We start from the raw sequence: 72,089 nt of genomic DNA on the forward strand, positions 1-72,089 counted from the left end.
CTTTTCATCCTTCTCTGAGCCCTTATTGTGATCTTTCTAATAGTGTTTCTGAGTTTGATAGGGGCAATGAAGTGCAGGATGTGGAACGCGATGGATATTAGGGATATTCTGAGGTAAGTAGCAGAGCAATAGGGTGAACTCAAAAAAGATATGAAAAGAATGAGGGCAGCAATCACAAAAATGAAGGCCAATTTGGAAGAATAAATGAAGAGAGTGAGTACTAACAAGAGCAAAATTTTGAAAAAGAATAGATTTTGAGCCAAACTTGGCTGGTGGAACAAGCTGAAAGATTAGAAATATATGAGGCTTAACGTGAAAAAAATACAAATAAAATGAGATACTTTATAGAAGGAAGAGCTGCATTGGGACAAGAGATCGATAAATTTGGTACTATTATTCACGACTTAGAGGCCCAATTGAATGCAAAAATTTATGCGTCTAATACCCAAAAAAATAGTAATGAGTTGTGTGAAGCTGAAAAGGAGCTTATACGCCAAATTGAGGAGCTAAAAGTGGAGAGCCAATCATTCGAGCATATTTTTGTTGATGATGCCCATGTTGAGAAAAGTACACTAGAGCCATGTGAGAAAGCTGATAATGTTATATTTGAAGACTCTTGTGCATGTAAATATGAGGATGTAAAGAGTAATACAATTTTAGAGTTAGGGCATATTGGTCCTCATTTCATACAGTTTTCAACACTGTGTTTGGATGATGACATGTAAATCGAGTCATCTGAGCCTTTGGAGGAGCCAATAGTCGAGGAACAAGGTGCTTACATTCTTGAATTCGTCGTGCTTGAGAGACAGAATTACATACCTCATCCGAAGGCCAAGAAGTGTAGAATGCGATATTGGTTGCTTGGCCCAATTAAATTTGTCTCACCGCCCCGGGAGCATAACAGAAAGCTTGAAGCCAAATTAGGGGCTCAATTCATAAGTTCGAGGTGAAGGCAAAAAGTAGTTCAAGACGTGCCGCGACGTTAATTTAGGCGCTTGTTGGGAGACAACCCAACTTTACTGCTTTCTCTTAGTTTTGATATTTTTTCTTATTGTATTATTTTTGCAGTGTTGTTTTATTTTGTGGAATTTTGAGAATAGATTTTGAGCAAAGCCATAGGAAGTGTGCAAAAGTGAGCCAGATGGTTGGAACTAAGTGTGGGATGCCCGCACAAAAGATCATGGCTGTGAGAAGTCTGAGTACCCCGTGAGACGCTATTGCTTCGGCCTTTGGCCTTCAAGGAGTTTCTTGTCCACCCTCGTTATTTATTTTTGCTTTATTTGTGCATTAGGGAACACTTCACTCTTTTAAGTATGGGGTAAAAAAATTCCTCTAGATAATTAATAGTAGTATGTTAGTAGTAAAAAAAAAGGTAGAATACATAAAATGACACCTGAACTTGTACCCCAAATCCTTGTTACACACCTGTTGACCACGAGAATATTTTCAAACACTCAATCTTTTAAAAGTGTATCTATTACACACCACTTTGATATTTGACCACTTATTTTAAATAGGTGTATGCCACGCACCAATATCATCGTGACATGTGTTATTAAGTTAAAAAATAAAAAAGGCCTCCAACAAAGTTTTAAAAAATAAAAAGGAAAGGAACCCAGCCCAAAAAAAAAAGAAAAGGAAAAGGAACTCATCTTCTTCCCAAGACCAACCACCAATCATCTTAATTTCAACTACCAAAAATTTTAAAATCAAGCTTCAAGTTTAAGATCCAACACTTAAATTCAAAACATTGTTCTTTGGCATTCTTCAATAAGTTTGATCCAACTCTCAATTCCTCTCCAAATTAATTCCAACTTGAAATGGAGCTTCCGATCAACAACTAATTCAATATCCAAACATCAATTTTAGTAAAAAATAATTTCACATAAACAATTTTGGTATTGTTCTCTTGATTTTTCGGGCCAACAATTGCACTTTTTGAATCGAAAATTTCTGGGTCTAATTGAAATCGCACTTTTCGAGCCAACAATTTCACACCAATCTCTTGATAATCCGAAAATACTTTATTTACTAGTTGAAAAACGAAATAAAAGTTTGGAAAGTAACCAAAAAAAAACTAGAAAGAGGTTCTGTGAGCATTAATAGAGGAAGAAAAATGAAGGAGATGAATAAAAATAAAAATAAAAATAAAAAATCAGAAAAAGTTGGACATGTGGCATTTTTATGAGGCTTTAGATACAAAACTATTTAGTTCACTCGCCTTATTTGTATGTAAAGGATGCACGTGCCATGTAAGCAAAGATGTGTGTAATAGATACACTTTTCAAAGGTTGAGTGTTTGAAAATATTCTCGTAGTCAACAGGTGTGTAACAGGGATTTGAGTACAAGTTGAGGTGTCATTTTATTTATTCTGCCTAAAAAAAATGTTACTTTTTATTTTGAGTTGAACTTCTTATTTTTGTTTTTGTAGTAGTGTAGTATTTTAGTAGTAGTTTTGGTAACTTAATTTTTTTTAAATATGAAAAATCAAAACAAAAAAAAAATTTAAAAATTTGGACTTTTCCTAACGATGGATCACCTAGACAGTTTTCTTGAGGGATTAAAGTCTAACCAATAACACACACAAAAAAAAAATTATACGTCTTTTATTTTTTCTTAGGTAGCAATAATCCCCCGTGATTTTTTTTTGTACCTCCGTTCTTTTCCATGGGATGTATTTTGAACCGGGTAGTAATTTTTTATTTTTAGAGTAGGTTAGACTTTAGGGAATAAATAGAAGAAATATGAGATTCCTAAGCGCCCTTGACTTGTTTCATAGTAGCATATTTAGGTTTTGGCATGTGCAGTATCTTCCCTATATTTTGAAATTGTCTATGATGCCTGTAATGACCCAACCGGTCGTTTTGAGAATTATAGCCCCGATCCCCTGTTTACTACTTTTTCCGTATCTTTTTCTGCTTATGTGACTTGCCGGGAGGCTTTGGTTGTGTTTTCGGAGTATTTTGGGACACTTAGTCCCTAAACGGAAGTTTAAGTCTTAGGATTTTTGATTGTAGTTGGAATTGTATGAAGACGACTCTGGAATAAAGTTTCACCGGTTCTGTTAGCTCCGTTAGGTGATTCTGGATTTAGGAGCGTGTGCGGACTGTGAATTAGAGTTCCGTAGCTGATTTAGGCTTGAATTGGCGAAAGTTGAATTTTTGGAGAGTTTGATCGGTCGTGGTTTAATAGGTTTCGGCATCAGTTTTAGAAGTTTGAAGTTTCAAAGTTCATTAAGTGTGAATCGGAGGGCGATTCGGATTTTTAGCGTTGTTTGATATGATTTGAGGGCTCTACTAAGTTCTTATGGTGTTTTAAGACTTGTTGGTATGTTTGGTTGGGGTCCCGGGGGCCTCTGGTATGTTTCAGATGCTTAACGAATTGAAATTGGACTTAGGCAAAAGCTAAAGTTTTCTGGTTTCTGGTGTTTCGCACCTGCGGTGGGGAGACCGCAGGTGCGGGATCGCACGTGCACAAGGTCTATCGCAGAAGCGGAGTGGGGTAGGTGCTCAGGGGTTGCAAGTGCTAGGCAATTTTACGTATCTGCGATGCCCGTAGATGCGCCAAAGGAGCGCAGGTGCGAAGTGAGAACGCAGAAGCGGACCAGGTTCCGCAGGCGCGTACATGCAGGTGCGTCCCCTTCATCGTAGATGCGGACCCGACCCCCTTAAGTCATTTACGCACCTGCGAGGGAAATTCCGCTAGTGCAGCGTCGCAGGTGCTACAGTAGGTCTGTAGATGCGGAATCGCTGGGCAGAAAAGATCAAGTTCGAGGGTTTGTTTTCCATTTTCAATTTTGGGACCTTGAGAGCTCGGTGTGAGGCGAATTTATGGAGGGTTCTTCAAGGAAGTTATTGGGGTAAGTAATTCTAACACGGATTGGACTATGTTTCATGAATCTATTACTATTTTCATCATCTCATTAGGGATTTGAGTTGGAAATTTGGGAAAAAATGGTAGTTCCATTTGGAAATTGTTGGTGTGTAGTTGTTAGTTCCATTGCTCGAGGACGAGCAAAGTTTTAAGTATGGGGTCGTGATGTTGGACGTATTTATGTATTTTTGAATATTACTTGATTTACATTTTTATTGATTTTGGGTTATATTTTATATAAATTATGTCCAATATTACTCAATTATAGAGGTTATACTAATTATTTAACAATTGTTGAATTAGGACAAATATGGTTTGAGTTGGAAAAAAACATGCTAAAAGAGGATGAAGAGGGAGGCATCACGTGGAGTCATTCAATTAGAAAAAAAGAAAAATGATTAGCATGGAGACATTGGAAAGCAACACGTGAATTGGAGTTTGTGCGTTTTGGGCAGTGATGCATTCTCTATCGCGCTTAGAGGAAATTGAAGGCAAAATGTTTCTGGTTTGTGCGCCAGGCGCGACGCGCTGGCCTGGTCCCTGCGTGACGGGGACTTGTCCTATTTCACCCGAGACTTAATTATTTCAGTCATATACATCCCCAACCCGTATAAAAGGGGTCCTAAACCTATTTTGGAGGGAGGGGATACGTTTTTGAGAGAAAAGCACAAGCACAGAGCCGCCGTGGAGGCCGAAATTCATAAAATTCCATCTTTCTTCCGCCAAACTTAGTAATTTTTATGTTTCTTTGTATGATTTGTTGTTTGGCTACCATGTCTATATGGAGCTAAAATTCATGTTCTAGGGTTGTGGTTCTTTCATGACTACTGTTATTCGGATATTGATTTTGCTTTCTTGATTTATCATATTGGTTTATTTACTCAATCTTGCGCTTAATTGTTTAATTGATTGATCACTAATTGAATACTATCTATGAATCTAGAATTGAACTCGAAAGTGAAAATTCTAGATTGCACATAGGATTGAGTAAAACAAGTTCTTGAACCTGGGTATCAAGGAACGTATTTGCAGTTAGGATATACATATCTAATTGCCTTGCTTGGTTGATGTACATGAATTATAAATGCATTCTTGTTAGTTCTAATTCCATAGACATATAGGCGTTATGTTAGCTTGAATAGGCGAGTAAGAACTCGACAGATTCTTATGAGCAATATTAACCCTGTCAACCAATGAACTAGATGAATCAATTAGTCAATTCAATTGAACAATACAATAGGAATGTTAGATAACCCATAACACTAGATCATTTTCAGTACATTGGTAATATAAAAATCTTCTCTTCCTTTGTTCAGACTTCATTATTTATTTTCTTTTTAGTTTAATTACTTTAGCATCAAGAGTGGGGTCCTCGAGGGGAGCGGGAGGTAGGGCAGGGGTTGGGGGCGGGTCGGGAGGCAAGGGATGTATAGGGAACAAGGGTGTCCACTGGTTGAGAATTAGGTTATGAAATGTAGGTACATTGACGGGTAAGTCTATAGAGTTGGCAAAGATCCTCTAGAAGAGAAGGGTCAATATAGCGTGTGTCCAAGAGACAAGGTGGGTAGGGTCGAGGGCGAGGGACGCGGACGGGTATAAACTTTGGTACTCAGGAGTCCAGAAGGGTAAAAATGGAGTGGGTATCTTGGTGGATAGAGAACTTAGAGAGTCTGTGGTTGAGGTTAGACGAGTGAATGATAGATTGATGATTATTAAGTTGGTAGTTGGAGAGTGCACTCTAAATGTCGTTAGTGCCTATGCGCCACATGCAGACCTAGTTGAGGAGGTTAAATAGCGTTTCTGGGAGGGGTTAGATGAGATTGTGCGCCAGGTTCCGCCTGCTGAGAAGCTATTCATAGGAGGAGATTTCATTGGTCATATTGGGTCGACCACAGGTGGTTATGGCGAGGTGTATGGAGGCTTTGGTTTTGGCGAGAGGAACGGAGGAGGTACCTCGTTGTTGGACTTCGCTAAGGCTTTTGGGTTGGTGATTACGAACTCTACCTTTTCCGAAGAGGGAGGAGCATTTGGTTACTTTTCAAAATGTGGTGGCGAAGACTCAGATTGATTATCTCGTCCTCAAGAGGTGTGACAGAGGGTTGTGCAAGGATTGCAAGGTGATTCCAGGTGAGATACTCGCGACGCAGCATGCGCTCTTAGTGATGGACGTTGGTATTATGTTAAAGAGGAGGAAAAGGTCTGCTCGAGGAAGACCGAGAATCAGGTGGGGAGCCTTGACTAAGGATAAAGCCCAAGAGTTGGAGGGGCGGTTGTCGGCTATGGGAGCTTGGAAGAGCAGTGAGGACGCGAGCACTATGTGGTCAACGACAACAGACTATATAAGAGATGCTGCGAGAGAGGTGTTAGGGGTCTCGACGGGCATCGCTGGCAGGCACAAAGGAGACTGGTGGTGGAATGAAGTGGTCCAGGGTAAAGTGGAAGCGAAGAAGGCGGCGTACCTAAAGTTAGTGGGGAGCATAGGTGAGGAGGAGAGGCGTGCATGCATGGAGAGGTATAAGGTAGCTAGGAAGGAAGCTATGCTGGCGGTCACGGAGGCTAAGACTGCAGCTTATGGTCGTATGTACGAGGAACTGGGGGAAAAAGGCGGGGAGAAGAAGCTATTCTAGCTGGTCAAGTTGAGAGAGAGGAAGGCTCGGGATTTGGACCAAGTGAGATACATCAAGGACGATGATGGTAGAGTATTGATGGAAGATTCCCAGATTAAGAAGAGATGACAGACTTACTTTCATAAACTTCTGAATGAAGAAGGGGATCGGGATATCGTGCTAGGTGAATTGGAGCATTCCGAGAGTTACCGTGACTTTGGGTACTGCAGGCGCATCAAGGTTGAGGAGGTCATGAGAGCTATGAGTAATATGAGTAGGGGCAGAGCGACAGGGCCTGACAAGATTCTGGTGGAATTTTGGAAGTGTGTGGGGAGAGCAGGTTTAGAGTGATTGACTGGGTTGTTCAATGTTATTTTTAAGGCGAAGAGGATGCCGTATGAGTGAAGGTGGAGTATGGTAGTTCCATTATATAAGAACAAAGGTGATATCCAACGTTGTAACAATTATAGGGGTATCAAATTACTGAGTCATACCATGAAAGTGTGGGATATGGTGGTTGAAGCGAGGGTGAGGATGTCAGTGTCTGTTTCCGACAACCAGTTCGGGTTCATGCCGGGTCGTTCTACTATAGAAGATATACAACTTGTTAGGCGGTTGGTGGAACAGTACAAAGATAGGAAGAAGGACATGCACATGGTTTTATTGACCTAGAGAAAGCATATGACAAGGTTCCTAGAGAAGTTCTCTGGAGATGCTTGGAGGCAAAAGGTGTGTCGGTTCCTTACATTATGGCGATTAAGAACATGTATGATGGGGCTAAGACACGGGTAAGGACAGTAGGAGGCGACTCTGAGTATTTTCTGATTGTTATGGGACTACACTAAGGCTCTGCGCTCAGTCCGTTCCTATTCGCCCTGGTGTTGGACGCGTTAACACACCATATTCAAGGGGAGGTGCCATGGTGCATGCTATTCGCCGATGACATAGTTCTGATTGATGAAACGCGAGTCAGTGTTAACGAGAGGCTGGAGGTTTGGAGACAGGCTCTTGAGTCTAAGGGTTTCAAGCTGATCAAGACGAAGACAAAATACCTGAAGTGTAAGTTCGGCGCTGAGCCGGGGGAAGTGGGCGTGGTTGTGAGGCTTGACTCACAACTCATCCCGAGTAGAGGCAGCTTCAAGTACCTTGGGTCGGTTATCCAGGGGGAGGGGAGATCGACGATGATGTCACACACCGTATTGGGTTAGAATGGATGAAGTGGAGGTTAGCATCTGGAGTCTTGTGTGACAAGAGAGTGCCACCGATACTCAAAGGTAAGTTCTATAAAGCGGTGGTTAGACCGGCCATGATGTACGGGGCTGAGTGTTGGGTTGTTAAGAACTCACATATCAAGAAGATGAAAGTCGTAGAAATGAGGATGTTGAGCTGGATGTACGGGCACACTAGGATGGATAAGATCAGGAATGATGATATTCCGGAGAAGGTGCGTGTGACTCCCATTGATGACAATATGCGGGAAGCGATGCTCAGATGGTTCGGACATGTACAAAGGAGGAGCACAGATGCCCCGCTAAGGAGGTGTGAGCGGCTGGTTATGGAGGGCACGAGAAGAGGTAGAGGGCGGCCGAAAAAGTATTGTGGAGAGGTGATCAGGTAGGACATGGCGATACTTCAGATTTTCGAGGACATGGCACTTGATAGGAATATGTGGAGGTCGAGTATTAGGGTTGTAGGTTCGGAGGTAGTTAAATCTTGCCTTACTTCGTACCGTTGTGAGACTAGTCTGGTAGAGTTTTGTCTAAGCTAGCTAGTGGCAATGTCGTGTCTTACTATTTTGCGTTTCAGTGCCAGACCTATTTACTAGCTATCGTTTTTGCTTTGCATCTTTCTTCTGGATTTCATGTTGTTCCTATTTTTCCTATGATTTCTGTGGTGATACTAATATTGTCTCCTTTCGTCTTTTTGTCCTCTTGAGCCGAGGGTCTTTCGGAAACAGCCTCTCTACCTCTCCGGGGTAGGGGTAAGATATGCGTACACACTACCCTCCCCAGACTTCACTAGTGGAATTTCACTGGGTTGTTGTTGTTGTTGTTGTTGTTGTTGTTGTTGTTATTGTTGTTGTTGTTGTTATTGTTGTTGTTGTTGTACTTTAGCATCACTACTTTTGAGTTTAATCTTTGTCTAGATAATTAGGACAGTCTAATCTAGTTAATGGTTGATAATAAGTTTTCGTGGGTTCGACACTCTATCTTATCACTTTATTACGTGACGGCCGCGTATACTTGCGTGTGCGTTTGGCCGCAACACCTACCTTGGCGTAAGAACCAGTGACTGATTCCACGACTCGAACCTTTGATATATAAGTTACACGGAAATAACTCTACTGTTACTACAAGACTCCCTTCAGAAAGGAGAACATAAGCAAAGAAAAAAAAGTAAAGAACAAATAAAGGCCAGTTAGACGGAATCAATGGATATTTCGTCATCAGGAGGCAAAGCTAAATAAGAAAACTTTAGTTCACATTTTCTCACGGTAAATATGATAAGCTAGGTACTGAAGGTGAGATTTTATAGGCGTTACACCTAACACCAGGAAATCATTTGAGAGATATTACATCAGAAAGTCAAATAAGTAATATTATAGCTAAAGAAAAATGATTTTTTTTAATTAACAGAGATATTACGGATATTATATCCTTTTTTTTGCCATTATTAACCCACCTTATCACACCAATAAGCCAACATAATCTTCAATTTTATCTTAGGAAATTCCAAATAAATTGCACCCAAGGGGAGATACTTGCAAATCAATCACCATAAAATTTCTTTGGCATGCAACTGAGTGATCTTTAATTAAGGTTTCGGGTGTATCATTTGATTTTCCTTTTTTGGTATCATTTGATCATTAAATGAAAGAAATTACAATTTATTATCCTTTTCTGAATATCTAAGTTATAGATTAAAAGAAGCATTAATTCATTTCCAGTTTAGTTTCGTGAAATGGTTTGTTTGACCTGCTAACATTAAATAATACTCCTAAACTAATTAAGACAGATGAAGCATTTTCCTCTAGTATATTATTATCCTTTTCCTTAAAGTGTGTGAATCATTTTGCTACATGTTGAATTACCATTTACCATATAATGATATCAGAATCTAGATTAATCATATACTACCAAAAAGCAATTCTATACTCATGGTATACGGATTGCAAAAATGAAATAACACTTATAACATCTTTGTAAAGAACGTACTTTTATTAGTTACTATATTATATCAATAATAAATTGTATGGCCAAGCTTTTTTTGGCTAAAATTATTTTTTTAAAACCAAAAAGTGTGTTTTCCCCCTCTTAGGTTAAAGTGTTTGGCCAAACTTTTAGAAGAAAAAAAAAATACTTTTAAGTAGAAGTAAAAGTTAACTTTGAAAAGCAGAAAAAAATATTTTCTTTCAAAAGTCTCTTTTGAAACCCACTTTCAAGAAAAATATTCTTTAGACTTGGCCAAACACTAATTAATTGCTGCTCAAAAGTGAGTCAAAGAAACTGCTTCTCACCCAAAGTACTTTTTTGAAAAATATTTTTGAGAAATTACTTTTCCAAAATAAGTTGATTATAGAAGCTTGACCAAAAAGGCTATAAGCTAGTGTTTGGCCATAGATTCCCAAATTTATTCTGAAAAATCTGATTTGGGTGAAATTTGGTTTGAAGATGAAAATGTGTTTGGACATCTATTTTGGGTGAAGTTTGGTTTGAAAAAACATGAAACATGACTTATACCCACAAGTTCTAAAAATTATCACAAATATCTAACAGTACCATTATCAATAACATTCATTATATTAACGCAAACCATAGTCCTGAACATAAATAAATTCGATACAAAATTATAATTTTTATAATGAACTACATGCATGATACACTATTAGATGCCCGAGAAGATGAAGCAACATCGTTACAAAATAATAAATGGTGGGCTCTTTTATAAAATACAAAAAATTAGGACAATTTTTTAAAAAATATAATAGTGATATTTTGGCCCAAAACCAACTATTGAGCTGGTTTTGGGATTTGGCCAAAATGTAGGCAAAATCTATGGCCAAACATGTGTTTGCCAAATAAAACCCAAATTTATTTTGGCAAAATCTATGGCACCAAAGCTACATTTTCATTTTAAGACCAAGTAGTTGGCGTGTGCACATTAAAATTCCAATGCGACCAAAAAAAAAATGTTATGCTCATCAAATAAGGTACCAAAGTATCCTAATGTCCATAAATGCAGATATTTCAAAGCATCGACTATTGATCTTGAGTTTCTTTGTTGATGATAAGAAATCATTTTTACTTTCAGTTCAGTTTTTACAGTGGAAAGGCAAGCAAACTATGAAATCTCATTGTTCATGCACTCAAATAACAAGTTTACTATAGAAGCATAGTACATTAAATATGAAATACCGATTTCCAGTTTTGAAAGCAAAAAAGATGTACTCTGTACACTTTACCACCCCTCACTTCAGAACTCAAGAAACTCTCTCAGATTTGATATAAAGATTTAACTTCATTTAATTCAAGAAATGTCAAAAGCTTTAATTTCATTTAATTCAAGCAAATTCAAAAGCTTTACGACTCTACTAAAGGCTAAAGCAGTGGTAATCTCCAAGCTAAAGGTTGCTGAATGCCTTTATTACCTTCTTATCTCCATCTAACCAACCTATTACCTCATTCATTACTACAAAGAAAACTAGGCAAATTTCAAAGTTACTTTTCCCACCATGGAACTGTGACATTCGTCTTCACAAAGCTTTAATCCATGCAGAAAATCCAATGCTAAAACCTCCTTGATCTTGACACGAAATTTGTAACTGATAATAGTCTCTCAAGTTCTCCACTATAAAATCTCAGGTTTAGCACCTTCACTTCTGTACTCAATCACAGTAATACTGTGAAGAAATGTTCATTATAGTTGTAGTCATTTAATTCTGCTTTCATACAATGAAAAACTCATTGACTCCATTCAACAAGCCATTCTCTGTTTCTCTGTTTTTTCTTGTGTTCTTCTTTTCTGGTGTTGACAACTTGAATCTTGTTTCTTCTTCTCCTTCCTCCTGCTTCTCTTCTTCTGTTTTTGTAGGTCAACAGAATGGAGACGGTTCCAAGAACTACGAGGAGCGCGCAAGATCCAGTTACCTTTGTTCTGGGGTTAGCAATAAAGTTGCTGCGGACAACAATTTTGCTCCATCACTTCTGCCACCATCAACCTGGAGTTCGCCAATATACAGAGCATCTCTTCGGGTGCATAATAAGCCTGCACATGTATATACACCACCACAACCTTCATCTTCCATCTATGGAACTCCCTCAAGTCCACAGAGAAAACCTTCAAACGTACCTAAACATCCTTCTCCAGCATATAGGGCCTCTCAGAAGGTGCCTTACGCAAATAATCATCAATCAAAGGTCTATAGAAGATCAGTATTGAAACTGCTACCAGCTTCAACTTATCATCAACCTCCTATATCTCCACCACCTGTTCAAACACCTCCTATTTATCAGCCACCACCTGTTCAAACTCCGCCATCTCCACCACCCGTTTACAAGCCTCCGCCAGTAGAGAAGCCACCTATATCAGTGTCACCCCCACCGGTTTACAATCCTCCACCAGTCGAGAATCCACCTATATCAGTGTCACCTCCACCGGTTTACACGCCTCCGCCAGTCGAAAATCCACCTATACCAGTATCACCTCCCCCAGTAGAAAATCCACCTATACCAGTGTCACCTCCACCGGTTTACAATCCTCCGCCAGTAGAAAAACCACCTATACCAGTATCTCCTCCACCGGTAGAAACACCACCCACCCAAGTGGCTCCACCAAGTTACAGTCCTCCATTGAATCCGCCTCTTGAAAAACCACCTCCTACTCATAAGCCTCCTGTTAATCCGCCTCCTGTCTATAGTCCACCTATTAGCTCCCCTCCTGTTTACAAACCGCCAGTAATCCCTCCAATCCACAAACCTCCAGTTGTCAAGCCGCCTGTTTATATTCCTCCAGTGAAACCTCCACCTATTCACAAGCCTCCAATTGTTCCTCCAACCCCACCCACTCCTATCTATTCACCACCAATCCCGCCATCTCCTCCGATCTATTCACCTCCACCAAGTCCACTACCTCCTAAACCAGTATATTCACCTCCGCCAATCCCGCCACCAACTCCTGTCTACTCCCCTCCACCAAGTCCACTACCTCCTAAACCAGTATATTCACCTCCGCCAATCCCTCCACCAAGTCCACTACCTCCTAAACCAGTATATTCACCTCCACCAATCCCGCCACCAGCTCCTGTCTACTCCCCTCCACCAAGTCCACCACCCGCTCCTGTCTACTTACCTCCCCGACCAATATATTCACCTCCACCAAGTCCACCACCCACTCCTGTTTACTCACCTCCACCAAGTCCACCGCCCGCTCCTGTCTACTCACCTCCACCAAGCCCACCACCTGCTCCTGTCTACTCGCCGCCACCAAGTCCACTACCTCCTAAACCGGTATATTCACCTCCACCAAGCCCACCACCTACTCATGTCTACTCACCTCCACCAAGTCCACCATCGCCTCCTGTCTACTCACCTCCACCAAGACCAGTGCCTCCTAAACTAGTATATTCACCTCCACCAAGTCCACCACCTACTCCTGTCTACTCACCTCCACCACCAGTATATTCACCTCCACCAAGCCCACAATTACCTCCTCCTCCTGTATACCATTATCCCTCACCTCCTCCTCCAAGCCCACCCCCCACTCCCATTTACTCACCTCCTCTACCAAGTCCACAACCTCCCACACTGGTATATTCACCTCCACCAAGTCCACCACTACCTCCTCCTGTGTACTCACCTCTACCAAAAATACCACCTCATGCTCCTATTCACACACCTCCACCAAGTTTGCCATCTCCTTCTCCTGTTTATAAACCTCCTCCAATACCTTCTCCAGTGCCAAAGTTACCGCCACCAACACCCACTTACCAACCACCCCCTAGCTTACCGCCACCAACACCCACTTACCAACCACCTCCTAGCTCACCAGGATATGGAAGTCCTCCACCTTCTGGTTATCATTAAATTCCCAATAAAACTAACAGTTAGTTGAATCGACTGTATTATGTTCTTAGAAGAAATCTGTGATAGAAAGCGTAATAATCCATCAGATATATGCCTTTGTGCCTCTGTTTTTCCTATGAACTCAGTTTCTGGTTTGATTGATGTAATGAAATTTCATATAGCCTTTGAGTAATGTTATTTTATAATTGGAAGTGTTTAATATCATGAATTAAAAGGAGCAAAGGAAAAAACCAAAGATTATAGCCCTGACTCACTACCAAATGCTCTCTTTTCGGATCGAAACACTTTATTTTTGGTTTTGGGGGTGGGGTGGGGTGGGGGGTGGGGGGGTTGTACGTGGGAAAAGCAATATCTACAAACGAAGAATAAATTTACCCCATGAGATGTCATAAGTCATAATAAGGTTCACTTCCTAAAATTAAAAGCATAGCTAAGTAACATTTCTGCAAAGATACAAAAATTCTCAACAGAACTGAAATTACAACCTGTTGTACATTTACAAAAAAGGACATCCCTTAAAAAAGCTACCTTTTACAATAAATAAATTTAAAAAAAAAAAAAATAAAAAAAAAATATATATATATAAACACTCAAGTTATCAATGTCTGAACTACGTAATATGGATGGGCAATTACCAGCTTGTAAGAAGAACAAGAGGGAAAAAGAATTTTCCCAGCATTTACAAAATGTAAGGCAAAACCCATGCAAGAGCACGGCATAAACCTTATATTATTCTGCTCCAGAGCATGGACTCTGAAAGGTGCTAAAACAATAATCCCCTAGATTATTTGAGAACCTTCACTAGTAACACATATAGTCCAGATTGAAACGCGTTTGGTATTCTGAGAGACACAGCAAGCAGCAATGGCTTACCGTAAGAAGTTACGATCTGCAGGAAGGTAGAGTGATGCCTCCACAGCAAGCAGCGATTATCAAGTAGAGCAAGAGTACGAACAGACATGTTAATAAGGCCCTGTTATCAACAAAGTGACAAGTTGAGATTGATGTTTGTATGAACCGAAAAGCATCAAACTAGGAGCTTCATTGAAAAAAAGTTCTGACTGTTGCATAAACTGATTTCGTCAGTTCACCTCGAACTACATGTGCCAGCAAACAAAACGTTCACCAAAAAAATAGGTATGAACAGAAAAAAAGCATAAGTCTTGACAAGGATATATAATCGAGATACCTCCTATAGGAAAATGCCCAAATGCCAGCAAAGACAATTCTGAGAGTAGAGGTGTTTTACTAAGATGGTTCCATATTTTATAGAGATACTGGCTATATTCTTAAGACAATCAACTCTTTCTGTCTGAGTCTAGCCTAATTGAAGAGTCAACAGGATAGTGCAGTCTCACTCCTGCCATTCTACGGTGTTTCATCTCTATCATTCCTTTGCCTAATTGCCTCTCCCTAAATTAAAGGGATTGGGCATTTAGTTTCACCATATTATTGATTATTTTACACCTCAAGGGATGAAGTGTCCCTTCATTCAATCAAGGATGAGACCCCAAGAAGCATGCTACCCTTGCAGTGCCTGTTTATCTTAGGGTTTTACCGGTAACTACAGTATGGCGGAAATAGATCCCGGGAGCTACTTATTGATGTACATTGAGCCACAATGATCAAAGCTGAAGTCCAGATACAATATTATAGAACTCATAAACAAAGTTATTTTATATGAGGTCCTTTTTGTCTAAGCCTCGGTAGACAGAGTTACACAATACCTGGGCTAGTGAGAGGTAGCAGGTCCCTGGTGGAATTAGTCGAGGTGCGCTCAAGCTAGCCCGAGCACCACCATTATCAAAAAAGCAGATATGATAGAAGTCATAAAATTTAATCCACACTAAATATAGATGACCATCTTTCCACTTGCAGACAATTATTTTCATCATAAGGAGTAACGGGATTCGCTCAGGCTCAGTACTTCAAATTAATATCATCGTAGCAGGTAAATTTGAAGTCAATCCTCTAAAGACTTTGCTAACCATAGGTTTGCGTTTTAACTTTTCAATTAATAAACTTCATGCCAAGTTTTTTGGTGGATAGTTATTTTATTCGCATACTCGTAGATAATGTAATTCCCAAAAAATATCTCCAATGACAGTGTCTGTCTGTTTAAAGAAAAAGTTACTATAATATCTAAAGTTGTTATCTCATCAAATTTCATATAGAAAACTGCTGATATTGCTGAGGAAGCAAAAAGTTCTACTTTTGTCCCCATATACTTAAGCAAGGTAGACAGAAGTACGAATAAGGTTTCACAAGCTTCTAGGTCGGCTTGCCCAACCCAACATGTTAAACTAAGACTAAGCTTGGGCCTAGAAGATGAGCCTGCTTTTGATGACAAGCTCAGCTTGATTTTTTTCATCTTATCTCATATTAGACAGTTTGCAAAAGCAAAAAATATGGATCACAATATTGAATTTATTTTAAATACCTCACCTTTTTTGACAAATAATCACTTTATTATTTGCTTTAAAAAAGTATAAATATTATTAATCATAGAACTGTGGTTCTTTGCCTCCAATTTCAAGATTTATGGCTAAGACAATCAAGGTAAATTCATATCAAACCACACATCCATACACAAATATTCAGATGTATTACAGTGCAAAGGAAGTGAATTCAGATCAAATTTGGTCATGGAACAAAACATGGGCTCAGAGATCAGCATCTTCATTCATTGGCTAGATTGAGTTGGATATCAATGATCTTAACCCAATCTAGCAAAAATTACTTTTCTTTCCTTTTTTAAGCCAAGTTTTCTTCATAAAACATTACAATTCCTTTTCCTTAACCACATTTGTTTTAGCAAAATAATTGGGATAAAAGATAAGGAGCCTAATTGCAGCGACCAGCCAATACCCACTGGCATTATGTGCTGCAGACTGCACCATCACCAGCATTGGCAACTTTTTCAACTGTATTACTTACTCATATAGAGACAAACTCCGCATCAAGCTAACTGGGAATTCATGTGTGACTTGATAAGCTTTTGAGAAATAAGAATAGTGTGAACAGGAGTATAGATGCTTAACGATGGCTTGGCAGATTATCCAGTAGAATCCAATCCAAGCTAGTGCTCAAAAATATATGAACTGGATTTGATCCATTTTCGTGTTGATCCAATGCGAATCCATCTCTATTCAAATTCTACAAATATTTGAGAAACCTATTTATAGCTAGAGAAGTTGTTTTCTGTTGAAGGTTAAGAACTTTTTCACTGTATTATTTTGCCATGCAATTTAAAGAGAGAGAGAGAGAGAGAGAGAGAGAGAGAGAGAGAGAGAGAGAGAGAGAGAGAGAGAGAGAGAGAGAAGCAAGCTAAGCTCAACATAGCAAATACTCTGCTAAAGTTCAGACAGAAAATAAAAAGACAGCTGTGTTTTGATTAGGTAATCAATCACCAACAGGCCAAACTCATTAACTCATTCAAAGAAGGCGTGATGACTAGGCAAGCTGAGTTTATGAACTACGAAGTCCTCGAAATACATCTCATGGCAGAAGAAGAATGGTTACATTTGATAAAAGGATATTCTCCATCGGTAAATAATCCAAGTTATGCAGCCTTCTCCAATGTTAAAAAGGACTTACACCATACTCCCTGCGTCCCATTTATGTGAAAGTGTTTGACTAGAGACAAAGTTTAAGAAATAAAGGAAGACTTTTGACACATTAGCTAAATATATGCAAAGTATTTAAATGCCCTTACTACCACCATTTAAATGAGTAATGGTGAGAGTTCCACATCTCTTTTCATTTTCTCTCCTAGTAAAAGAATGAAATTTTATATCAAGCAGGTCCATACAAGCTATGTCATTAAGGGTAAAATGAGGATGCTAATTTTGAATAGTTTCTAGATAGAGAAAGGGGTCATTCTTTTTGGGATAGACTTAAACGGAAAGTGAGTCGCATAAAATGGGAAAGAGGGAGTATTAATTAAGACGGTCAACATTTTTTTGACAGATAAGTAGTAACTAAGACCATTCTGGTCAACATTTTTTTCTCTTTTAAAATTTTGTTACTCTGGAAATCATTTAACTAACAACAAAACAATATTAGCAAAGGAAACTAGCTTCCATGGAACAGGTGCTGCCATGGTATACCAAGTAATGCTTGATGCAGGGCAAATGGAACACTAGATGCTAGTGATTCTAAGCAAGAATTGATAAAGCTCCAGTACTTGGTGAAAGATACTTACAGGAGCTTTGCATTTTTCATCCAGAGAGCTCTGTGCAGTCTCTTTGATTGTTTCCTGAAGTGAAATGCACTATCTTGCATTGTTGCTGTTTTGTCAACAAGGAGCTCAATCCGGTCCCCTCTTTCAAGTATTTTCTCAATATTATCCACCATGATCGTGCGTAGCTGGATTCACAGTGCAGTTATTCTTTGTATTAGTAATATAGATGCAAGAATGAGAAATAGAACTACTACTTTGCTAGGCTTAGAGGGAAGTGAACAACACAATTCCACGATGTGAAGGTTATTAAATTCCTTAATAAGGAGTAAATACAGAAAACTGACATATCGAAATGATGTAAGAATAACTACAATTATATAGAAAAAGACATGTACAAAGTGTTCATTCCTTTTTGTACAGCATTTTTGTTGTGAGATAAAATTGTCACTGTTTTTACTATGGAAGCTAAAGCAGTTGTACAATTTACTTAGATTGTTTGGCGTTAAACAAAATATGAGGATGACTAATTATTTCACTTATGGAAAAAGGATGAATTGCTTCCTCAATTTATATTTGGAACGAAATGGATAACCTGAATTGGAGGCATTCAGAATGCTAGGGGGAGAAAATTAAATAAAGATGGAAGCAAAATTGAAAACCCTTTAATAAACAATATAGTTAAAAAGAATATCTCGATTGAAAGCAAAAACCTTCTGTAGAGCTCATCTAAGGTCCCATGCAGATTCATCTTCTTAGACAAATTAAAACAAGCCTTGGACGCAACCGATATGTAAAAAAGCTAAAATCAAAAAGACAAATAAAAGAAAAGCAAACTGAAACTCAAACTTAGAAAAATTAAACTTCTTCAATCTTGGTGGACCTAAAGACTAAATATACTTATCTTGTCTTGAATGGTAAAAACAATAAAGATACTTGCCTCACCAACTTCCCCCCTGACGCGATTCAGTGTATCTGCACTAGGATTACTTGAATAGAACTCCATTTGCTGATGTAAGACCCTAGAGAATTCATCATTCATGGCATAAGCAGGAGCATAAGACGCCACCTTAGTGTAGTTCTTCATGAACCTCATCTGAATATCTTCCAAGTATGAGAATGGAATCCTTCCTAAATAAGAAAGAATTGATAGTGATAGATGAAAAAGGGTGCACAGTGGTAGTAATAACCATTCTCCCCTAGGATCCACACATTCATCATGGTAGAAGAGACAAGCATATGAAATATGTGTATATTACTTCCTACCCGAACCAGAGAAAGAATGAAGAAAGTTTTCTTTTACTTTTTCCTTCAATTCCCTTCGGTCAATTCTCCCTTCCATTCTCTTCCTCTATGATAGTTCAGGTCAAAGAAACCAATAGGAAAATTACTGAAGTCTTACTTTCCAACACCCACTTGACTAAAACAGAAAATAGAGTCTGAAACTCTAGCTGCTACCAGCCACCTAATCATCTACCAAGTGACATGGCTAGCTCGTTCAGTTAGATGATTTGATAAGTGCCTCCCTTTGGAGAAAAAGACTATGCAAATCATATTTTTCCAAAATGAGCAACTGCACATATACAGCAAGCTATGTTGCTCGGACTCTTCGAAAATGTCACCAGGTGCGTGTCGGATCCTCCAAAAGTAGTGTATTTTTGGAGGATCCGACACGGGTGCGGCAGCATTTTGGAAAGTCCGCGCAACATAGACAGTAAGTACCCTGAGTAATCTAATGAATTGAACTTCTTTTTGGCATTGAAGTCGTGAATTCTTTTCTGAGGCAGAACTAGCAAGACCATTAACAACAAACACATAGCAAGCTGGGGGGAAAGAAACCCAACACCAACTAACTCCTCTCAACTAAATCCCTCCATCGGAAAATGTTACTGTTTACCGGTAAATTAAATGTGTGTAGGCAATTGAATACTCGATATATGGAAAACCTCTAGAGCAATGGCTCAAGGAGTTAAAAGATTTAAACGTGGTTTTGTGTTAAGCCTCATCAGCATACATTCTTTGCCTTTTCTTGAATCCCCTACAGAAAAATCCTAGATAATCCTCTGCTCCACCCCATTACTCAGACCCCCAATTGATTCTAGCAGATTAGTGAACCACTTTAGGAATCAAGGACAAATTGAGATGGCGTCCTAGTTACAAGAATTCAATGAACCAAGAAACATAATCAGAACACAAGTGTCCTAGTTACACCAATATAATGAACCAAGAGCAACATCCCAAGACACCATACAGAAAAAGGAACATTTAAGGAGCTGAAACATTCCAATGTTTTTGAATTTCTTTTTATCACAACGGTGTCTGGATACCAACTGATTCCTACCAGCACCTGTACAAGATAACTCTACCAACAAATGCTTTGGCAAATGATAAAAGTGCTCATAGTGTCTTGTTATGCTATTCGACTACTTGGCCATCCCATGGAGCACATTCCACTTAATTACACCTATTGACTATCATAATCAGATAACCAATAATATACACTTTTATCTCACAGATAAGGTCTATAAAGAATTGCTTTTTGGTCCCTTTAGGTTAGGACATGCACTTTCATGTCAAAGACACGGGTTCAATTCCAGCAACGTATAGGTACCAATACCAAGTCACTAATTTCATATATATGCACCCAATTGCACACTAGCACGAATATCACAACACACAATTAGCTCAAAAAGTTCCAAATTTGCAAAATCTACCAAATTCTTCAAATTAGAAAAGGAAGAAACTTTTAACTTACTTCCAAAGGTATCATTGGCCATACAAAGGAAGGATATGCCTTCTGATCTAAGGATATGAAAGATATAGCGATCTTGAGAGAAGCAAAGCCTTGACTCTGTTTCACTTGGAAGCTTCTCCAATATTCGCCGTGCCACCGCGCCAGTGTTCCCAGTCACTGCACTAAACTCCGCCAGCACCGTCGTTCCCCTCGCCACTACCGCATAGAGTATCGCCATGTCAGCACCCACCCAACCACCCCCCTCGTTTTGTATGTTTCTACTTCTATAGAGTTATATCTTCTACTGTTGAAAATGGAGGATTCAGCTTAAGATTTTGGAATTGTTCGGTGTTTGAGAGAGATGGCGGTGGTGTCACTGGAAAGTTCACGGCGGTTTTGGGTGGGCCGTTCAAAATCCTACGTAATAAAATTCGAACCGCCGGTCGGCTAAATTTGAATCTTGTCTAAATTATTGGTAATACTAGTAAATCTCCTACATTAGTGAATTTAGAATTTGTACTCTACATTCGGCTAAAAATAAATTTTCAAATGTCGCGCAAATTACTGCGTAAACTTTATGGAAATAGATGATCACAAATCAAACTAAACTTAAATTTCTTTATTTAGGGACTAAAAGTAGACTTTTAAATACCATTATATTGTTCCAATACTAATAACTTCTCTATGGTTGTATGGTGCGGCCTTGATGGCGATTTTATCATACAAAAACTAATTGAAACTGTGCGTAATCAAAGAAATTCCATACTATATATTGGGGAATATATATATCGCATACTTTCAGAAGAGCAAGTGTAGTCGAAAAAACCAATCTATTGAATTTATCAATTAATTAATATATAGAAACCACAACCAAGAATAAAATCATCTAAATCGTCTTACAGTGTAACAAAGATAAATAGCAAGACTGACTTACAACTATCTGATCAATAGTGTACTGTTTAGCAATTATTGAAAGCTCGTCTAATGTCCATTGCCTTAAAAAAGAGAAAAATTACATGCAAAAAAGAAATATTAAAAATAATATCAAGTGCAGAAATATAAAAAACCAAGATAAGCCATACCTGCTAACAAAGTACACGAAATTTCATGTCCATTCCTGAGGAACTTTCTCTGCAAACTTTGGATCAAATATTCTCAGGACTTATTCAATTACTCTAAATTTAAAACGGGCTCATCAAGAAAAATCCGTTTCCTCATTATAGCATCCCTTTATAGCCATATTCAGGTTTCATGTCAGTTATACTTGTTTATTTACAAAGATGATTAATACTCAATTAATATTATATAAGTGCATTCCGTCAATTACAGACCTTTGGGCTTCTTCAATAAATAGATGGTGATTTTTGTTGTTCAGGTAATATATTTGCCCAAGTGTAAACAAATGGTCATTTTTGTTGTTCAGGTAATATATTTGCCGGAGTGAGGGAACAATATGTTAGAAACTTTTGAGCTTCTTCAGTTATTACGTCCATATATACAGATAGATAAAATTGAGTTATACTCATCAGAAGAGTAAAGAGGTGTTGATAAAAAAGGAACGTGGGTGTAAAAGAAATAATTGACAATAATATGGAATGATATAAATACGATATACTGTATTTTCTTCATATTTTCTAGACATGAAATAAAGGATAAAAGCCAAAAAAATGAGAAAAAAGATAAAGAACTCCCTTGAGCTTTGAGAAGTGCCACATCACATTTTCTATTTTATATATATATATATATATATATATATATATATATATATATATATATATATATATATATCACATGTTAGATACATATTAATCGTTATATATAAATATATTAGATTTCAAGTATTGATTAATTTTAAAAATAATTTTATATTTTCTATAATTCTTCATCGTTCCGGTTTAATTATCTTCTATCTTGAGATAGTCGATTCCTTTCTAATGACCTATTTAGATAAAACTATACCATTTTCTCGTCTTTTATCTTTTCCTCTTTTTCTTTTTTGTTCTTTTGCTTTCTTGCTTCCCTAGGCATTCTTTCTTTAGAAAAATATATCGAATATCAATACTTAAACTCAAATTAACATAATTCTCAAAAAGCAGTCCAATAAAATTAAGCTATTGATATTGATGAGTTTGTGATAGGTTATGTGCCATGTTATGTTTTTATGATCTAACAAACTTAATGATAAGAACCAGATGGGGAACCTGTTACACATCCTTAAAGTGCTCAAGAACAACAAGTCTCAAGTCGGGCACAAGTTCCAGCAATTAGAGTCAAAGAGACAACAGAGGGAATAGATGGACATCAATTCCCTTGCTGACTGAACCAGTCAATTGCTCACAACTATAAAGTCGCTACAACTGTTCCTCTGCACACACGCAATAGTATGACTAGTGCAACAACCACTTTAGTGTGAACAATACAACAATCATTTTATGGGGAATGCCTTGTACCGGATTTTTGCTTGCATCATCCAAGTGACATAACTTGGATAGTATTAACATGAAGCAATGAAGAAAACACACACTTGCACATCCGAGAATTAATCAAGTTTCCTCAAGTGTGTTGCCATCTTGTAAGTGACTTCCAGGCTTCAAGAACAAAGAACAACATAACGAAGGACCAGTTTCCAGCATTGTGTTATTATATGTCCTTCGTTGTGTTGCACCTTTGTTAGAGTGATTTACTTGTAATTCCTACTTAGCTTAGCTAGAAGCATTGTGTAGGAAATTATTTGTAAAATCATAAACCTTGTGTTTGTGTCTTGGCTAAAGTTAGTCGAGTTGTGAGCTTTGTAATAGAGTTATTACAAAGAGGCTTGTAATAGAGTTATTACAAGTGAGTGAGGGATTAAGAGTTTAATTCCTAGGTTACAATAAGTTGTAATCTAAAAGTTGCTCGGTTAGTGAGGTTGAAATCCTACGAGTGTAGGTCGTGATTTTTAATTTCGTGAACTGGGAGTTTTCCACGTAAAAACTCCGCTGTGTCATTTACTTATCTCTTATTGTGTGTATTCTATGGGAATTGACAGAGAACTAGGTTCTCTATACTGTTTGGTAGACCCTATGTTTATATCAACTGATATCAAAGCAGGTTCTTTCTATTAGGCTAACACCTAGTAAGGATCCAAATGGTTGCTCCACCAAACTTTGAAGAAGGTCAATCAACCTACAGACCACCAAGATTCAATGGACAGTACTATGGATGGTGGAGGACAGGGATGTATGATTTTATCATGGCTGAAGATTCAGAGCTCTGGGATGTTATCTACGATGGACTCTTCATCCCTATGAAGACCTCTGGCGAACCGACAGTGACAGTTCCCAAGACAAGGAATGAATACAACGATGCTGACCCCAAACCTATAGAGAAGAACTTTCGAGAAAAAAAGATCCCCGTTTGTGGTATTGGACCAGACGAATACAACAGGATCTCTGCCTATCAATCAACTAAGGAGATCTGAGAAGCTATCCAAACGACACACGAAGGAACAACTCAAGTCAAGCAGTCAAAGATCGACACGCTCACCACTGAGTATGAACTCTTCAGGATGATGAATCCATTTAGGACATGCACACTCAATTCACCTCCATCATCAATGAGCTTCACTCTTTAGGAGAAATCATTCCAAGGAACAAATTTGTCAGGAAAATACTTAGTGTACTACCTGGGTCCTGGGAAAATAAGGTCAATACTATCACGGAGGTAAAGGATCTGCAAAAGCTGACCATTGATGAACTCATAGGAAATCTGAAGACATGAAATGAAGAAAAAGAAGGACCATAAAAGAAGAGAATCGAAGAAGAAGAAAAACCTAGTCCTCAAGGCTGACAATAATGACTCAAGTGGTGAGGATGCTGATATGGCTTACCTGACAGAGCGATTTCAGAAAATGGTTCGCAGGAATGAAGGTATTCCAAAAAGGGGCAGCTCCATCAAGACAAGAGGGTATACTTATGTCATAAATGTGGGAAGCCAGGACACTTCATCAAGGACTGTCCTCTCCTCAAGCAAGATCAGTACAAGCACAACACAGACAAAGCAGCTAGGAGGAACCCGGTTCCTGATAAAAGATTCAAGAGAAAAGAAGCCGCTGACAGTGTTATGAAACAAGCTCTTGCCGCATGGGGAGATTCTTCCAGCGAATCTGGAGAAGATGATGCATATGGTGATACCTCCATGATGGCAGTTGAAAGTGAAGCAGCTGAATATGACTCTATCTTTGCCCTGATGGAAAAATCTGACGATGATGATGATGAGGTAAGCATTCTAGAAATTCAAAGAAATTTGAAGTCTTACTCTCAGAAAAAGCTTATATCTTTGGCAAATATTTTAATTGATGCTTATCACAGTCTTATAAATGATAAAAATGCATTAACTATGGAGATAAGAGAGGTAGAAAATGTGAGATATGATCTGGTAGTCGTAGTGGTTGACCTAAAAGAAACCATCGAGGTTCTAAAGAAAGAAAAGTATGTTCTAACTAAAAAAATTAAAAACGTAGAAAATGAGAGAGGTGACTTGTTGATAGTTGTCATGGACCTAAAAGAATTAATAGATGAATTTAAAAAAGGAATCAGTTATGGGATTATCCAAAAGGGAAAGGAAGTTGCAAGTGAGGCACACATTAATCTTGAAAATGAACTCATATATGTGAAATCTAGTCTCTGTGCTGAACTTAAAAGAAACAGACAACTTTAAGAAGATCTATGTAGAGTTAAAAATGACCTAGAAAAATTTCTAAAGTGAACCTGGTCCTCGGATACAATTACTGCCATGTATACAAGCAATGGTGGGAACATGGGGGGAGTCGGGTTCCAAAAGGAAAAGACTCCCTACAATCCACATAACAAGTATGTTACTGTCCCTCATAACCGCCTTTGCACTCACTGTGGCAACACTGGACATTTTAAAGAAAACTGTAAAGCTAGAATTCAGTCCCAACAGAAAACAAGATTTTTGTTGAAAAGGTAACTACTTCTAAGGAACTTGGTCCCTCCGTTAAAACTCGTGTATTGCCTGCCTGGAAAAAAAGTTTAATTCACCCTTTTCCTCACTACAAGGGACCCAAACTTGTTTGGGTTCCTGAGTATAATCCCTAATTCTCTTGTGCAGAAAGCAGTGAAAGGAAGCAGCCAAAAATTGTATATGGATAGTGGCTGCTCCAAGCACATTATTGGAAGTATCAATGATTTCCTTTCACTCAAAGCCCTGCAAGGAGGGAGTGTGTCCTTTGGCAATGACAAAAATGGATACATTCTGGGAGTAGGAAGAATTGGGAAGACACTCACCCACTCAATTGAAAATGTGTATTATGTGAATGACTTGAAATATAGCCTATTGAGTGTTTCTCAAATCTGCGACAAAGGAAACAAAGTAGAATTTGTATAAAAAATCTGCACAATCACAAATCTCGTGACTAGTGAAGTGGCCCTGATGGCAAAAAGAAACAAAAACATTTATGTTGCTGATTTTGAGTCCTTGCACAATGGGGATCTCATATGTCTGAGTGTTGTTGATGATGAGGCTTAACTGTGGCACATAAGATTGGGACATACAAGTTTTACGTTGCTGAACAAATTGGTCAAGAAGGACCTGGTTCGTGGGCTGCCTAAGTCAAGTTTCAAATATCACAAGGTGTGTGATGTATGTGTGAAATAAAAGCAAGCCATGTCCTCCTTCAAGCCTAAAAAGGAAGTAAACACCTCAAGGCCACTTGATCTCCCCCATAAGGATCTGTGTGGACCTATGATGGTGCCAAGTAGAGGAGGAAAAAAACTACATTTTTGTCATAGTGGATGACTACTCTAGAATCACCTGGACATTGTTCCTCAGAACCAAGGATGAAACTTTTCCAGTGTTTGCAAACCTCATTAACGTAATATTTCAAGGGATTAAGGCCATTCATGAGGTTATAGAGGATTTGTGACTATGTTATTGTTATATTTTATTAGATGACCATGTGTCATCAATTAAGGAAAGAGTGGGGGGTGGGGGGGAAGGGAGGGAGGATCCCACGTGTAAGAAGGAGGAAGTGATATATATACATATGTATCTTATTTCACTTTAGGATATGGAGGGCTTAAGGGATGCATATGCAGTACTTAGTATTAGGTAGTGGAAACGTGAGTTTATGGAGGCATCACTTTTTAATTTGATCTTCTTCTATTCAACTCAATATTTTATGATTTGAGATATAGTAGCAACACTGTTTCCTTTCCAACATAGCAGTAGCATTCTCTTTCCATTTATAGAAGCAACGCGAAGTCATCCAAAGATGGATTTGAGGTATGTTAAGGCTAATCCTTCCTTCTTTTGGCATGATCCAAGTAACGATACGTAAACATAATATTGTTCCATAATGGTTCTACTATTAATAGTTAAGGATGTGCGTTATTCATTCCTATGAAATGTAATACAAAGCATGTTTAAATATGTTTCTAAGTCTCTATTGAGGAATACAATAAAGATATTAATGTTCATAAGGTAGTGTTACATGCATATTCATTTTACCACCGAGCAACGGCCGGTTGGGAAGTCATGCATATTTACTTATCACCGTGCTACAGCCAGTCGGGCAGTCATGCATTTACCATCGTGCTACGACCGATCGGGCAGTCATGCATTTACCACCGTGCTATGGCCGGTCGGGCAGTTACTACCAGTTGGGCAGTTATACATTTACCACCGAGCTACGATCGATCGGGTAGTTACCACTGATCAGTTGGGCAGTCATGTTACGATATGGATAATAGTCTCAAAGAGAAGTATTTATATATATATATATATAAGTATAATTAGTATGCATATATGGTGGCACCTCAGATATTCAGGTTTATTCTTATATGTCTTTACTTAATATTGACTTATTGTTATGTTTCAGTTTCGCCTTACATACTCGGTATATTATTCTTACTGACGTCCTTTTGTTATGGATGCTGCATTCATACCTGCAGGTATAGGTAATCAGTTTGACGTGCCCTCATAATAGACGAGGTTAGCATTCAGCGAAGGATTGATAAGACTCCACTTCATTAGGAGTGCACCCGAGTCTATAAGTCATCATGTAAGAGTTTTGCTATAGACTTATGGTTAGGCAGGGGCCTTGTCCCATTTGATGTCGAATAATCTTAGAGGCTTTGTAGACAGAAATTCATTTTGTACAGTATGTCAGAGGCCTTGACGACCCATATGTATTCATGTTTTAAGAACGACGGTTCATTGATACAACGTTTGCCTACTTATAGTTATACGAGTTGTGGCCATGTTGGCCCATGATAGTTGTAGAAGAAAAAATGAGTTACGGAGTGGTTCGCTTGGGACAGTACGGTACCAGGTGCTAGTCATGCCTCCACAGGTTTGGGGCGTAACATATAAGATTTGATCACAACACAGAGTTCGACAACGCAAAAATCAACGAATTTTGTGCTGAAAGTGGTACAAATCATAAGTTTTCAACTCCAAGAACACCCCAACAAAATGGTGTGGAGAGGATAAATAGGACTCTTGAAGACATGGCAAGGACAATGCTGATCGACAGTGGTGTTGCAAAACGTTTCTGGGCAGAGGCAATCAACACTACATTCTACTTGGTGAACAAGTGCATGATCAGGTCCCTCTTGAACAAAACCCAGTATAAACTGCTGAATGGGAGAAAACCCAAGCTAATACATTTGAGGACGTTTGGCTGCAAATGTTTTGTTCTCAATAATAGGAAGGAAGCACTGGAAAAATTTGATGCCAAAAGTGATGAAGGAATCTTTCTCTGTTATTCATCACAAAGCAAAATTACAAGGTTTACAACAAACAAACTCAATGTGTTGAGGAAAACATGCATGTGATCTTTGATGAATCATACCACATATGTGGGAAAGATTCACATGATAAGATTGATCAAGACAGAGAGCAGTCAAAGGTACCTGGTGAAGTCATTGATATGGCAAATGGAAAGGTTGACATGATGAGTCAGGTCAAGGAATCAAATAAAGATGGTGCAACTGTATCTCCATCAAATGTAGAGGAACCTGGTCCCCCAATCACAACAACTGAAGTAGAGAATAGAGTTATTGATGCCGTGCAAGGAACCCCTAATGCTGATCTGAGAAGTGGCACTCATGTCTACAATGGATCTCATTCAGAGGAACCCGGATCCTCTCACAATGAGATTCAGGTGTCTATCTGGAAACATAAAAGTTCACACCCTCTTCAAAATGTGATCAATCCTCTTGACTCACAGATTCAAACTAGATCAAAGTCAAGAAACTCACTTGCCTTCTCAGCCTTTCTCTCTCAAATTGAGCCCAAAAATCTCAAGGAAGCATTGAAAGATGCTGACTGGATTACTGCTATGCAAGATAAACTCCATTAATTTGAGAGGAACAACGTATGGCACCTGGTTCCTTGACCCTCAAGACAAAAGTGTTATAGGAACTAGGTGGTTTCACAAACAAACTTGATGAGTTTAGGAACACAACAAGGAATAAGGCAAGGTTGGTAGTTCAAGGGTACAATCAAGAAGAAGGGATCGACTATGATGAAACTTTTTCTCCAGTTGCTCGAATGAAAGCCATCAGAATCCTCATTGCCTTTGCATCTCATATGGAATTCAAATTGTTCCAAATGGATATCAAAAGTGCATTTCTGAATGAATATCTAAAGGAAGAAGTCTTCGTCAAACAACCACCTGGTTTTGAATGTCATGAGCATCCTGAGCATGTATTCAAACTTGACAAGGCATTATATGGACTGAAGCAGGCCCCTCGTGCATGGTATGAAAGGTTGTCCAAATTCCTCCTTGAAAATGGCTTTACAAGAGGAAAAATTGACAACACCCTATTTCTGAAGAAACGAGGGAGGAACCTGCTCATCATGAAAATCTATGTTGACGACAACATCTTTGGTGCAACAAATGATTCCCCTGTGTGAAGAGTTTGCAAAGCATATGGGAAGTGAGTTTGAAATGAGCATGATGGGGGAATTGAATTTTTTCTTGGGATTGCAAGTTAAGCAAACTCCTAAGGGAACGATCATAAGTCAGCATAAGTACATTAAAGTGCTCCTAAAGAGATTTGAGATGGAAAGTTCAAAAATCAGTGATACCCCTATTGCCACTATCACTCGTCTGGATATGGATGAACCTGGTTCTCCTGTGAACGAAACCATGTACAGAGGTATCATTGGTTCACTCTTGTATCTCACAGCTAGTAGACCAGATATTGTATTTAGTGTGGGATTATGTGCTAGGTTTCAATCTAGTCCAAAGGAATCTCATCTGAAGGTTGCCAAGAAAATTCTAAGGTATCTCAAAGGAACGCAGGACCTGGTTCTCTACTACCCTTCAGGAGACAATTTTGACTTGATTGGGTATGCTGACATTGATTATGCTAGTTATCTGGTGGATAGAAAAAGCACTTCTTGTATGGCACATATTCTGGGATTGTGTCTGATTTCATGGGGTACAAGGAAATAAAACTCTATGGCTATTTCAACTGCAGAAGTTGAATATGTGGCAGCTGCCTCTTGCTGTGCTCAATTGCTGTGGATCAAGCAGCAGCTGGAGGACTTTGGTGTATTTTCTTATTGTGTGCCATTACTGTGTGATAACACCATTGCTCTCAACATAGTAAAGAACCCAGTTCAGCGTAAGAGAATAAAGCACATTGATGTGTGACATTATTTTATCAGAGATAATGCTGAAAAAGGTCTTATCTGCATGAAGTTCTGCAAAACAGAAGATCAAGTAGCAAATATCTTCACTAAAGCACTAAGTAGAGAGCACTTTGAAAAGAATCGATTGGCGCTGGGGTTGATAAAATCAAATTAAGAACATGGTCTCTCAATGACTAGCTATGAAAGAATGAACAGGTAAAATAGCTAAAAAAGTATTTTCTGGCAAGTTCTAACTTTTTTCTATACCGTAACAGGTAGACACGCATGAAAATTACAGAGCAAACAAGGAGGTAGTGTCATTGTATCTTGGTAAAATGACGAGGCTCACATTTACAAAACTAAGTCAGGGAACCTGGTTCCCTTGACTCGGGTTAGCAGTTCCTTTGTACTCTTATGCACATCTTTTTAACGGCTATAAAAGTGCCATGTCATTAAAATTTTAGTTTCTATTTTTCATCTCTTTAGAACCCAAATGTCGTACCCGTTACTAAACGACCCATCTACTCAGCAATCTATACCCGTTTGTAACCGGTCCCTCGCCCTCTTTAAATAAACCCAAACATTGTCTCTTTCATCACTATTCGCATCAAACCCAAAAATTTCCTTTTCTCTCAAAACCAAACACCTATTTTATTTTGTTCTCACTACAAATTTTCACTATGTATGAAAATCTAGAAGTATCAAACGTTTCCAGTACATTCCCCACTATGTCTTCGCCTCACGAAGTACAGGAACGAGAGTCCGAGTCCCCTATATCACCCAGTCAAAACCATACAGCAGACCACCAATCGCCTACTACTTCCTCTCCAACCCAATCGAGTTCTGGTTCTCATCGGAGTCGCAAGACTTAAAACCCCAAAAGGTTTGTTGTAGCGACCTCGCTGACGAGCTCGGCACACATACTTAAAATATGACCGCTAGTTGAATATAGTATAATATAATATCGTATCCACATGGATTGAAGTTAAACAATATTTTCGTAGTTTATAGCTTGATTGATATCCAAGATGATCAACAATGAGAATTATGTGATTAAAACTAAAATTAACTAAGAGTCTAAACTATCAACTAATGATAATCGCAACAAGGAGTAAGCAAAGAAAGTTATCAATGAGAGAAAATAGGGTTTTGATGGAATAGGTGCAAGATAATTGTTTGGGATCTAACTCTAGATAGTTCACTTCTAATGTTCAAGTGAGTCTCTCGAATTTACTCAATTATTAGTTCACACATTTAAAAGAAACTCCTCTCTCGATTAAGTCTCAACCTCACAAGATGAACTAAGTTAAGCTTGGTGAATATATGCAATAATTTGTGGTGGATTGGTCTTTAGGAGAACCTCTCTCGATTATCCTCCTAGCTAGGTTTAATCAATAATTCAACTAGCCTCTTTCGATTACTAAGAAGAATTAATTAATTTAACCAACGAAATATAATTCAACAATATCACAAGTTATGCCTCTCTAGATTACCTGAACTAGTGAGTATAGATGCAACAATTAAATCATCGAAAATGATTCAATACATAAAAACTAGAGTTATAATCTACAAACAAAGATCAATACACCAAATCCATCAAACCCTAAAGAGAATTACTCCATAGATATGGAGTAATTCATCACAAATATGTTTAAGTTAAAGGAAAACATAAAACGATTCAAACTCGTATCTTGAGTGAGGATTGAATGATGAAATCCATGTGCTTTTGCTTCTCCGACTTCCCCTTCGCTTCCTTAGGTCTTAGATATGTCAAAAGTCCAGAAAATAACATTTTTTCATGTATATATACCAAGTAGGGTCAAGCCTAAACGAAAATACCTTTTCCTACGCGAAATAGGACAATTACTCTGTAAAATTTGTACAGGCACGCTGCATGGGGAGACGCACCACGCAGGGCATTAGTGGGGTAATCTAGAGAGTTGATTTCTGATAGACAACAAGGAAATGTACAAGTGCGGCGCCCTATGCGCCACCCCATGCGCCGCGGCAGTGGGGAATTCTCAAATTACGGATGTTTCTTGACTTTTTGATATCCGGACGTGGTTCTTGACCCCCGAACGCGATCCCGGCTTAATCCCTTGGGCTTTTACTTAGACTTCAAAGCTCCAAATAGCTCGAATTCATCCCATAACATCTACATAGCTCGGAATCACTCCCACAAGGAATAAACACACATTTAGTGCAAAACACTGGCGATTAAAGCTCAAACGTAATTAAAGTGCAGTAAATTAGAGTGCAATAAACGACTAAAACATGTAATTATAGACTACCATCAACACCTCGCACTTAAACCATTTCTCGTCCTCGAGCAATCAAACTACACTTTATAAAGACACGACCTTTTTAAACAACTCTCCTAACTTACCATACCAAGAATAATTAACATAGATTAAGCACAATAGTGTAACATCCTAGCCTCAAGAGTTGACTCACACGTACCATGTATTATTTATAACCCGCTCACTTGCTCCAACATATAGGTCAAGCATTACATTTCCTTCATGAATCAAGTGCCCTTACACAACAATAGAGAGTTGTCACTCACACAATAGAAATTAAGAATAAATAGGAACTCAAGATAGACAGAATTCACTCACTCTCAGAAACAACATTCATATGCCACAAAAGATGAACTATAAGCTTGCCAGTAGTGTACTACTCTACTAATTGAGCTCATTTAGTCAAGGATCAAGTAGGACTTTAAATGGTTGTAATGTAAGTTGCGAAACGCATATGATACATTTAGATATAAGAGTGATTACACCTCCCTAAGCACTTTTAATACATACACTTTACCTTTCAAAACCCCACACTTATTTCAAACCATGACTCCATCTTCACATCTATATACATTAACTCCCTACTTCTTTAAGCACAATTACATCAAGAGCTACCACCTATCAAGGAATATTTTCAAAACAATACAACTATTTTTTCTTTTCTCTTTCAATTCAAGTGACTCTTACTTTTTCGATGCATTGCACCTTTCTCCTGTTTCCATTAGTTCCACTCAAAAGCCAAACCAACTACCCCATACTTCAACTTTTACAAAGTTCATAACAATTCCAAGTGCTCATGAGAGGTAAACGGTTCAAGTAGATGGTTAATTCAAACAAATGGGTAAGGCTTGTAATGTGGTTTCCAAAGAAACAAGATTACAAGCTCAAATGTATCAAATACGATACATAAAAATTAGGTGGGTAAAATATATAACTGGCTCAATAAAGAAATGCCTATATCACTTCCAAGACTAAATAAAACTTCTCTTCTATTTCGCTTTGCAAACATACAGGGCAAGTTCTAGACATAAAAAATAATGCACAGAATAACACAAAACCTCACACACACATGGCACATAACTCACTCAAGATTGGATTATCAAGACACTCTAGTCAAAGCAGTTAAACAAAGTTAAGATCATACACTTTAATGTACTCAGGTAAGAGTCAAAAAATTAGCCTAAGCATCACAACTAAAGCACTTACTATTCTCAAGGCATAACAAAGTCAAGAGATATTACTTCCAATTCAACTCACAACACAAGGTTTCCTACTCCTAACAAAATAAAAACTAACTACACCCGGTTCAAACAAAACCATTTGAAAAGAACTGCAGAACAAAAAAAAACCAAGGATCTTTTTTTTTTCTTTCGACCTAATCCCTCAAGAAACCTGTCGAATGATATCCATCTTAGGGTTTTTATGGTTTTTTTCAATTTGTTTTCTATCATACTACTAAAACAAACAAACAAAAACTAAGACTAATATACATACAACATACAAATATCCCCCACCCCACACTTTAAGTTGTGGTATGTCCCCATTACACACAATTAAAAAAGCATAAGGTAGAGGAAACTTCCCTAAATATCTAGTCGGGGTCTGAGTCGAAGTCGGGCTCCATTCTTCTTGCCTGAACCAGTGCGCACATCCATGCAGACAACTTCTTCTCAGCCTTCTTGGTGTACATCCCACACTTATCTTTCTCAATCACTGTAGCCTTATCTCTTGAACTCTTCACCTTTCACTCAACACTTACAATTGGCTTCTCCTTTTTCACCCCAGTCTCTACATTCATCTCGAACGTCACAACCCCTTCACCCACTCTAAGCATAAGTTTTCTATCATGTATATCCAATATTGCTCTACCCGTTGCTAAGAATGGTCTTCCTAGGATTAGGGGGATCTCCTTGTTCTCTTCCATCTTCACCACTATGTAATCTACAGGAAATACAAACTTATCTACCCGAACTAAGGCATCTTCCACTATCCCCTCGAGTATTAGAGTTGTTTGGTCAGCTAGCTGCAAGGATATTGGTGCGGACCTTATATCTCCAATATCATTCTCCAGTTTTCTTTAAATTGACAAATGCATTAGATTAATTGAGGCACCAGTATCACATAAAGATTTATCAAAGGTAAGAGTGCCTAGAGAGCAAGGTATAGTAAAACTCCCTGGATCTCCACACTTTTGTAGGAGTTTGTTTTGCAAGATTGCGCTGCAATACTTTGTGAGCTTGACCACCGAGGTCTCTTCTATATTCCTCTTATTTGTAAGGATATTCTTCAAGAATTTGGCATAAGCTGGCATTTGGGAGAGCACCTCCGTGAATGGCAAATTTACATTGACCTATTTCAGCACATCAAGAAATTTCTCAAATTACTTGTCGAGCTTTTCTCTATATAACTTTTGGTGAAAAGGTAAAGTAGGCATGCGCTTTCTCTCTTCATGTTCCTCCCTTCTTGAAGTTTCCCCCTTCTTCTTTTTTCTCAGCTCCCTTCTTGCCTTTCTTCTTCTTATCAACTTCATTTTTCAGTTGCTCCCCACTTTCTTTTTCAGGTATCACATCTTTTTGGACCGGAGTGGGCTCTTTCAACACTTGCCCGCTTCTTAAGGTCACAACATTTACTGTTTCTTTGGAGTTTCTTTCAGTATCAGCATGGAGAGTTCTTGGAATTCTCTCAGACAATATAGTTGCAATTTGTCCCACTTGCTTCTCTGGATTTCGAATTGATGCCCCATGAGCATCTAGCCTCTCATCTGTATTGACAATGAAGGCTTTCATCATATCTTCTAGACCGGGCTGATTGGATTGTTGAGGCTGAAACTGATGCCTCTACTGATTTTGGAAGCCTGAAGCTCCTTGCCCCCGAAATCTGGAGTTGTTTTGTTGCCATGCATTTGCAGTACCCCAAGGTGAACTCTATGAATAATCGGGGTGCTTCTGACCCATTGCATTGAAGTTATAATTCCCCACATCATTCACTTCCCTAGTTGAGGCTTGACACTCATGAGTAGGGTGTCCTCTTCCACAAATATCAAATGCTGCATGAGGCTCACTTTGTATCGAAGCTAAGGTGAACTTCCTTATTTCTTTGGCCATGGCATCAAGCTGTACCTACACAGATGTGTTAGCATCAACTTGGTGTACACTAGTTGATCTTCTTCTTTCAGTACTCTCAGAGGGCCACTTGTTTGCATGTTTATACAACTCATCTAGAATTGTGATTATCTCCTCTGGAGTCTTCTTCATCAACGGACCTCCGGCTGCATTACTCAATGTTCTATGTGAGACCGGTGTCAATCTATCCCAAAATCCAGGAGTTGCATCCAGAGTTCAATTCTGCTATGTTGACACTTTAGAACTAATTCCTTAAACCTCTCCCAAGCTTCAAACACAGTTTCCTTATCTTTCTGGCAGAAGTTATGGATTTCTCTTCTAATCTTTCCCGTTTTAGCTGGGGAAAAATATTTATCAAGTAAATTTCTAGTCATCTCCTCCCATGTTCTAATTGATCCCTGGGGCAAGCTTCAAAGCCACTACTTTGCATCATCTTTAAGTGTGAAAGGGAATGCTCTTAAGTAAACTGCATCTTGTGACACACCATTGTATTTAAAAGTGTTCATAATCTCCTCGAAGTCCATTAGATGGTTGTTTGGATCTTCGTTTGGCTTTCCTTTGAAGACACATCAATTCTGAAGGGTTTGGAGCAACCCTTGCTTCAACTCAAAATTGTTAGCTGCAACTGGAGGTGGTCTAATACTTCATAAGCCTTGGTTGTAGACCGGTCTAGCATAATCACCAAGTGGTCTCCCACCACCGGGAGGTATATTTCCAAACTAGTTTGCACCCAAAGGCTGATTCTGAGCAATTCTCCGAGCCATCTCCTCTTCATAGACAAGTTGTGCTTTTCTAAGAGCCGCTTACTCAACTTCTCGTGAAGTTTTTTCTTATTGTTTGGCTGCCTCTCTGGTAGCCAAATCAACATTATCATCATCTCCAGCCATAGTTTCTTTGGTTGAGGATTGCCCAACCATCTTTGTATTCTCAGGGAGATTTCTTTCCTTTCTCAACTATTGCAGTTGTTTTTCTATCTCTGGTTCGTATGGTAGCACTTCCTTCCCAGAAGATCGAGTCATGCACCAAGTTTGTAGGGGTAATTCCTGAATTAGTACTACAAACTATTTCAAACACTATTGATTGACAATCCCTCGCAACGATGCCAAAATTTGATGAGCCCGAAACACACACTTAAATATGCTCGCTAGTCGAATATAATATAATATAATATCGTATCCACATGGATTGGAGTTAAATAGTATTTTTGTAGTTCATAGCTTGATTACTATCCAAGATGATCAACAATGAGAATTATGTGATTAAAACTAAAATTATTTAAGAGTCTAAACTATCGACTAATGCTAATCGCAACAATGAGTAAGCAAAGAGAGTTATCAATGGGAGAAAGCATGGTTTTGATGGAATAGGTACAAGATAATAATTTGGGATCTAACTCTAGATAGTTCACTTCTAATGTTCAAGTGAGTATATCGAATTCACTCAATTATTAGTTAACACGTTTAGAAGAAACTCCTCTCTCGATTAAGTCTCAACCTCACAAGATGAACTAAGTTAAGCTTGGTGAAGATATGCAAGAATTTGTGGTGGATTGGTCTTTAGGAGAACCTCTCTCGATTATCCTCCTAACTAGCTTTAATCAATAATTCAACTAACCTCTTTCGATTACTAAGAAGAATCAATTAATTCAACCAATGAAATATAATTTAACGATATCACAAGTTATGCCTCTCTCGATTACCTGAACTAGTGAGTATAGATACAACAATTAAATCATCCAAAATGATTCAATACATAAAAATTAGAGTTATAATTCACAAACAAAGATCAATACACCAAATCCATCAAACCCTAAAGAGAATTACTCTATAGATATGGAGTATTTCATCACAAATATGTTTAAGTTAAAGAAAAACATAAAATGATCCAAACTCGTATCTTGAGTGAGGATTGAATGATGAAATCCATGTGCTTTTGCTTCTCCGACTCCTCTTTCGCTTCCTTAGGTCTTAGATTTGTCAAAAGTCTAGAAAATAATATTTTTCCATATATATATATACCAAGTAGGGTTGGGCCCAAATGAAAACACCTTTTCTTACACGAAATAGGACAATTACTCTGTAAATTTGAACAGGCGCGCTGCATGGGGCGACGCGCCACGCATGGCATTAGTGGGGAAATATATAGAGTTGATTTCTAATAGACAGCAGGGAAATGCACAAGTGCGGCGCCCTACACACCGCCCCATGCACTGCGGCTATGGGGGATTCTCAGAGTACGAATATTTCTTGACTTTTTGATATCCGGACGTGGTTCTCGACCCCTGAATGGAATCCCGGCTTAATCCCTTGGGCTTTTACTCAGACTTCAAAGCTCCAAATATCTCAAATTTATTCCATAACATCTACATAGCTCAAAATCACTCCCACAAGGAATAAACACATATTTAGTGCAAAACACTAGCGATTAAAGCTCAAACCCAATTAAAGTACAGTAAATTAGAGTGCAATAAGTGACTAAAATATGTAATTATAGCCTACCATCACTCGCTTTCTGCCTTGCCAGAAAAAATAGCAGAGGGAGAAACAGTAGATGGTGACGAAGGTCAGAAATTTCCAGTCTGCAAGTTGAAGAGAGCGCTGAAGCTCAACAGACTGTGGTTCGTAGCAGTGAAGGTTCACAAATGACCATATTAAGCTTCGATTTGAATGTTATCAACTCCACAGGTAATATTCCTCATGTGTCTTATGAATTTACTTTGGGGATAAATGAACAAGAAGCCGTTGTGAATATGTTGTTAATCGCTGCTGAGGGTGGTCTTGTTGGTGGTTATGAGGATGTTAATGAGACCATTGGGTCTCAGGGGGGAGGTAAATGTCATCAAGAAGAGGGTAGGGAACTGGTGCCCCTTGAAAATCTAGCACATGATAATATTATTGGGGAAACAAATGAGGGACCTGTTCCCTCACCCCAAGAGGATCCCTCTGCTCCTACTTAAGATGAAAATCCTTGCTCTTCTAAAGAGCCCCATGTCAGTACTGATCCTACTCCCTCTCCTCACTTTGATGCTGAGCCGTTAAACTTTGTCATTCCTGAGATGAGATCTCTATCTGAAGAGGAAAATAAAAATAATGATGAAGACTATGATGATATACCTGTAGAAAGCTTCATTGCTGCTAGAAGTGGAAGGTTAGTTCTCAATGCATCTACTCTTAAAAGACCCACTACCAGGTTGCAAAAGAAGGAAGCCCTTGAAACTGTTTTGAAGAAAAACAAAGAAAAGAAGAAAGTGAGGAGGTTGGTGAAAGAGGGAAAGCTGGTGAATGAGGAATACGTGCCTCCAACACTTGTTGATATTGACGATGAAGAGCTGAATGAGGAACCTGCTTCTTTAATTCATAAGTCCTCTAAGAAACCTGTGATTCCAAAACCCAAGAGAGAGCTATTTGTGAAAGCTGTGGAAGTTGAGAATGTTGAGGTAGACAAGTCTGGTGAGAAGGTGTCTGAGAAGTCTGGTGAAACATTGTCTGAGAAGTCTGCAAAGAGAGCGAAAAGTGTGAGAAAGTCTGCGAAAAGGAAGGTTGGTGACAATGAGGAACTTGATTCCTCCAAGAAGGCAAAAGTAAGTGCGGCCAAGGATTCAAGCAGAGAAAATCTGAGAAAACAGAGGGTACTGTGGGGCAGAACATTTTCCCCTGACATTATGGACAATATAGGGATGCGTCAACTGGTTGATATTTGTGAGTTTTAAAAGTGGACACACTTGTTCACCAATGAGAGCCCCAAGATGTATGAGGAAGAAATGTGTAGCTTCTATGCAAACATGTTCATAGTGGAAGATGATAATATTTTCTTGAAGGCGAATGGAGTAGACTTTGTGATGGACGAGGATTCATTGGGGAACATTTTGGAGGTGCCTACTAAGGGCATCTCATCCATTGATGGGACTTGTTCTACGAATTTTAGAAGTGCCATTCTGAAGGATGATGCTGTGCAGCAAGGGGAACGGGTGCACAAGAAGGCCCCCCTTCCAGTGTATTAATTTTTGTTCGAGATGGTGAACAAGGTCTTGCTTCCACACGTAGAAAGGAATTCCATTACGTCAAGAGCATACCTGTTCCTAATGGAAGCACTGGATGCCTACACTACTATCAATCTGCCTGGACTCATGATAGAGCATATGAAGAAAGTGGCAGTTTTTAAGGATGGTAATCATGGACTGCCTTACGGGTTCTTACTCACCAAGGTGTTTAACTTCTTCAATGTTCCCTTGGGAAAAGCAACAGTGGGAACTCGCAATAAAACCTTCTCCAAAACCACCTTAGAGGAGTGTGAGTGCATTGATAAGAAATGAGGGGTTGGCAGGAATTCCATTATCTCGCAATTGATTGATGCTCAGAATGCTGCAACTGAGGAGATAAGGAGGTCGAAGGCAAAATGCCATTCTTGAAGGGCAGTTTAGTCAGGCTCAGGAGGCACCTAGTTTTAGTGGTGCACAAGGCACAGAGGTTTTCCCGTTTGACCAAGGAAAATGTAGATCTTAGGAAATAGGTCGAGGACCTGAAGGAGCGACTACTTAACGAGCAAGTGTATGCAAATTCCCTAATGGATATTCTCCTCCGAACTCTTGCCTCTTCATCCCTGCCTCCCCCTTCTAGTGCTCCTTAAAACAGTTTCCCTTTCCAGTGTCCAATTAAAAGCTGTATGTCCTATATCTTGGTCCCTTTGTTTTGTTGTTTTGGTGGCTGGTACTTTTTAGGTTATTTTATTTTGTGAATGGTTGTGTACAAATGGTACTGCTAATTCTTCTCCCTTTTATTTATAATTAATGAGTATTTTGTCCTTTTACTATGCATGCTTTACTCTTATGCTATGTTCTTAGCCATGTTTGTGTGCACACATGTGTCATGATTTAACCATGCTAGACTTCTTTTTTCTTATTACTTATGACTAATCTTTTTATGATGCAAAAATGGGGAAACTTTATTGAGGGGATCAAGTTCAGGGGGAATATTGTATGGTAATTTGGTTCTAAGGGGGAACTTCAATTACAAGTTTGACATCATCAAAAAGGGGGAAATTGATACGTTATGTGCCCTGTTATGTTTTTATGATCTAACAAACTTAATGATAAGAACCAGATGGGGAACCTGTTACATATCCTAAAAATGATCAATAACAACAAGTCTCAAGCTGGGCATAAGTTCCAACACTCATAGTTAAAGAGACGATAGAGGGAACAGATGGACACCAGTTCCCTTACTGATTGTACCAGTCAACTGCTCACAGTTGTAGAGTCGCTGCAACTATTCCTTTGCACACACACAATAATATGAACAGTGCAACAACCACTTTAGTGTGAACAGTACAACAACCATGTTATGGGGAATACCTTGTACCAGATTTTTGCTTGCATCATCCAAGTGACATCATTTGGATAGTATTAACATGAAGCAATGAAAAAAACACACACTTGCACATCCGAGAATTAATCAAGTTTCCTCTCAAGTGTGTTTCTATCTTGCAAGTGACTTCCAGGCTTGGAGAACAAAGAATAATATAACGAAGGATCAGTTTCCAACATTGTGTTATTATATGTCCTTAGTTGTGTTGCACTTTGTTAGAGTGATTTACTTGTAATTACTACTTAGTGTATCTAGAAGCATTGTGTAGGAAACCATTTGTAAAATCATAGACTTTGTGTTTGTGTTTTGGCTAGAGTTAGTTGAGTTATGAAATTTGTAATAGAGTTATTACAGAGAGGCTTATAATACAGTTATTACAAGTGAGTGAGGGACTAAGAGTTTAATTTCTAGGTTATAATAGGTTGTAATCTAAAAGTTGCTCGGTTAGTAAAGTTGAAATCCTACGAGTGTAGGTCGTGATTTTTAATCCCGTGAGCTGGGAGTTTTCCATGTAGAACTCTGCTGTGTCATTTAATTATCTCTTATTATGTGTATTCTGTGGGAACTGATAGAGAACCAGGTTATCTATACAGTTTGGCAGACCCTAAGTTTCTATCAGTCTGAATATACACACACTTAGATTATTGGCTCCCTCATAGTATTCGATACTTTACCTAAGTATTGTTCTCTTATACTCGAAAATACATACACTAAACTGTTAGAAAATACAAATAAGAAGAAGGTTAAGAATTATTCAATTCACATTGAGAAAAATAAGGAATGGTTCAAATGAAGCACATAGAATTTTGGTTCATGAAAATTGAAGCCTCATCGGCTTTGACGAATTGCCTTATGGTGTTCCGTCTAGAAAACTTTGTTCAATTGTTTATTATTGAAACGGGAATATCATGACCCAAAATCCACTATAGGTTGTGATGGCGCCTAACACCGCCATCAGGCAAGCCAACGAAGATTGATCAACTTGTTTACTCATTTTATTACTTTGAAATCATAATTTCTATTAATTAAATAGTATAAAATAGAATTTACAAGGTAATTGAGAATATTTACATGAACTACAATAATGAACAATCCGTAGGAACCCGCAAAACCCGGTGTCACAAGTGCATGGGTATCAACTAGGAAATATAATAAAATACAACATCTGTATGGAAAATAAATTAGACAGGAGAATATAAATAACTCTGATTGAGACTCTGCAGGTTGCAGATCGTAACATGGAAATCAGCTCACAGTAAAGTCCCTGCAATAGCTGCGCCTTTGCACCCAAAAGACCATCATATATATATATATATATATATATATATATGTACCTGCACAATAAGTGCATCAAGTGTAGCATGAGTACGTAAATCAATGCGTACCCAGTAAGTATCTAGCCTAACCCTAGAGAAGTAGTGACGAGGGGTCAATATCAACATTTACTAGTGGTCAAATAAGACAGATACAGTAGAAGTAAACAGATGTGAGTTACAATAAATAAACAAAATAACAAGTATAAATATGTGGTACAATTCTCCTCTCAACTATAAACTCAAGCTCTCAGCTAGTAGTTACCTTCTCAATCGGAGTATATATATAATGGACCTCACTAGATAGGTCGTCATAGTTCGAGTCAGGAAAACTCACAGATACACTGGCTTTTTGTCAAATATTACGCAGGATTTCATAAGAGTATTTTAGAGAAATGCCGAGGTGTACAGACCGATCCCATCATACTGTGTGCACTGTCGAGGGTCGAACGATACGAACCATAGATACATCTATTATATTGCCTAGGCAAACGTCCCGCTCCCATGAGAGTGTGATACATAATCCCGCCGAGGAGAACGACCTGATCCCATCATAATGTGCGCACTATAGAGGGTCGAACGACATGAACCATAGATGTATCTATTATACTGCCGAGGAAAATGGTTTGATCCCATTAGAAAAGAAGCTTTAATGGGTCCTTGTTCCCACTCACAAATAAACGTGTGAGTTATAGATTTTAAGGAAAACCTTACGAGGAAAATGCATAGCACGAGAGAAATTTGTAAGAGGAGTACAATTATTCTGCTGCTAATCATAAAGCCCGTCAAATATCTACAATAGCAAGTCTATCACTCTACGCAAGTCTAGTCTCAAGTTGTAACGTAAAATAAATGAATTTAATAGGTAAGGGGCAGCTCAAATAGTACAGTTATATCATGGCGGGAACCTAAGTCTACCCGGACGTAACATCAATCTAGCTACGTACAGACTCTCGTCACCTTGTGCGTACGTAGCCCCTGCAACAAGTAGCACATATCAAATACATCACCTATGGGTAGTTTCCTCCTCACAGAATTAGACAAGATACTTACCTAGCTCTGAAGTTCCATAACCGGCTCCAACACCACTTAAACACCTCAAATCGATGCCCGTCTATCCAAAACTAGTCAAATAATGTGCAAACCATTAAAAATATACTCTAATACTCATAATAAATCAATTCATAACAATTCTCAACTTCGCCCGAAAAGTCAATAAAATCCACCCTCGGGCCCACGTGCCCGGATTCAAAATATTTTCGAAGAAAAACTTTACCCATAGCACTACAAATTCAAATATATGATTTATTCCCAATTCCATATCCAATTTCGTGGTCAAAATCAAAAAATACCAAATTCTAGGTTTTCCACCAAAATCCCAAATTTTTACTAATTCCCATGTTTAAATTCATATATAAATCATGTATTTAACTTGTAATATGTGGGAATCACCTACTTTGTGTTGCTTGATGAAAATACCCTCAAAATGGCTCCCCAAATTTGACCAACTCAAGTGAAAAATGAAAGATGAAGAGCCAAATCCCGTTCTTAAAATAACACTGCCCACCGACATTTTTGCATCTGCGGTCCCCTGGTCGCTTCTGTGGCTTCAATCTCGCACCTGCAAGAAACCATGCCAAGTTGCCAGACGCATCCGTGGTGCCTGTTGCACACCTGCGCCTCTGCTTCTGCGAGCCTCCAGCGCTTCTGCGCTCGCGCACCAACGCGACCATGTCCACTTCTGCGACCCTTGCCTTCTTGGCCAACCTCCGCTTCTGCGCTCCATCGGACGCATCTGCGATCACGCAGGTGCGGGATTTTCTTCGCACCTGCGGCCTCTGTCCAGCTGCTTCTGCAGTTCATTGCCTCGCTTCTGCAATGAAGCTTCTGCATAAACGGTTGCAGTAGCAACCAGAAATCTCCAACTTTACCTTAAGTCCAAAATTCGATCCGTTAGCCATCCGGAATCCACCCGAGGCCCCAGGGACCTTGACCAAACATACCAACATGTTCCAAAACACATTATGAACTTAGTTGAGGCCTTAAATCATGCCAAACAACATCGAAACTATGAATCGACGATCGAAATCCTTCTTTAAGCATTCAAATTTTCAAACTTCGACGAACGCGCCCGAACCATACCAAAATATTTCGGAATGATGCCAAACTTTGCGTACAAGTCATAAATCACAATACGAACCCATTCCAAGGCTCGGAATACCAAGCGGACATCGATAATACCAAAGCCCACTTCAAACCAAACTTAAGAAATTCTTAAACCTTCAAATTGCCAAGATTTCATAATAAGCGCCGAAAAGCTCCTGGGTGATCCGATACTCAACCCGAACATACACCCAAGTATAAAATCATCATACGAACCTATTGGAACCTTCAAATCCCGATTCCGAGGTAGTTTACTCAAAAGTTAAACCTTAGACAATTCTTCCAACTTAAATCTTCTGAAATTAGAACTTTCTTTCCAAATTAACTCTGAACTTCTCGAAATTTAATTAAGAAAGAACCGCTAGTGGTGAAGGAAAAAAAATTTAGAAAAGGATATTAAGATACTGAAGAAGAAATAAGGTCAAAATTTTAACATATCAATAATCATCAACAATAACAATAAATTAAGTGTAATTCCATAAGACGTATGGGGAAGATAGTACACGTAGACTTTACCCTACCTTGTGAAGGTAGAACACATCAATAATACTAAAATTAAATATTTTGTTGTGCAAGATGTATAAGAATTCAAAAGAAAGCCTCTTGGGGCTTTTCAAATAAAAAAGAACGAAAACATTGGCAAAAAACAAATTAAAGAGAAAAACATAAATGTGTTTTACTAAGTAAGAATACGAAGATAAGAGAAAATGGAAAGTATCTACTATAAAAAAAAATCATAAACTTTATAGGGAAAAAATAAATTGAAAGAAGTCAAAAAGGAATAATTAACTCCAAGATCAGCAAAAGCCATCAAATAACAGAATCAATTAGCATGTTCCGACTTATTTCTTACCTTCAATCAACTAATCTGTAACGACCCGACCGACCGTTTTGAGTATTACAACCCCGTTTTCCCCATTTACTGCCTAATTTATGCTTTACAGTTGTGATATGACTTGCCAGGGTGATTGGTTCGAGTCCGGTGAGGTTTTGGAATGAATTTTGGAACACTTAGTTCCAATGTTTATAACTTAGGTTAAAATAGTGACCGGATGTCGACTTATGTGTAAATAACCCTGGAATAGAGTTTTGATGATTCCAATATCCCCGTATGGGGATTTTGGACTTATGAGCATGTCCGAAAATATTTTTTGGAAGCCCGTAGCTAAATTAGGCCTGAAATGGCTATAATAGAAATTTAAGTTTGGAAATTTCACCATGGAGTTGACTTTTGATATCGGAGTCGGAGTCTAGTTTTGAAAATTTTCATAGCTCCGATATGTCATTTATGACTTGTGTACAAAATTTGAGGTCAATCGGATGTGATTTGATAGGTTTTGACATCGTTTGTAGAAGTTGTAAATTTCAATGTTCATTAGGCTTGAATCCGTGTGTAATTTGTATTTTTGATGTTGTTTGAGGTGATTTGAGGATTCGTCCAAATTTGTATGATATTTTAGGACTTGATGGTATCTTTGGTTGAGGTCCCGGGGGGCTCGGGTGAGTTTCGGGGTGGGTTTTGAGAAACTCAGGGCATTTAGCACTCTGAAGTTGTTCTGAAACGTTGGAAGTGCGAACCACACAATTTCACGTGCTGAGGCACATTTTGAGTGTTGTAGCAGATGAAAAAGTGCTGCAGCAGACGAAAATATGCGGACCACAGAGGAAAAATGCGAACCGCACAATTTTGTCTGCGACCACACTTCGGGGTGTTCTATAGGTTCGTTGGCCTGACTTCGGAAGCTTATATCTTTTGATTCACAAGGAATTTGGAGATGATTCAAAAATGAATGTTGTAGCCCTGCATGTCTAGTTAGGACAATTTACTAAAGCCTGATAGTGGCGAGGCTGTGAAGTGCGGCCGCACAAATTTTATGCGACCGCCGAACTTGGAAATGTGCGGACCGCACAATGGGAGGTCAGAGGATGTACTATATAACCGAGGCCTAGGGTATTATTTCATTTTTGGACCTAGAGAGCTCGGTTTGTGACGATTTTTCGTGGATGTTTCCAAAAATTCGTCAAGGTAAGTGATTCTAACTCATATTTGGTTAATACACATGAATATATCATTGTTTTAATCATCCAATTAGTATTTTGAGATGGAAATTTGGGGAAAATTATAGAAATTTCATAAAATGAATTTTTGGTATTTGAATACCGTTTCGGAGCCGGATTTAAGTGAAATTAGTATGGCTGAACTCGTAATTGAACGAGTTGTCAGGTTTTGTGAGTTTCGTCGGATTCCGAGATGTGAGACCTACTTTTTTGAGTTAAATTTTGGACTTTGTTAGAAAATTAGTATTTTCATATGTAATAAATTCCTATGATTTGTTTTGACTGAATCAAATTAATTATGACTAGATACGAGGCTTTCGAAGGCAAATTTGTGAAGCAAAGGCATAGTTGAGTAAAACATTACACGGTTTGAGGTAAGTAACACTTCTAAACTTGGTTCTGAGGGTATGAATCCCCGAATTTGTGTTATATGAATTGTTTGGAGGTGATACACACGATATTTGACGAGTATGTGGATGTGCACCATTGAAATTGTGACTTGAATAAATTCTGTAAAGTTGTAAAAATTAAAGAATCATGTTATTATCTGAACATTTTTCCACGTATTAGGGAAATTGAGCTGAGACTTTTATTAAAGATCATATTTAGGCAACGTGCCAATATTTTGGGACCCATGGGGTCGTGTTGCTGTTGAATTAATTGTTTAAAAAATATACATTTCACACTCGGTCATATTCGTCCATTGTGAGGATATCTATGGGATTGAGCTACACGTCGCATCATGCCATATTAGCCATACATATATGATTACTATATGGAACGGGGCTGCCCGCCTGCAGTAGGCCATGATGGATTTATACATTACTATTATATGGATCGGGGCTACCCCGCCTGCAACAGGCTATATAGGCTTATTATTGTACGGATCGTGATTGCCCACCTGCAATAGGCCATAAGCTTAAAGCAACTTAATACAAAGTGATATAATTAAAGAAAATGTACCAAACTAGTTCACTAGAATACACATGATTTATTGACTGTAGTGGCATCGCCAATAACATTAACATTGGTCTCACCTTGTGATTAATTGTTGGCATAAAGGAAAATTCTCGTGTAGTAACAAAGGGGGTTCAAAATTTGTTTAGGTCATATGTTTATATCTAATATATGATATTCTACTATTTTTCTAATTTACCTTGCATAAATTCCTCACTCTACAACTGTTCATATACAACAAATGGACATGAATATATCACATAGTGTAACAATCCGATCGGTCGTTGTGAGCTTTTGCACTTCGCTCAGTAGTTTGAGGGCATGAGTAGCTCCGAATGATATATTATGACTTGTTTGAATCATCGGTTTTGGTTTTCAAGTTATTCGGAATCGATTTGGAAGAATGAATTTTATCGTTGAAGCTTTAAATTGGAAGGGTTGACCAAGTTTGACTTTTGTGAATTTGACACCGAATGGGAGTTTTGATGGTTCCGTTAGGTCCAGATAGTGATTTTGAACTTGGGTGTACGCCCGAATTTGCATTTGGATATTTCTAGAAGGATTCGACGCTAATTGGCAAATGTTGTAAATTTGAAGGTTTGGAAAGTTCATAAGTTTGACCGGGAGTTGGTTTTAATGAAATCGGGTTCAGATTGTGGTTCCGAGAATTGGAATAGCTTTGTTATATCATTTGGGACTTGTGTTCAAAATTTGAGTTCATTCCGAGTTGATTTGATATGTTTCGGCACGAGTTTTTGAAGTTGAAAGTTCATTTAAGTTTGATTTGAGGTGCGATTCATCGTTTTGTTGATGTTATGTGTGGTTTGAGGCCTCAAGTCGGTTTGTGTTATGTTATGGGTCTTGTTGGTATATTCAGACGAGGTACCGAGTGGCTCGGATGAGTTTTAGACGAGGTTCAGATCGTTTGGAGCCTTGTTGAAGTTGCTGAAGTTTTTGGTTACTGATGTCTTCACACTTGCGCATGAGGGACCGAGGTGTGTGCTCGCAGAAGCGTGAAGCTGGTCACAGAAGCGTGAAGTTGGTTGCAGAAGCGACCTGGGAAAAAGCTGGCTGGGGAAGCTTCGCAGAAGCGGTTCTACAGGTGCAGAAGCGCGATCGCAGATGTGACTCTGGTCATCGCAGAAGCGGCCACTAGTGGCCAAGGCTGTCTCGCAGGCGCGTTACATTGTTCTGCAGAAGCAGAGGTCGCAGGTGCGACCTACTATCCGCAAATGCAGGAATGTTGGGAAGAATGCTTTAAGTTTGAGGGTTGGCCATTTTTATCACATATTGTGCTATAGACTTCGGAATGAGGCGATTTTGGAGGAATATTCATCACAAGGATTGGTGTAAGTGTTCTACACTCGGTTTTGATTATATTTCACGAATCTATATTCATTTTTGGTAACTGGTGGATGAATTTTAAAGAGGAAATTAGGGGATTTTGTCAAAAATTTTATAAAGCAAATATTTGAGTTTTGAACGTCGATTTAGAGTCGGATTTGAATGAAACTATTATGGTTGTACTCGTAATTGACTGGGTTGTCGGATTTGGTATGTTTTGTCAAGTTCCGAGGTGCGGGCTCGGGTTGGAATTTTGAGTTGATTTTGGGCTTTTGATCAAGGATTCGACCTTTTATCATTTGGAATTGTTTCCTTAGACATTATTTGATGTATTTGAGTTGCTTTTGATAAGTTTGGACCCGTTCGGAGGTCAGTACGTGCGGGATGGCATTTTTAGAGCATTGCTTGACTTACTCGGTATTGGTTTTGGCTTTTTTGAGGTAAGTATCACTTCTAAACTTGGTAGCGTGGGTATGAAACCTCGAAATATGTGTTATGTGATTGATGTTGAGGTGACGCGCATGCTAGGTGATGGGCGTGTGGGCATGCACCGTGTGAGTTGTGATTTAGTCGATTCTATGGAACTGTGTAGCTATTGTATCTGCAAATATTTACTGTACTATATGTGTTAAAGCACTTGAGCTTTAATTTATGCTACAAATCACTTTTAGGCTATATGCTGGTACTATTGGGATCCACATTGGTCGTTCTTTGCTGTTGAATTCTTTGCTTAATTGCAGTTATGTACTCCGTCACATTCATCATTTCATATCATATCTCATTCTTTGTTATTATATATTTTCACATCTCATATCATTGATTTGGGCTGCTTAGCATGAGTGTTGTGAGCCGGAGAGACTAGAGAGATTTGTGACTGAGTGAGGCCGAAGGCCTGATTGTGACATTATTGATACTATAGCACGTGAGTTGTCCGTGCGGATCCAGATTTTGATACTATGGCATGCGAGTTATCCGTGCAGCACGTGAGTTGTCCGTGCGGATTCATGCCATGATTGGCTATAGCGTTTGGGTTGAAGGAGCCCCTCTGGAGTTTGTACACCCCTAGTGAGCGCAGGTACCTACTGAGTGCGGGTGCAAGTGCCGAGAGCCGAGACCCGTGACCGAGTGCCGAATGATTGGGAGGACTGAGTGATAATGAGAACTGAGTAAATTGATACTCTGAGAGTATGCATATGGTTTTATCACTGAGTCGTATTGCATTCGGCATACTTGACATACAGGCACAAAGATGTATTTTCCTTATGCTATGCGATATTGTGTCATTCATGACTGCACATACTCATTGATATGTAGTCATAGAGATGTATTTTCCTCATGCCATTTTAAAATAAAACATTTACCTGCTGAATGTTTTTGGGAAAAATCACAGTTTTGCAAACACACTCATATTTTGATGATTTCGGTAAAAGATCGGGTTTTTACTGATATACTTGAAAAGCATGCCTATTTTTCGGTACTGTGAACGAGTTGAGCATCATACCTCTAGGTTATGTTTCTTGTATTATTTTATTATATTGTTATGAATTGTTGCTGGTTATTGGAGTTGGTCTCGGACCCTTGTCCCATCTCGTCACTACTTTCAACATAAGGTTAAGTTTGTTACTTATTGAGTACATGAGGTCGGTTGTACTCATACTATACTTCTACACCTTGCGTGCAGATGTTGGATACTGATGTTGTTGTGCATGGAGGGAGCTGGATTTGAAGATGTACCTGCGTTCCGGTCATAGCTGCCTCTTGATCTTGGTAGCTCTAGAATTTTAATTTGTTCATGTATGTTTCAAACAAATGATGTACTTTATTTCATACCAGCTTTGTAAATTCTAAATTTTAGAAGCTCATGATTTGTACTACCAGTCTTTGGAAATCTTTTTGTATAATAGTTCAGTTGTTTTATCATTTCTTCTCTTAATAAAAATCATTTGAACTGGTTTAGTTGTTAATTGGCTTACCTGACTGGTTGGGTCATGTGGATTTTGGGTCGTAACAAGGTGGTATCAGAGCTCTAGGTTCGTAGGTTCTACAAGTCATGAGCAAGTGTCTAGTAGAGTCTTGCGGATCGGTATGATGACGTCCATACCTATCTATGAGAGACTACAGAGCATTTAGGATAAACTTCCCATCTTTCTTTCCTTATCGGGCGGCATTGATTCAGTTTGAAGCGTAATTATTTGAATCCCTTCCACACATTTGTGTGCACATATGAGCGCTCAGTATCAGTTGTGCATCGCCGGCTTGTGATTCCATGGATGAGGTGCGAGATATAATTTTGGTGCGCTGATGATGGGCTAGTTTAGAGGACTTGAGGCCGGGTTTTGACTGCAGCTTGTGAATGGGGATTTCAGTTGTGTGAGCACATGCTTTTGGACTTATATGTCCGGTAGTGAGTGGAATTTATGGCTCGATGAGTGGCTGGATGGCTATATGACGAACATGATGTGACTGCGGAATGTGTTCAAGTGGTTTGATTGTGACGAGAATAGTTTGCTTGAGATGTAAAAAAAGACTATTGGGTGCTAGATTGCTATCTTGATGTGACGTATAGTCTCGAGTTTTGAGTGTGTTGAAGAATTTTTCATGTTGAGAAATTGTGGAATGAAGTAGATTTTCATGTCTTGTTATGAGTTCAGACTCAGGAAGATTAAATGATGGCGTAGTAATCATGGCTGCAAAAGGGTATAACAAGATGCCAATTTGAGGCTAAGAAGGTAAGTTATCTCATGTGGAGTAATCTATGGATGTGTAATCCTTATAATGTTGTGTGGAGACTTTCTTTTCTACCAGCGAGGTATGTGTATTGAGATTTGAATTTGAATTTGGTTGAGAAAGTTGACCTGACCGTCACGTGATGCGAGCTTAGTGGATGATTTTAGGTGTGTATTGAGATTTGAATTTGAATTTGGTTGAGAAAGTTGACCTGACCGTCACGTGATGCGAGCTTAGTGGATGATTTTAGGTACTATATGGTTTGTGTTATGTGATCTTATGAAGGATTTAGTTGAATATCCCTGCGGTATTATGGCAGTAATAGAGTATGGGTATGGTGATTTATCAAATATTATATTCTATGGCATTGAGTTAAGTAGGGGAGTCTGCTATCGACGATTTGATTTCATGGTTGCGTGTTGTATTGATTTCGGTCTGAGGCATACTTGTGGATCGGTTATGACTTACAGAGGTTGAGATCGAGGATGACTCGAGTAAAGAAATTTCTAGATACGGGTTATGTTACACTTTATGGGTATATGAGAATCATGGGATGATTGAGTTGTTATTCGTGAAGGATGTAGTGCGCGTGGAGTAGGAGATTGCTCGGTTGCTTAAAGGCGCGGATTAATTCTTTGGGTATTGTTTTGCTAATGAGGCACAAGTCGTTTGGCCCATTTGGGCGACGCAATTGAGAGTTGAGCAGAATGGATGACTCTCGAGAAGGTTCTAATGGATTCAAGATTTATATGTGGCAATTGAGAATTTATTCGGATTTGTATATGGCTAGACTCCAAGATTTGCGTAGGATGGTGTCGGGACTCGCGATATTTCTGTATGACTATGAATTCTACATTTCAGTATCAGGAAGGTAAAGAAAATTGTTTTAGGTTCACATAAGGACTCTTCAGAGTGGTTGTCTCAATTATGGTACTTTTGGGGTGCTTGAGAGGGAATACAACAACTTATGGGCCTTAAGGCGGTGTGGTTTTATGTTAGGATCTCTTGAGGTGAGTTCTGGTTAAGGATCATGGTGTTCTGGCAAGGAAAATGTCCATTTGAGGGTAATACGGAAGGAACTAGGAGAAATATGACAACTTGGTAATAGCTTGGATCAGCACGGTAATGGATATTATCAGTTCTTTGGGTACTTATGATGTGGTGAGCCTCTACAAGTGTTTCGTGGCAATGCTCTTGGTTTTGGAGACCTGCATGACTTGGTTGAGTTAGAGGGATTCAGTTCTGATAGCTGGGTTATGTGTAAATAGATTTCAAAGTGTTCTCAATGGTTTCTACCATGGTTCGAGGTGTATATTTCCTGCTGGTGTGAGGAAGGATCGTGTTGCGTGTTATGATTTTCTCCTGGATGAGATCAAATGGAAGGTTCATGGCTCAGAGTTGATTATGAGATTCTCATACTTTTCATACTCATGATAGATGCAATATGTTGTGTGGGATTAAGATTTGCGTGTGCAAGGTCACAGTTTAGTTTTGAAATGAAGGGCATGAATTCTAAGACAACATAGGCAGTTTTAGATGACTAGATGAATGATATTACTACTTGGTATTGCCTGAGGATATCGTACATTTCATAAGGTGCACTGAGTGTTAACTTAAATATGCCTCATTGGTATTGCGGTACTCGTCTGGTTGATCGACTGCTGATATTTAGATTTTGCTATGTGGCACGAAAGAATTTTAGGAGTATTCCTCGTGGGATGATCGTATATGAGAGATGTGTTAGACATTCGGGCGGTGGAGTTGGGATCAAATATGGTGATTCGTATGTTCTAGGGATTCAGAGACTGGGAGTTCTTAGGAGCTGATTGTTTCGTGGTGGTGGACTGTGAAAATGTGGCCAAAGCTAGCAAGATGATGGTATGTGTTATGATTAGGTCATTGTGGAATTTCGGAGGGCTATTTATCTATTTGTGGATGACCAGAGTTGATTTGGGCGCCTATTGGTAGGCCTAAGGAGGAAGTGTAATCTACACCGGGTCAGATTTGTTGACTCCGTACTGCTATTGTTGAGGGATTTGCCATTCAGTTAGAATTGACTTTTCTCGTATCTAATATGTTTTATGTGTTACTCTTCCATACTACAAGGGGTTGTAATTCGTTGGTTATATGCACACATGGTGCAGTTAGCTTTGGTCCTTATAGCGGGATTCGAGCGAGATGGTGATTGGGGTGTGAAATGTTTGATTGTGCCTTGGTTATGGTCTTTCCAGGCTGTGGTATATTGTGCTAGTTGCTTCTCCGTGGTTATGGTCATACACTTCGTGTATTTTATGTAAAATTGCATGTAGTTGTTGATTTTGATCATGGTGGATTGAGGTATTTTTTCAGGCAAGTCCGTCTCCTATTTACGAACCTGTTGGTATGTTTGGAAGAGGCCTCTGGGGCCTCAGGTGAAATCCGGATGATGCACGGATCGAGTTAGGACTCAAAAAGGGTTGCTGGTGCACCAGTTCTGGAGTGCCCGCACCTACGAGCTTTTGGCCACATGTGCGAGCCCGCAAATGCGTGATTTTGGTCACAAAAGCGGCTTGGGAGCTTTTGGCCAGTGGTCCGCAGAAGTGAAGGGGAGTGCTCAGAAGCAAACTCGCTTCTACGATAAGGAGTCGCAAGTGCGAGAAGGCCGCAGATGTGATTCCCTAATTGCAGAAGCGGGCTCACATCCGCAGAAGAGGCCAACGCTGGTCTTGAGGAATTCTGTAGAAGCGAACCATAATCATGAAGGAGAATAGGAAGTGGGCGGTGTATGGTTAACCAAGGATCCAGTGGGGAGCCTTGACTGAATACAAAGCGTAGGAGTTAGGGGTTACATTATTGACTATGGGAGCTTGGAGGAGTAGTGGGGATGTGATCCTGATATGGACTACGATGGCGCAGTGCATTAAGGAAGCTACCTGTGAGGTCTTAGGGGTCCGAAGGGTTACAATGGTAGTTCCAACGAAGACTGGTGGTGGAATGGAGAGGTCCAAAGAAAGGTGAACATCAAGAAATCGGCGTATCTGATGCTAGTGGAAAGCATTGACGAGGAGGAGAAGAGGTCGAATAGGGAACGATATAAGTTGGCTAGGAAGGAGGCGAAGTTAGTGGTTAGGGCGGCTAAGACAACAACATTTAGTCATTTATATAAAGAACTTGACAGTAAAGGAGGGAATAAAAGGTTGTTTAGGCTAGCCAATGTGAGAGAGAAAGCCCCGTGACTTGGACCAAGTGAAGCGCATAAAGGACGAAGAAGGTAGAGTTTTACTAGATGAGGCGCATATCCGTCAGAGATAGCAGACTTACTTCCATAGTCTGTTGAATGAGGATGGGAACATACACATTTTTCTGGGTGATTTGGTATCCTCCGAGGGTCATTGCGACTTTGGGTATTGCAGGTGGATTAGAATTGAGGAGGTTGTGGGGGCAATACGTAAGATGAGCAGGGACAGAGTGACCGGGCCAGATGACATCCTGATGGACTTTTGGAAGAGTGTGGTAGGGCGGGCTTGGAGTGGCATACTAGGTTATTTAATATTATTTTTAGGACGAAAAAAATGCCCGAAGAGTGGTGATGGAGCATAATGGTTCCTGTGTACAAGAATAAGGGTGATATCCAAAATTGTAACAACTATCATAGTATTAAGCTGCTTAGTCACACTATGAAGGTGTGGGAGAGGGTGGTGGAGCTAAGGGTGAGGAGACGTGTGTCTAATTTTGAGAACCAGTTTGGGTTTATGCCAGTGCGTTCGACTACAGAAGCCATTCACCTTGTTAGGAGATTGATGGAACAATATAGAGAGAGGAAGAGGGACTTGGATATGGTGTTCATAGATTTAGAAAAGGCTTACGATAAAGTCCCGAAGGAGGTTCTGTGGAGATGTTTGGAGGCTAGAGGGGTACCTATGGACTACATTAGGGCAATTAAAGACATGTATGAGGGAGAGATGACCAGTGTGAGGACAGTAGGAGGGGTCTCTGACCATTTTCCAAACATGATGGGGTTGCATCAGGGGTCGGTACTCAGCCCTTTTTTGTTTGCCCTGACGATGGACGTACTGAATTGCCACATCCAATGAGAGGTGCTGTGGTGCATGTTATTTGCAGATGACATTGCTTTGATTGATGAGACGCGAGATGGTGTTAACGCAAGGTTAAAGGTGTAGAGACATACCCTGGAGTCTAAAAGTTTCAAGCTGAGCAGAACCACGACAGAATACTTGGAATGTAAGTTTAGTGGTGCTACTCAGGGAGTGGAAGGGGAGGTGAGGTTGGACTCACAAGTCATCCCTAGGAGGGGGAGTTTTACGTACGTTGGGCTCTATTAAACATGGGGATTGGGAGATTGATGAAGATGTCACACATCGTATTGGGGCGACATGGATGAAATGGAGACTTGCTTTCAGTCTTTTATGTGACAAGAAAGTACTAACAAAACTTATAGGTATGTTTTATAGAGCGGTGGTCAGACCGGCTATTTTATATGAGGATGAGTGATGGCCAGCCAAGAGCTCTCACGTCCAGAAGATGAAGGTAGAACAGGTGAGGAAGTTGATATGGATATGCGGGCACACCAGATTAGATAGGATTCTGAATGAAGTTATACGGGACAAGGTGGGTGTGGCCCCTATGGAGGACAAGTTGTGGGAAACACGACTTAGATGGTTTGGACATGTGGGGAGGAGAAGCACAGACGCTCCGGTAAGGAGGTGTGAGAGATTGACATTGGAGGGCCTTAGGAGAGGTAGAGGTAGGCCGAAGAAGAGTTGGGGTGAGGTGATTAGGCATGCCATGAAGTAGCTACAGCTGACCGAGGACATGACCCGTGATAGGAACGGGTGGACGTCTAAGATTAGGATAGTAGGTTAGGTAGTCTAGATTATTCATACCGGTAGTGTTAGTACGTACTCTCACATTTGGTTGGTAGTAGGCTTATTTGATTTTTTTTCTTTTCTCTGCTTCTACATGGTTTTTCGGTGTTGTCTAGTATTGTTTCTTGTTATTATTGTGCTACCTATGCTTGACCGAGCCGAGGGTCTATTGGAAATAACTTCTCTACCTCCACAAAGGTAGGGGTAAGGTCTGCGTATACATTACCCTCCCCATACCCCACTATGTGGAATTATACTGGGTATGTTATTATTTTTGTTGTTTTTGGCTTGAGGTATTTCATACGGACCAGTGTTTGGATAAGGTTACACATTGCAACGAAATTATGTTGGGATATGATCCTTTGTGTTAGATTCGTGTGTTTTGGTTATACTATGTATAATGGGCTCAGAGCATTGCGGTTGTGGTGGTACTTATTGAGTTTGCGGGGTGGTTCTCTCATTTGAGTCATTTTCCAATTTAGGTACATTGTAGTTGTTGCTTATTGGTGCACATATTGCACAAGTTATGATTCTAGGTAGCATTAGTGTGGCATGTCAATAGGATATATGGGCTAGATGAAGTAAGGTCATTGGACCTAGAATGGGTGCTATCAGATTTGTTTGCGGAATATTTGAAGGGATAATGTCGCTGACCGGCTTAGAAATTGGCTATAGTTCTTGTCGAAGGAGAGGGAGCTCCACAAATTTTTGATCTGATGAGTGGTTATGAGTTTCTACATGTTTCTTTCATCATCGGCAGTGTACAAAGGTTTCAGAATGAGGTTTTGTTTGATACGAGGTTTATTACCGGAATTGGGTTGTTTTGAGCAGCTACTGTGATCGAAAATTTTACTACAAGTATGTGAGTCATGTGGTATGTCATGTGATTTCATCTTGGGTTATGGTTATGGCTTGATACAACTTGTTCAGACTTATACAGTGTGTAAATGTGAGGTTCGAGTCTTGTTAGAATTCTAGATGTTGGAAATTGGATTCTGTGGTTTACGGGCTAAGGTTGAAGTAATGATCTTCAGTATGTTGTGTTGTCAGGCCTATATGGAATAAGGTGATGTGGGATCACCCCTGGGTATGTGCATGGTAAGGTTACACGACGGTTCGATGGTTTTGGAATGACTCTTGGTACGTTCGAGGACGAATGTATGTTTAAGTGGGGGAGGATGCAACGACCCTGTAGCGCCCTGTTTTCTTGCAAAAGAGGGCCTCGACGTGTGACAACTCTTTTAAAGGGAGGTATTAAAATAGAAGAGTCGCCATAAGGTGCTTTAGGGCACCTATTTGCAAATAACTTTGTTTGACTTGTCCGTGTCACCAAAGATTGGGTAAGGGATAAAATTACCTCAAAGAGAAGGTGTTAGGCACTCTTCGAGGTCCACAACTGTGGGTCCCGACCGAATTGTAAACTATATGGATTATATGATTGGGCTAGGTGATCAAATAAACGAAGGGAGATATAGAAATCGAAGAGCCTTATCATAACACATGAGAATCGGTACAAATCTTTAATGATTACAAGGATACAACTACATTGGTCTATGTTAGGTGGCTAAGTGTAAATAACGAGTATATAAAGAGGGGGGGGGGGGGGGCTCCTAAGTGTTTTAGACTAAAGGATCACCCCATGTAACATAAATAATATTTCTCAACTCCCTTAAGGTAGGGGTTGCTCATATTATTCAGTGGGAACAAACTATCATCTCCTGCTACCCAATTACTATGTTGAAGTTGTTACTCAAAGGCGCTCTAGTTCAATTCTAAATCGTATCCTCTATGTGCACTACCCGTCCCATACCTAAGGTCCATGAGGCTTTGGACCTACTATTTGAATGGTTCTAGACTTCACCTAGGATGCTCAAAAATGATAAAACTAACATGCATTTAAAACATATAGGACTACACATAAATGCAAGAAAAGGCTCAAGTTAACCTCCACACATAAACAACAAATTACACACATACAGATTCAGCAATAGACAATTTTTAGAATTAAGACGCATTAGAGTAGTTATGTCATATAGGCATGGTTTCTATGTGATTTAATAATATTATTATACAAACAACATTGTTGTTTCTAATTAACGAAATCACAAATTATAGGCATTTAAAAGCTCCTATAGGCATGATCTTTGAAATGTTTACACAGTGAGACAGTAAAACTGTTTGAAAGCTCAGAATTAGCGGCGTTGATTTATAGACATGCTTTATAGACGAGTGATAATATCCTATAGGCAAGATTTATAACGATTCGACAATTGAACCTGGTTTTTATAGCACTTTATCCCTATAGACATGTCATCTAGGCGAGGGTAGTGCAATGAGAACAACATAAGTAGTTTATTAATAAAGTAAAATCATATGGTCATGATATTTAGATGAGAAAAGTATTGAAGACATGTATTATCAGATCCTATAGGCATGCTGTCTAATAATTAATCAAGGCGTTTGATTCCTATAGCCATGATGTCTAAGAGTGCATGGTGGTAGACATGAAATCAAGTATAGCGATTACTAACATGCTTGAGATAGTGTACGAGTATTAGACAAGTTAGGTAAAGTGTGTGCGATTCCTATAGACGTGGTTCCTATTAGTGTGCAACAAATATGGCATGTTAGACGTGGCAAATAGAACACATAGACTCTATAGGCATGCTTTCTACCCTTTCATGCAAGTATTGGAGTACCCTAGCCCCTTTTTACTAATCTCCCCATTATTCGTTATTACAAATTATTACATACCAAATAAATAATATAAGAAGAATAAAGAGTCATAAGCCCAATAAGACAGTTCTAAGCCCAACACAAAGATATCCTCCAACCTTTTGGACCTTTAACAGTCTTGCTCTTCGAACTACCAACGAGCCCAAATCCCAAGCTCACAAGGATAATCTGAATCCATTATCCAGGCCCAACAACACATATAGCCCATCAAATCAGGCCCAAATGCGAAAGAACTTGTCTTGCTCACCTAGTAACCAATGACAAATGCCACAAGTAACAACCCACACAAGTTAATTACTCAAACAACTTCAGACATAGACATATACACGAGGGAATACTTAGGTGTTGTAGCTAATGAAGAAACTGGACTTGTTAAACATGATATCCCAGAGGTAAATAAGCATATGAATAAGAATAAAACAAAACTCTCAAAGAGGTTTCAATAGATTAGGGTTTAAGACAAACATGGTACATAACTAATTCAATAGGAGTTCGTATGTAGGGGGTTTACTAGGAGGATTTAAAGTAAGACATGCTTGAAACTAGTCCTACAGAACAATCATATAGACATAATTCCATAGGGTGACAGAGTAACTCACAGGTATTCAATTAATTCTAAAGAAAACAGAGATGTTGCAGATTGATCATGTATGGCAAGTTCAGTTATGCATCCAGGATTACCCAAAGGCATTAGACTCAAGTAAATTTAACACTAGTATGGTAGGATGATAACAAAACAATTAAAATTTTACCGGGGTTCACTAAAGGTATAAACATAAGTCATGCTTGGTTTGGAAGCTTAAACAGTAATGGCATGCAAAAGAGAGTGAGCTATGCAGGCGCAAGTTAAGCAAATGTGTGCTAATGTGCGCTCTCAATGATGCCGCGCTGGAAATGACAGGCAACTCAAGTTCCAATCCCTACAACGAAGATAGAAGGTGATGCGAGGGTAGTTAACCCTCAGTCAGGTGTACCCCAAGCTATGGTTCCATTGCAATTGATTAACTGGGTGCTGAGAGAAGAAGGTTCAAGTCGTGTGCAATAGAGAAGAATCACCAGGAGTCAGACTTGGAGAGTGATTCAGATGACTCTTTGGGGACAAACCAATACTCAGCTTTGAGAATATATGAAGAAGCAACTGAAAAGAGAGTGAGTCAGAGAATTTCTAAAAGACAACCCCAATGATCTCCTGCTCTTGGAACATAAGAGGGCTGACTATGACCCATAAGCAAAAAGAACTCAAGGCCTTTTTGCTTGCAAAGAAGATTGACTTAATAGGTTGCCTTGAGACTAGAGTTAAACAACATAAAGTTACAAAAGTTACTAGGAAATTTGGTGGGGATGGGGATGGGACTTTTATACAGATTATGCTCATGCACCTTATGGAAGGAGTTGGATTGGCTGGAGAAGAGCAGCAGTTGCAGTGACTATCCTCTCTAGTTCTGCACAGTTGATTCACTGTTATATTGAGGATAGATTATATCAGTTTAACTGTGAACTAACCTATATCTATGGGTATAACACTATCACAAGTAAGAAACCATTGTGGGAATAGTAAAAATAAAAGGAACTGCAAATGGCCCTTGGATCATATTGGGAGATTTCAACACTATTCTTCACAATGATGATAAAATCAATGGGGTACCAGTCCATCCTACTGAAACAATTGATTTCCAGAATTGTATTATAGATTTGGGAGTGGGACAGGTGACTAGGAAACACTGGAAATTTTCTTGGTGTAATAAACGAGATGCCACTGACAGGATATACAACCACATTGATTGGGTGTTTGGTAATGCTGAGTGGTTACAAACATACAGTAATATTAAAGCCAATTATCTCAATCCTGAGTGCTCATATCATTCTCCTATAGTGATCAACAATGTAGTTGCTAAACAATACCTGAGAAGCCCCTTCAGACTGCTCAATGTCCTGCTACAACAGGAAGCTTTCAAGACAATTGTTCAAAATGTGTGGCAGCAGAATATCAGTGGGCACTATATGTATGTAGTATGGCAGAAACTGAAATTGGTGGAAGTAGAAGCTAAACACTTTAACAAAGAGTACTCCTCATTAGAATTCAGATAGCTGAATCTAAAACTAAAACTAGGTGATATCCAAGACAGTCTTGCAGTAGACTTATTCAATAGCAGGCTTATAAATGAGGAAAAAGAGACATTGATGGAGGTGTACCATTCATGAAAGAGTCCTCAGACAGAAGTCTAGATCTACATGGATCTCCTCTAGTGACTCAAATACCAAATTCTTCCATGCTCACATGAAAGCCAGGCAAGCCAGAAATAGGATTTCTTCCATTTAAAATGAGCAGGGAGTTTTAATCATTGATTCAAAGTTAATCCAACAGGAATTCATCACCTTTTTCAAGAGTTTATTAGGCACTTCTGCAGCTAAACTACCTTGTATTGACATAGATGTAGCAAGAAATGGACCATGTCTTTCTGCAGCACAACAATAGGAACTGATCAAGCCTGTGACTAGGGAGGAAGTGCTGCAAGCTCTCAAGTAACTTCCAAATGATAAAGCTCCAGGCATAGATGGCTTCCCAGCTGAGTTTTTAAAGCATATTAGGATACTATTGGAGAAGACATAATAACAACAATTCTACAATTTTTTGATAATGGGCAACTTCTGAAAGAAATTAATTGTACTACTGTGACATTGGTACCTAAAGTTTCAGCTCCTTCTATGGTCAAAGAGTTTAGACTAATAGATTGTTGTTCAACTCTATACAAGCTAATTGCTAAAATCTTGACTGCAGGATTGAAGACATTAGTGGACCTTATTGTAGGGCCATCTCAATCAGCTTTTATTGAGGGGAGAAGTATCCTTGATAATGTCATAATATCCCATGAATTGGTAAAGGGATACTCTAGGAAAGGGGCGTCACCTAGCTATATGGTCAAAATTGACATAAGGAAGGCTTATGACTCAGTGGAGTGGAGATTCCTACAGATGGTGCTGCTTGAATTTGGAATCCCTTTGAAGATAGTCAACTGGATAATGGCTTATGTTTCAACTGTTAGGTACTCATTATTGATTAATGGTGGATTGACCACAAGGTTTCAAGCAAAAAAAGGGGCTAAGGCAAGGGGATCCAATACCCCCTTACCTGTTTGTTCTGGCTATGGAGTATTTGAGCAGATCCTTAAAGAACCTGAAACAAAACCCTGACTTCAACTACCACCCCAAATGTTCAAAGTTGGACCTAATACACATTTGTTTTATGGATGATTTGCTAATGTGCTGCAGGGCAGACATAATTTCCATCCAGTTAATGTTACATGCATTCAATCACCTCTTTGTGGTTTCTGGGCTTAAAGCCAATATGGATAAAAGTTCACTCTATGTAGAAGGGGTGTCCAGTGAACTCAAACACCAGATCATTCATGAGATGGGCTTCTCTGCTGGGAAACTGCCATTAAGATATTTGGGAGTACCACTATCTTCAAGGAAGCTCACAATACACCAATGTATGCCTCTAGTGGAAATGATGACTGTAAAGATTAGATGCTGGTCTACTAAATTCCTATCATACAGTGGGAGACTGCAACTAATTAAAAGTGTTCTATTTGAGATGCAGACTTACTGGGATCAATTCTTTCTATTGCCAAATAAGATCATCAATATGGTAACAAATGTATGCAGAACATTCCTATGGACAAGTACAAATGAGGTTTCCAGAAAAGCCTTAGTTGCTTGGGAAAAAATGTGCATGTCTAAGTCTGCTGGAGGATTAAATATTTTAGATTTCTACAGATGGAACTAATTAGCAATATGTAAGCTATTGTGGGCTGTTACTCAGAAAAAGGATAATCTATGGATAAAATGGATTCACTTCTTCTATATAAAGCAGAGAGATCTAATGAAATGTCCTATTCCTAAACAAGCTTGTTGTCTTGTTAGGAAGATATTGGAAGTAGGGAGCTAGCTAGTGAATCATGGGGACCTTGAGGCACTGTTAAAAAGCTTTGAGACACAGGGAAAGTTCAACATCAAGAAAGCATATCAATTCTTCACTCCTCAGTTTCAGAAAGTAGATTGGAAGAAAACAATGTTGGTGCAAAGTATCATTCCCAGGAATCAATTCATTCTCTGGTTAGCAATTCAGCACATGCTATCTACTGTTGATAGGTTAGAGAGATGGGAAATATAGGCTGACAAAGAATGTGTACTGTGTGCAGTTGACATAGAGGAAACCTTGGGTCATATACTATTTGACTATCCTTACTCACATCAGGTGTGGCATACTCTACTAGGCTGGTTGGGAATAAAAAGGAACATAAGCACTTGGCAGGAAGAAGTCACTTGGGTAGCAAGCAGAATCAACAATCGACCAAGGAATCATATTCTAGGATTTCTCTTTGCAGCAGCTATTTATCATATCTGGGCAGAGAGAAATGCAAGAATATTTCAACAAAGAAAGCAAAGGGCTAGACAGAGAGTGAAGGAAATAGTTATATAGTTACATGTTAAAGGACAGAACAATTGTAAATGGAAGAGTATACTAGAGAGGTTAAATTGCTACCTAGCATAGATAGTTTATAGCATAGTTTTGATTTTCTGAGAGAACTAACTCTTGAGTCCAAAAGAGTTAGATGTGTATAAATCTTTACTTGGTTGAATAAAAAAAATTTATTTTGACAAAAAAAGAAGTAATGGCATGCAAGAACCCACACTCATGGATTAATTTTAAGGAATGTTATCAGGTTGTATATGAAACATAGGGAAGGCATGGTCATATTTAGTTGACACTCAAAAAAAGAAGGCAGGCTAGTGGGAATAGGCCAAATTGACAAACACATTCGAATTCTAGGCAGACATCAATCATCTCAAGAAGGTTTGAGAAATCTAGGGTGATACAAGGATTCATGGAAGATGAAACTACGCAAAATTCAAAGTTAATATGAAACTCAAGTAGCACTCAAGAAGGCCAGATTCAAGTCAAATACACATAATGAGAGCACACTACATATGTTGAAGCCTATCAAGTTCAAATACTAGAGAACATAGAACTGTAGAACACCGTTAAGCTAATAGAATTGCAATAAAGCATACACCAACACAGTACTAGGGATTCATAAATAACAAGGAAAATTGAATCATGCTTACTCACGAAAGTTCAAACAATATTGGTACACATAACACACATGTCATGGACAAACAGAAAGGAAATGGTTAAAATTATAATAGTCAGGGACGAACCAGTAGCAAAGATAAACGAGCAAAAGAGTGAGGAATTTAGAATAATAGTAGTGATTCAGTAACAACAATTGAAAGAGGACAATGAAACCCCAAATCCCTAGTGCTTCAGAGTTCATAAGAGCCTCAAGAAGGTCTTCGAGCAGTGCTTGCACCAGAGGAGGTCGTTTAATGGTATTATGGCCTTGGTTTTCAGTCGACCAAGAATTCAATAGTTTCAGAAAATATTTGAGTGTAACAGAGTAAGTGAGTGAGTGAAATAGGAGAATATTGAGAGTAATAGCAGTAATCCGGAATGTCCAAAGGGGAAATTGGGGAGGGGTTATATAGTGGTAGAAATTGAACAAGCAAAGATGAAAAAAAATCAATCAAACACGAATAAGGAAAGAAAATATCACATGCAATCAATAATAGAACCGGTAAAGGGAAAATCAAAATTTCAAACCCTAGTCGAGTCTAATGGCAATGAATCTGGTCGGAAATGCAAGAATCATTCATTGTAGAGTACATATAGATGAAACATCAACCAGATCTTCACTAAGTTAGAGCCAAATCAGGCCCGTCTTGAAAGGTAGTATTTACCAAAGTTGGTGAATACTAAGTAACACCATGAATGCGTGAGTAGTAGCATAATAAGGCAAGAGAATCACAAAAGTATTCCATGTCGGGGCCTGATTCAGATAGGATTTTAAGATACGACGACTAGGATTTATAAAGAAGAAGAGAGAAGTAGTGAGAGTTGAGGCGGCGGAGACTAGAGAATAGGGTCTAGGGTTTGGGTTATGGGGATATAAGGAGAATGCGGGATTTATTATGGGTCATTGATCATTTGAGATCAACGATCAAGATTAAAAGAAGGTGGGGCGAGTCTAAAAAATGGGTCCAGACCGGGTTAGATGGATGGGTTGTTTGGTTTGGGCTTATGAAGGGTGAAATGAATGGGCCAGGTGCCCTGAGCTTGTTTGTGGTCCAAAAATTCACTTTAAAATTGGGTCATAATTAAAATACACGAAATTTTATCAAAACTAATTTATAAAAAATAATTAACAAATAATAAAATATTATTTATGTATTAAAGTATTTGAAAATAATAGCTTAACATTATAAAAATATAAAAAGCTATTTGGGCACAAATAATATAATAAAAATGTATTAGGCTATTATTGCAAAATTGTGTAAATATATGCTATTATTGTAAAATTATGTAAATAGCTTAAAAATGTAAATGTAATTATATGAAATGAGGTAAAATGTTATAAAACCTACATGTAGGTGTAAATAATAAATTTGGATGATTAAGTCATCGGAAAATAATTTGAAAGAATAATTAATAAATATTTGAACAATTTAAATGCAAGAAAAATTATTTTTAAAAGCCTTAAAGAATTATGAAAAATTACAGGAAATACTTATATGACCCCTCTAAATTAGTGATGATGTAGGAATGATATTTTTGAAGCATATATGACTTTATAAAAATATGAGGGAAAAATTGGGTATCAACAACTGCCCCTCTTTATCCTAGAATGATGAAAGAGTTGTCGGGTAAAGAAAATGATGACCAATCTTGTCCGGAGTGAGTGAGGAATGATGTGTTTTGAAAAGAATGGGGGTCGAACCCTGGTTCCTGAGTTGCTTACATATCCCTGGTATTACAAGAATCAACCCGTGAGTAGTTCTGAATCCAACGGCGAACGAAACCGATGGGATTGTTATAAGAGATTGTGTGTTTCGAAAGAGGATCTTTGGATATGATAGTGAGTAACAGATAATTTCAGGTGGAGTTATTAATGCGAATTTAAACGTTACGGCGTACAAGACAGATATTTGAACAGTTATAGAATAAAGGGTAATCAATTATTGATTATCGATTACTAATGATGTGAACGTGGTGAACGGAAACCAGAGTGAGAATTGCTCCTGTTTGTAGAACGGTTACCTCCTGAGTTACCTGAAAAATATAAAACACGATGCACGCGAATATATATGGGTTATTGCAAAAATTTAAACATGATGCAAATTCCCTTCGGACCATGAGAATTGTCTTTGGACGATGAGGATGATATCCTTAGACTATGATGTCCTGAGCCATGAAGCGTATGATAAGGGATTCACATGCCATAAAATGGTGTCCTCGGGCCATGAGGATGGTGCCTCTCGCCTATGACACCTTTGAATAATGATATGAAATTTTGATAGATCCTCAGGCCATGGCATGGTGTCTTCGGGGTATGAGGATGATGCCCTCAAACTATGGTGCCTTCGGACAATGTGGTAATATTTCAGCCCATGAAATGCAAATATGCGGTGATATCGATCGTTTGATATAGGAAACAAATAATGCTTAGTCATATGCGAGAACGAGATGAGACAAGTCTTAGTCTTGTACACGATAAAGGCAATGCTTAGCCCGATAAAAAGAAAGGCAGCGTTTAGCCTTATGCAATGATGGAGGCAATGCTTAGCCTCGTGCAATAATGGAGACAATGTTTAGTCTCATGCAATAAAATGAGGTCAATGCTTAGCCCTATTCAAATAAAGGCAACATTTATCCTTATGCAATGATGGAGGCAGCGCTTAACCTTATGCCAGGAATGGAGACAGTGCTTAGTCTCTCGCAAGGAAAGGCAATGCTTAGCCTTATGCAATAATGGAGGCAATGCTTGGCCTTATGCAAAGAATGGAGATAGTGCTTAGTCTCATGCAAATAAAAGTAGTGCTTAGCCTTATACAATAATTGAGACAATTCTTAGTCTCATACAAAGAATGAAGACAATGTTTAGTCTTATTCAAGGGAAGACAATGCTTAGCCTTATGAAATAATGGAGACAATGTTTAGTCTCATGCAAAGAATAGAGACAATGTTTAGTCTCATGCAAAGGAAGGCAATGCTTATCCTTATGCAATAATGGAGACAATGCTTAGTCTCATCCAAGGAAAGGCAATGTTTAGCTTTATGCACTAATGGAGACATTGTTTAGTCCCATGCAAGGAATGGAGACAAGTCTTAGTCTCATGCAAGAAAGGAAGTGTTTAGACTTATGCGGTGATAAGGGAAGTGCTTAGCCCTATACAGGAAGAATAATGATTGAATGTGAAAGGGCAAAGTATTTCTTATCTTGATGCGTTTGCGTTTGGCGACTTTTGTTGGTGTAAAGATAGTGATCTTGTTGTGTGTATATATTTTGCGAACGTTCCTGTTATATCCATTGTGCCTGTAACCAAAGGAAAATTGTGAGTCTGGAGGGGAAAGGTTTGTTCGTGCTATCGATTCCTTGCTTTGCCTTCTTTCTTGTCTTGAGGTCCAGTTTGAGTTTCCCCAGGTAACGTCTGGCTACTATAAATGAAATTTTTGAAAAACATGTATTTGTGATAAATTGTTTATATATAAAAATATAGTTGTTTGAAATATGTGATGATGCATGGGAGCAAATAATTTGTTGAATCGTTGACTGTGACACGCCTTTGAGACATTGCAACCTCTTTGACTTGCAATTTTGAGGATCCTCCTCAAAATTATGCCCCGTTTTAAATGCATTCTTCTGGCGATACATTCATTGGCAATTCTAAACATGATGAGATCGGGCAAAATCGAGATCTTGCCCCAGTTTCTCACCATAGGGGGAATGAAGAATTTGTTTTGATGTGACCGAACCCATAAGGCTGCCTACATATCCCCTCTTAAACGGGAATCTAGTCAAGCATAATTTCAGGTTACATCAAATAGAAAGTGCAAACATAATCTTAAATATAATATCTCTTGACTGCGTCTGAATTGATAGGTTTTGGCCATATCTTTCCATCTATCTCTGCAAGTATGATTGCTCCTCTTGTCAGTACTCGGTGAACTATGTAAGGGCCTTGCCAGTTGGGTGAGAATTTCCCCTTTGATTCATCCTGATGTGGGAAGATCAGTTTCAGTACCAATTTCCTCGGTGTGAATTACCTTGACCTAACCTTTTTGTTGAATGCTCTTGCCATTTTGTTCTGGTAGAGTTGACAGTCACAGATTGTGTTTATTCTTTTACCATCAATGGGAGCTAGTTGTTCATACCGGTTCCATACCCATTCTGCATCACTGAGCTCGGCTTCTTGTATGATTCTTAAGGTAGGGATCTCCACTTAGACAGGAATAACGACTTCAATACTGTAACCAGTAGATAAGGAGTTGCCCCAGTTAATGTACGAACGGTGGTTTGATACCCGAGTAAAGAAAATGGTAGCTTTTCATGCCATTGCTTGTAGTTGTCCGCCATTTTCCTCAATATCTTCTTGATGTTCTTGTTGGTTGCTTCTACGGCTCCATTCATTTGTGGCATGTATGCTGTAGAGTTCTAATGCTTGATCTTGAATATTTCACACATAGCTTTCATCAAGTCACTGTTGAGATTGGCAGCATTGTCAGTAATGATTGACCCAGGTACTCCAAATCAACAAACAATGCAATCCCGGACAAATTCGCTATGACCTTCTTAGTCATAGCCTTATAAGATGCGACTTCAACCTATTTTGTGAAGTAGTCTATGGCCACCAAAATGAAAATGTGTCCATTTGAAGCAGCGGGTTTGATTGTTCCGATGACATCCATGCCCCATGCAAAGAAAGGCCAGGGTGAACTCGTTACATTGAGCTCGTTGGGCGGTACTCGTATCATATCAGCATGTATTTGGCATTGGTAACACTTTTGAACATATTTGATGCAGTCTGTGTCCATAGTCATCCAAAAATACCCTACTCTTAATATCTTCTTAGCCAAAATGAAACCGTTCATGTGGGGTCCACAGGTTCCGGCATGTATTTCTTCGAGCAATCTAGATGCCTCCTTGGCATCGACACATCACAGTAATCCTAAGTCAGGAGTTTGTCTATACATAATTCCTCCGCTTTAAAAGAAATTATTGGGCAATCTTTGAAGTGTGCGCTTCTGAGTGTGTGTAGCATTCTCTGGATATTCTCCCTTTTCCAACTATTCTTTGATGTAATGGAACCACAGATTTTCGTCAAACTCTTCTTCAACATGAACCCAATAAGCTGGCTGCTTATGAATTCTTACTGGGATATGATCGATGTAATTCTTGTCTAGATGTTGTATCATGGAAGACAAAGTGGCTAATGCATTTGCAAACTCATTCTGAATCCTTGGAACATGTTTGAACTCTATCTTTGTGAACCTCTTGATCAACTCATGTACACAATGCAAGTACGATAATATTTTGGTATTCTTAGTAGATTCTCCTAGAACCTGGTGCACCAATAGATCTGAATCTCCGATTACTAGCAACTCCTGAATGTTTATGTCGACGGATAACCTGAGTCCCAAGATACAGGCCTCGTATTCTGCCATATTGTTGGTGCACGGGAAGCTGAGTTTTGCGGATACCGGGTAATGTTGACCGATTTCTGATAATAACATAGCTCTGATGCCCACTTCCTTGAAGTTTGTTGCTCTGTCGAAGAACATCCTCCAACCATTGTATGCTTCAGTAATATCCTCTCCTACAAATGATACCTCTTCATAGGGAAAATACTTCTTCAGTGGTTCGTATTCTCCGTCTACAGGCTCTTTTGCCAAATGATCAGTCAATGCTTGCCCTTTGACTGCCTTCTAAGTTACATAGATGATATCGAACTCACTCAACAATATTTGCCATTTTGCTAACTTACCCGTAAGCATGGGCTTCTGAAAAATGTATTTTAGTGGATCCATCCTTGATATGAGGTATGTAGTGTATGCACAGAAATAGTGTCTCAACTTCTGAGCTATCTATGTCAAATCGTAGTAGGTGCGTTCCAACAAAGAGTGCCTAGCTTCGTATGTCGTGAACTTCTTTCTAAGATAATATATCGCCTGCTTCTTCCTCCCAGTTTTATCATGTTTTTCTAGAATGCAACCAAAGGCCCCATCCAACACAGATAAATAAAGCAACAAAGGTCTCTCTGGTTCTGGTGGGACCAACATGGGTGGTTTAGATAAATACTCCTTGATTTTGTCGAAGGCTTTCTGGCATTCTTCAGTCCAACTTGTTGCAATATCTTTCTTCAACATTTTGAAGATTGGCTCACATATGACCGGTGATTGTGCTATAAAACGGGTGATATAATTGAGGCGCCCTAGAAAACTCATCACATTTTTCTTATTCTTTGGCGGTGGAAAGTACTGGATAACTTTGATTTTTGACGGGTCTAGCTCATTACCTCGACGTCTGACAATGAAACCTAACAATATTTTGGTAGGGACTTCGAAGGCACATTTTGCGGGGTTCAACTTCAAGTTGTATTTTTTAAGCCGGTCAAAAAATTTCTTCAGGTCTGCTATGTGATTCGAACTCCTTTTAGATTTGATGATAACATCATCCATGTACACCTCTATTTCCTTGTGTATCATGTCATGGAAGATAGTCATCATGGCCCTCATGTAGGTGGTCCCCGCATTCTTCAAACCAAACTACATCCTTTTTTAACAATATATCCCCCATGGTATGATAAAGGCGGTCTTTTCGGCATCCTCTTCATCCATCCAAATTTGATGGTATCCTACGAAGAAATCCACAAAGTATTAGAGTTCATGCTTGGCACAGTTGTCAATCAGTATGTGTATGTTAGGCAGCGGGAAATCATCCTTAGGACTTGCTCTGTTCAGATATCGGTAATCGACACATACTCTAACTTCCCCATCTTTCTTTGGAACTGGCACAATGTTGGCTAACCAGGTCGGGTATTCGACCACTCGGAGAACCTTGGCTTTTATTTATTTGGTGACCTCCTCTTTTATCCTCAAAATCATATCCGGCTTGAACTTTCTGAGCTTCTGTTTTACCGGTGGACACATGGGATTGGTAGGTAGCTTGTGAGCTACTATGGATGTTCTCAACCCAGTCATATCGTCGTAGGACCATACACAAAAATATCATCATATGCTTTTAGAAACCTGATATACTCTTTTTTCTGTCGGTGATAGATGGATCCTTATGCAAGTTTTCTTGACTGTTTTAGAATCCCCTAAGTTAACAGCCTCAGTTTTCTCCAAATTAGACTTCGTTTGTTTTCATAATTCTCTACTTCTCTGACAATTTCCTCAGGTATTACATCATCATCTAGATCTTACGAATCATTGTCCTTATGTTGCATTGTCTCATTACATGTCACAGTCGTAGGTTCATCAAGATATGTGATAATTATGCTGAAAAGAATGTAGAAAGATAATAATAAATATGAAAAAGAGTAATGCATTAATAGAACTTTAAAATGTCAACAAGTGTGACTCGGTGGCTCGAGCAATTATTTCAAAATAAAATACTAAAAATGTCTTAAATGCTCAAAACAATTTGAAATCAAGTCATGCTAATTTGCCAGGCTACCCAGGAACTCGGCGGGCCCGGGATGGTGCAACGGTCCGGTTCTTAAGAAGAACTCCTTCTTGTATTGTATGAATGGTAAGGTCTTCCTCCTCCTCTTCAACAATTGCATTGCAGTCCATGTCTTCCTCATCCAGAAATAGCTTTCTCATACCGGCCAAAATCTCATCTTCTTCGGTTCCCCACATCATACCAGTTTGACAGAATGTCTGATGTAGAGGTGGTATGGGTTGTTCCAGCGGACAATAATGGGTGCGCCATGGCGGTATCCAATCCTGATATTCTTGCATGGTATATTCATATCCGAGTCCAAAGGTCGTGCCATGATACTATGGTTGTACGGGTTTAGTGATCCCTTGAAGCTTTTTGCCAAGACCCTTGCCTGGTTCATATCCCGTCCACATCAATATGGTTTCTATCTTCTTGCTCCACCATCGATCTTCTT

General features: G+C 39.0%; 7 protein-coding genes and 1 non-coding gene across 8 annotated transcripts; 6 read left to right on the forward strand and 2 right to left on the reverse strand.

Annotated features, from left to right (window-relative positions):
• The first annotated feature begins 6,036 nt into the window (after positions 1 to 6,036).
• LOC138901925 (uncharacterized) lies at positions 6,037 to 6,501 on the forward strand. Its single transcript, XM_070189726.1, has one exon. It carries the CDS (start codon positions 6,037 to 6,039, stop codon positions 6,499 to 6,501), a length of 465 nt encoding a protein of 154 aa, XP_070045827.1.
• Positions 6,502 to 11,171: 4,670 nt separating this feature from the next.
• Positions 11,172 to 13,822, forward strand: LOC104102605 (proline-rich extensin-like protein EPR1). The gene has a single exon (XM_033657801.2). It carries the CDS (start codon positions 11,433 to 11,435, stop codon positions 13,560 to 13,562), a length of 2,130 nt encoding a protein of 709 aa, XP_033513692.1. The 5' UTR covers positions 11,172 to 11,432; the 3' UTR covers positions 13,563 to 13,822.
• A 91-nt stretch (positions 13,823 to 13,913) lies between these two features.
• LOC104102604 (vesicle-associated membrane protein 714-like) lies at positions 13,914 to 21,079 on the reverse strand. Its single transcript, XM_009610360.4, has 4 exons — positions 20,498 to 21,079; positions 18,683 to 18,873; positions 17,767 to 17,930; positions 13,914 to 14,535 (listed from the first exon to the last, which is right to left on the reverse strand). Exons 1-4 carry the CDS (start codon positions 20,712 to 20,714, stop codon positions 14,445 to 14,447), a joined length of 663 nt encoding a protein of 220 aa, XP_009608655.1. The 5' UTR covers positions 20,715 to 21,079; the 3' UTR covers positions 13,914 to 14,444.
• Positions 21,080 to 23,603: 2,524 nt separating this feature from the next.
• LOC138901926 (uncharacterized) lies at positions 23,604 to 23,936 on the forward strand. The gene has a single exon (XM_070189727.1). The coding sequence runs from the start codon at positions 23,604 to 23,606 to the stop codon at positions 23,934 to 23,936; it is 333 nt and encodes a 110-aa protein (XP_070045828.1).
• Positions 23,937 to 29,414: 5,478 nt separating this feature from the next.
• On the forward strand, positions 29,415 to 29,942 carry LOC138901927 (uncharacterized mitochondrial protein AtMg00810-like). The gene has a single exon (XM_070189728.1). The coding sequence runs from the start codon at positions 29,415 to 29,417 to the stop codon at positions 29,940 to 29,942; it is 528 nt and encodes a 175-aa protein (XP_070045829.1).
• A 4,223-nt stretch (positions 29,943 to 34,165) lies between these two features.
• Positions 34,166 to 34,732, reverse strand: LOC138901929 (uncharacterized). Its single transcript, XM_070189729.1, has 2 exons — positions 34,650 to 34,732; positions 34,166 to 34,496 (listed from the first exon to the last, which is right to left on the reverse strand). The coding sequence occupies exons 1-2, from the start codon at positions 34,730 to 34,732 to the stop codon at positions 34,166 to 34,168; spliced, it is 414 nt and encodes a 137-aa protein (XP_070045830.1).
• Positions 34,733 to 35,762: 1,030 nt separating this feature from the next.
• Positions 35,763 to 35,869, forward strand: LOC117276124 (small nucleolar RNA R71). The gene has a single exon (XR_004506347.1). It is a non-coding gene; the product is annotated as a small nucleolar RNA R71 (small nucleolar RNA).
• A 19,177-nt stretch (positions 35,870 to 55,046) lies between these two features.
• On the forward strand, positions 55,047 to 55,541 carry LOC138901930 (secreted RxLR effector protein 78-like). The gene has a single exon (XM_070189730.1). The coding sequence runs from the start codon at positions 55,047 to 55,049 to the stop codon at positions 55,539 to 55,541; it is 495 nt and encodes a 164-aa protein (XP_070045831.1).
• The last annotated feature ends 16,548 nt before the right edge of the window (positions 55,542 to 72,089 follow it).

This window comes from Nicotiana tomentosiformis, chromosome 11 (assembly GCF_000390325.3).
Source record: "Nicotiana tomentosiformis chromosome 11, ASM39032v3, whole genome shotgun sequence".
Taxonomy (NCBI): Eukaryota; Viridiplantae; Streptophyta; class Magnoliopsida; order Solanales; family Solanaceae; genus Nicotiana; species Nicotiana tomentosiformis.

Bases quoted from the DNA above. Each gene is read 5' to 3' on its own strand.
- LOC138901925 (XM_070189726.1), top strand. From the start codon at position 6,037: ATGGACGTTGGTATTATGTTAAAGAGGAGGAAAAGGTCTGCTCGAGGA.
- LOC104102605 (XM_033657801.2), top strand. From the start codon at position 11,433: ATGAAAAACTCATTGACTCCATTCAACAAGCCATTCTCTGTTTCTCTG.
- LOC104102604 (XM_009610360.4), bottom strand. From the start codon at position 20,714: ATGGCGATACTCTATGCGGTAGTGGCGAGGGGAACGACGGTGCTGGCG. The intron at 17,931-18,682 runs GCAAGTATCTTT...CTGTGAATCCAG, and splicing joins TCAGGGGGGAAGTTGGTGAG to CTACGCACGATCATGGTGGA. The intron at 14,536-17,766 runs GTAAGTATCTTT...TGTTGATAACAG, and splicing joins ATGAAAAATGCAAAGCTCCT to GGCCTTATTAACATGTCTGT.
- LOC138901926 (XM_070189727.1), top strand. From the start codon at position 23,604: ATGGTTGCTCCACCAAACTTTGAAGAAGGTCAATCAACCTACAGACCA.
- LOC138901927 (XM_070189728.1), top strand. From the start codon at position 29,415: ATGGGAAGTGAGTTTGAAATGAGCATGATGGGGGAATTGAATTTTTTC.
- LOC138901929 (XM_070189729.1), bottom strand. From the start codon at position 34,732: ATGCCAGCTTATGCCAAATTCTTGAAGAATATCCTTACAAATAAGAGG. The intron at 34,497-34,649 runs GTATTGCAGCGC...GTCAATTTAAAG, and splicing joins TCGGTGGTCAAGCTCACAAA to AAAACTGGAGAATGATATTG.
- LOC138901930 (XM_070189730.1), top strand. From the start codon at position 55,047: ATGGTTCCTGTGTACAAGAATAAGGGTGATATCCAAAATTGTAACAAC.